Here is a 72,089-nt window from a genome sequence, read left to right on the forward strand (position 1 = left end):
TGGTCAAAGGTAGCTGCAAATTGATTGGTATCCCACTCTAAATGTGGTAACCATTGAAGATGAAGAAGTTCATCTCAGAAGACCCAGTGATGAAGAGGTAAAAAATCTTACTAAGGTTGCGATAGCCAAAGCAAAGCACAACTACAATTTGAGAAGTAGTAAAAAAGATGGAGATCAGGATGAACCTGGCTCAATGTTCATAAAATAGATATCTCAAAAAGGGACAACAAGCAATAATGCTTTGCCTCAAGATGGTCATACAAAAGATGACCAATCCAAAGATGTAGCCAAGAGTGTAGATAATAATACCACTAGTGATTTGCAAGGGATAACTGCACCTAAGACAAAAAAGGCAAAAGCACATACTGAATCAATTGTTGGGTCAACATTTGATATGACTCAGGCATTAACCCAAATGAAGGTTATAGTCCCATTGGTAGAATTGTTGAAAATAAAAGAGCACAGAGAAGCTATCCTTGCTTTGTTTGCTAATATATCAGATGATAATGTACCTTTATTGGTAGGTATAAAAAGGGATGAAAAGGATCTTGAGCTGCAAACTCCAAAAATATATGTAGGAACTACTATAACACAAGAACCTTCATAGGTAGATCCTTTCTATGTGACTTTGTTAGTGAATAACAGATTAATTAAGAATTGTATGATAGATTCTAGTGCGGCTGCAAATGTGATGTCGCATGGTGTCATGAAAGAATTGGGACTATCAATAAGCACTGTGTATGGGAAGTGTTATGCTATGGACAATAGAGAAGTACCTATGATAGGTATAATAAAATATGTAGAAATTAAAATAGCAGCATTTCCTGAAGCAACATATAAGATGGATGTCATAGTAACTGATACAAAACCTCATTATGGCATGTTATTGTCAAGGCAATGGGCTACAACAGTGGGGGTAAATGTTCAGTTAGATCTCTCATATGCTACAATCCCAATAAATGGAAGTCTGGTCAAGTTATATAGAGAACCACGTGCTCTAAAAGTAATTGAAAAGATGGCCCCTGATATGTTAAACTGTATGATTGATGTAGATCTTGATAATTTTAGAATACAACCAGTTTTACCTCAATTGAAAAATACTGATCCTATTGTGATTGAATTGGAATCTCAGGAACAAGGTTTATGGCACATGTACTTTGATGGTGCTTCCTCTAGGGAAGGATCTGGAGTAGGAGCTATTTTTGTGTCTCCATTTGGTATAACTTTCAAGTACTCCTTTCTGCTAGCTTTCCAGTATATAAATAACATTGCTGAATATGAAGCCTTGTTATTGGGGCTTGAAGTTGCAAAGAAGCATGGGATCCAATTGTTAAGGGTATTAGGTGATTCAAAGCTGGTTGTTTCTTAGGTAAGGTCTAAATATGCATCTAAAAATGATCGCTTGAAAAGATATAAACATGCAGTTTGGGATGCGATTGAGCATTTTTGTGCATTTTCCATTAACTAGGTAGAAAGATCAAAGATATCATGGCTGATTTCTTAGCTAATGCTGCATTGAAGAATGATGATGTTACATTAACCAGTGTGTCCATAGTTGAGATAAAAGCTAGGCCTACCATTCTTGATAATGTGTATAAGTGGCAAGTATTTGTAGATGATGAGGATATTCTTAGATTCATATAGTGCATTGATGACTATGATGGACAGAAAATCGATTGCAATGCACTAGTAGAAGTGGTGGATGATAAAGAAATAGTGTTTGGAAGTGACATTGTCTAGTTGGAAACCAATGAAATCCCCAAATGACTGGTAGAATTGGAAGGTATGTTCAGTTACAATGATAGTCACTTACATAAACAATCAACCACCAAGTTATAAGAACTAGAGGAGGTAAATTTAGGGACTCAATCATTCTCTAAGCTGGTATACATAGGAAAGAACTTGGCTCCTCACATTAAAGCTAACCTTATTAATTTATTAAGAAAGTATAAACATTCTTTTGTTTGGTCTTATGAAGACTTGAAGGCATATAGACAAGATCTATTTCAGCATGAAGTCCCTTTGCTTCCAGATGCTAAGCCTTTTTGATAGAAGCAAAGACATATCAATCCCCTTCTAGAAATTAAAATGCAACAAGATTTAACAAAGTTGAGGGAAGGGGGGATCATTAAGCCTATAAGACATTCATCATGGGTGTCTAATTTAGTCCCAGTTAGAAAGAAGAATGGGGATATAAGGCTCTATGTTGACTTTAGAAACTTAAACATTGCTTCTTTGAAAGACAACTATTCTTCCCTCAATATGGAAGCAATGTTGCAAAGAGTAACTAGTTGTAACCTATTGTCCATGATGGATGGTTTTTTAGGATATAATCAGGTGTTAGTGAAAGAGTCTGAATAGTTCAAGACTGCTTTTACCAACCCTTGGGGGATGTATGTATATGTAAGGATTCTGTTTGGTTTAAAAAATGTTGGAGCTACTTTTCAAAGAGCAATGGATGTAGCTTTCAAAGAATTTATCAATATCATCATGGTTGTGTATCAGGATGGTTTAACATGCTTCTCTAAGAGGGAAGATGACCACTATGGTCACTTGGAAAAGGTTTTCAGCAAATCTTTAGAGTTTGGTGTTTTCCTAAACCCAAAAAAGTGTCATTTTGTAGTCACTAAAGGGAAGTTGCTCAGACATGTTGTCTCTAAGGAAGGGGTCAGAATAGACCTTGAAAGGATCAAAGCCATAAACAATGTACCTAAGCCAAAGAATGTCAAAGACATTCAATCTTTCTTGGGCAAGGTAAATTTTGTCAGATGATTCATTACTAACTTTGCTGAAATAGTCAAACCTATTGTTAAGTTGCTTAAAAGAGATGCAAAATTTTGTTGGTATGAAGAAGCTTCAAAGGCTTTTGGTAAAATTAAAAAGGCTATTCAGGAGGGACCAGTGTTAAAATCCCTTTCTTACAGTAAGCCCTTTTCATTGCTCTCTTTTGCTTCTTATCATACAGTGGCTGCAGTCCTTCTTCAAAAGGATGTTGAGGGATATGAACACCCTACTGCTTTTTACAACAAATCCCTACAAGCTGTAGAGCTGAAATATGAAATCATGAAGAAGAAATCTTATGCCTTGATTAAAGCTGCAAAAGACTTTAGGCCATATATTATGAACGCCCCAATAATTGCTTATGTCTCTCATGCGGCTATCAAGGACATCTTGTCTCAGTCCGAGGTCACTGGTAAGATGGATAACCAGAATTCAAGAGTTTGATCTAGCAATAAAGATCACTAGGTGAACTCACAATACTGGTTCCCACTTTTTGACCAACTTTGACACTTAGATGAATATTTTGAAAAAAACCTTCACTTTCTAACACCTATAACTTTTAAACCATTAAGAATTCAAAGATCACATAAACTAGTGATTTTTAACATCTTGTTTGTAGATTCTAAATATATTTTTTGCAAATTTGTTTGAATAAAATTTAATTGATTTTTCCATCTCCCTCAAAAATTAGTTGTTTAAAGCAAACAACATTTTTTAAGAGTGATGTGTATCCCGAAACGCATAAATTTTTTTTCTATAAATGATAAAAACTTAATTCTTTTGAATTTTGGTTTGTAACATCAATACCCAGGGCATGCACTTGGTTTGATAGTGATATGTTGAATATTTTTTATTTTATTAAGTTTTGAAGTTTGACTAATTATAATTTGGATATAGGTTTATGTTTGAACACATAACTTGTTCTATATATATCAAAATTCAATTTTCTTTTTTTTGTTAGAAAGGAAACACCAATACCTAGTGCATACACATTTTTCAAAAATTTTTTAATTTAGTTTAGTATTTTTCCCAATGCATTGAACAAAGAAGTTCATGTTTGGTGAAAAACCTACATTCATAATAAATAAAATAAAAATATATTAATGAAATTAAATATATTAAAAGTTATACTATTTGGAAAGCTTATAACAAGGACTAAATACTTAAAAAAAAAACTTTTAAATGAATTAATTTGACCCCCCAAGAGCTAATGTAAAATTGGTTTTTTATCAGCATTTGATAGATGCAAAGGAGACTCCATTGCATGTATGATTTAGAAGTAGAGAGGTTCTATCCAAGAAATTTTTATCTAAGAGCCTTTGATTTAACTCTCTTCAATTAATTACTTAAATGGGACCTCTTAAAGCTTAAATCATTATATTTTTTTAAAATGTATGATTTCAGCAAAAATCAGGACATACCAAAAAGTGGGAACCAGCTTTGTGAGTTCACCCCACTAAATTGGTAAGAGGGTTAGGTCTTGCTAAGATAATGGCTAAATGAAAGCTTCTTGATGTTGAAGTAAATAATGTTGAAATTAAGAACATCCTGGTCACAAGTATTGAGACACAACCTTGATACTTAGAGGTAATACATTTTTAAGGGATGCAACATGTCTAGAGGGAATGACTCCAAACCAGAAAAGGACACTGAAACTCAAGTCTCAAAAGTATGTCCTTATTCAAGGTGATCTATATTGGCAAAACAAAGATTGGAAATTGTTGATGTGCTTAGATAAATCCCAAGCTAAAAGGATGCTAACTGAAATCCATAATGGAGTATGTGGAGGCCATTACTCTACCCAAACCACAACTGGTAAGATAATCTGGGTTGGATATTATTGGCCTACTCTGTTCAAAGATGCCCATGAGCATGTCTGAAGGTGTGACCCATGCCAAAAAAAATTCTTCCAAGTTGAAATATGAAGGAGCTTTGCCCCTTAACCCTATTATAGTGGAAGCCCCTTTTGTCCAGTGGGGCATTGATTTTATTGGTGAAATAGTTGAGAAATCAGGAAGAGGTCACAGATGGATCATAGTAGCCACCGATTATTTCACTAAGTGGACTGAGGTTGTACCTACTAGAAGAGCCACCAGTAAAGTTGTTATTGATTTCCTGATGGATAATGTTATAACTAGATTTGGTGTTCCTGTGAAAATGGTAATGGATAATGCCATGAGCTTTAGATCAGAGGAGTTCACTGAATTTTGCACCAGTCATGGAATAATTATGTCTTATTCTTCACCATACCATCCTCAAGGTAATGGACAAGCAGAATCCAACAATAAGAGCCTTTTGAATATCATTAAGAAAATCCTTGAGGAGAACAAAATGGGACCATAAATTGAAATTGGCCCTAAGGGCAGACAAGGTTACTGTCAAGAAAGAAATTGATGTATCACCATTTAAATTGGTTTATGGCATCAAATCTAGGTGCCAGTCAACAACCTTCTTCCTGTATAAAATTTTTAACAAGATGAGGATATGGAGTTGTCAAAACCCATGGAAGACAAAATGATTCAAATGGTGGAAGTGGAAGAAATCATGACTTTGGCCCATAAAAGAAATTTGAAGATTCAGTTGCAATCCAAGTATTTATTTGACAAAAGAACCACATTAAGGAAGTTTCAAATTGGTGATATGGTTCTTCAATGGAATGCAAGAGGGCAAGATAAAGGAAAACACAAAAAAATTGAGTCACTATTGATGGGCCCTTCTATTGTTTGTGAGCTTAATGGAAAGGATTCATATTTTTTTCAAACAATGAATGGTGAGGTACAAGAATTTTCAGTCCATGGACAATTCCTAAACCATTACTTCTCTTAAGTCCATGCACAATAGGTAGTAGTTTGTATATAAGTAGGTTTATTTCTGTTGGTTTTTCTTTTGGGGCTTGTTAGTTTTGGTTTGTTCTCCAGAGTTTTCTATGTTCCTGTGTTGATCTTCCAAACAACCATCCCCAATCAGACCTGTTGTTATCACTATTTTGACTATTGGGTGTTTTTGTTCTTTGGTCCACTAAAATCTACAAAAAATTGTGCTTTGTACTTCAGTTTTTCCCTCTGAGGGTTTTAGTCTAAGGGTTTAAGGTTCTGCAATTTCCCTTTCTCCATCTAAAGTCTATGCATTCTATTTCTATGTTACTTTTTTAACTTAATTGGAATGGTCGCTCCACCATGAAAAGAGGTCCCCCCTTTTACATTTATCCTAGGGAGGTCCTTAAATATGTTTTATTTTTACACCTTTCCCTAAGTTTTATTTCCTTGTCGGGTTTCCTAAAGATCATGCAGGTTCTAGTTGATCTGATGGTGCGCATTGATTCACAAAGGGAAGATGTGTGAAACTTACCCTTCACAAAATGTTGAAAAGGTGGCAGGCCCAGGTAAAGTGGTCACCAGGAAGGCTAATGTATGATCATCTCTCAGAAGATCTAACGAACTACATTATTTCACAGCCTAGAAATGTGCAAGGTTTATCCTTCACAAAGTAGCAAAAGGAGTGGTGGATCTGGGCAGGTGGATTAAAGAATGAATTTAAAGATTGAGAATTTTGCTCAAGATCTGATGGTGCGTGTTGATTCGTGAAGCAAAGCTGCTAGAAACTTACCTTTCAAGAAGTAGCAAAAGCTTGACAGGCCCCAAAAGATAAGTGAATCCTCTAGTTAAAAACTGATCATATCCAAAAGGATCTAATGGCTAGCACTATTTTGCCCGAAAAAGGTGTCCAATGTTTACCTTACACAAAATGGTGAAAAGGTAGTGGGCCCAATGAAAGGTTTGCTTGAAAGGTAAAAGGGGTGCATCTTGAGATAGATCCAATGGTCTGCATTATTTTGCTAGGCAAAATAGCATGGGGTTTATTCTTCATGAAGTAGCGAAAGGAAGGTGGGTCTAGTAGATAGGCAGTTCCTAATTTTAAAAAGGGATCAACTTGGAGTTGATCGGACGACCCGCGTTGATTCACAACCAAAAGCAACATGAGGTTTACCATTTGTGGAATGGCGAAAATGAGCTGGCGGTTACATGGTAAATGATGTGGCAATAGAGCTAGATGTCTAGCTAGGGAAAAAGATGATCTGTCAATAAGACACACCGCTCCAAGTGGATCATGAAGGGCCCACTTCAATTGAGTGGCGATGTTGATGAAATTCATGGCTAAGTAACACATGTGGCAGTTCAGACGTGGACATCTGACAGAGTTCCTTAGCAAGTGAATGACTGACACGTAAGAGCTATCTGTTGAAAATCAATAGGACAGGTGGATTCCGCACAGAGGGCCCACTCTGAATGTTAAAGGGTGTTAAAGGCCGCACATCTCAAAGGTGATCCAATGATGAGCGGTATTTTGCAACCCAAAGATGCAGGGTTTTTAACCTCTGTGAAATAGAAAAAACCTTTAGCAGTGACGGTTGTGTGCAGTTAGTTAAAAAGACTAGTGGTCACTATAAAAGGTAAAGATCGAGTAGATGGTGGAAGATCCAATGACCAGCACTATTTCACATGGAAGAGATGCATGAGATTTATGCTCCACAAAACAATGAAAGGAAGGTAGGGCCCATTTTTAAGCAGAATGACCAAGTAAGGTAAATGATGTGCAGGTCTTTTGGGATCTGATGAACATCGTTGTTTCACACAGAAAAGGTGTGAGAATTTTAACCTCTGCGAAACAGCGAAAGGTGAAATATTTAGAAAATTTTATGATCCGTTGGAGTCATTTTTTGAATTCAATTCTGAGTTGATTATCGAAGCATGTGGCTTTAATGTTTCAATTCAATGCTCAGTTTTTGTATTAAGCTTGACATCAACTAAACATTGGCATCATTTCGAAGAGTTTTGCAGAGGAGCCAGTGCATAGAGCAAATTTATTCAAGGAATTGGTAAGTTTCTGCGTATTGCTTGACAATTATAGTCTAAATTGGTATCACTGCATGCTTGTTTTCTCAGAAGTTTGTCCAAATTTTAATTGATATAACTGCAATTCTAGGATGGATCCAAGAAGGGATTTCATAGGGAAGGTTAATTATCAGGAAAGAGCCATATGTGATGACTTTCTGGAATAGTTAACCATGTCCACTAATGTCACTGCTAAAATAAAAGAATTAGCGCCCAAGGCCCCCCATCTAAGAATTGGAGATGGTTTGTATGATAAAGGGAACTAGTTAAGGGATTCAAAAATAGGGATATCAGGTCTAGGACTCTTCAAAGTGGGATTTGGCCAAAGACATTCCTCTGCTCCAATGAACACAATATGGGAGTTAGATGTGGGAAAGCTCATAGTCCCTGGGGTTTTTATGGATGTAGATTTATTAACCCAGATTGAAAAAAGTTATGACCTCGTTGCTAAATGTGTTAGAAATGTAAATGGGGGAGCTTTAATTGAGATTAATGATGATGTATTTAGGAAGGTGTTTAAACTTAGTAACATATCAAATTATTTAGAGCTAATCAATTTTGATACACCTGCACAAGTCTATAATGTGTAGAGAGATCACCTCAGGAGTGGCCCTTTGAAAGAATTTTTTGTCAAAATAGGAGGATAAACTATTGTAGGCCCTAGTACCATGTGTTGGGAATGATTAAAATTGAGCCAAATTTTAGAGGCCCATTTCAAAATTTTGCTCTGCATGTTAGAAAAGTACCTAAATAAGTCAGTTTGAATGGCCTAGCTAGCAAGGAGGTAAATGAAGCAAGTTGATCTTCAAGGGGTAAGGCTCAGGATTCATGTCCCACACCTTTCATTTGGCCTATGCAGTGATGTGCAACTTTCAGAGTTCAATTTGGATAAGTTTATGAGGTACCCAGTTTGAGGGGTGAGCTGGAAGTGCATTTTAGGCACAAATGCAGTTTTTATTGAGTAGCCTACTTTGAGTGATTACATCTTTTTCCCTGTTGATCGTCATGAATAAATTCAAAGTGGATTTAATTCTATGCATAAATGTGAGTCATCTTGCAAAATTTTAGGTCTTGATGAATCCATTTGCTCAGTTTTTGAAGCCAAATCCGTTTGCAGTTTGTATGTTTTCGCAAGTCCCTGTTTCGATAGCTAGTTGGAGCCCTGTTTCGCATAAGTGTAAAAGTTGCCTCAGTAAGAATCATGTTAGAATGTTTGTTCCGGGCTAATTTTGGTATAAATGATGAGCTACGTTTTAAATTTCAAGCCTTTATCAATCCTTTTGATTGGTTTTCAAAAGACCTCATTTTACCATCAAATTCAGTTATCCCCAGTCAAGTGTTATATCAGTTAATGCAACCGTTTTGGTGAGCACGTCGTTTGTATCCTATCATTCTCCTGATCAAACTAATAATTCAAAGATTTAATATGTACTTTAAGGTACCTATGTTCCGAATTTGAGGACCTACAGAGGTCATTTGATATTTTTGAGAAAGGCATCATGTGTTGCCAGGACATTGACTTCATCAGGTCCGCAGTGTCGACAAAGCCAGTTGAGCATTTTCGGAAATTAATATCTCTTCACTCAGGACTCATCTTGAGAAACCGTTTGGTAGAAGTCATCCTTGTATATCAGAGTACACACCTGTCAGATGGCGAGCTCCAGAAAGGTGTTTTGACAGGTTTGAAAATTACGTCTTCACGATTAAATGCGAAAATTGTGGCGTAATTGCCTGAAGGTTGTAAAATGCGGATTAATGATCTAAAAGCGATGCCGATCATTTCCAGAGGTGTTTTTGAGGTTCCTGAAGTATTCCAAAGGTTAGTTGCATGAAAACGAAATTTTTTTAGTCGGACCCACTTTGGGGCCCGGCCTGGCTCTTGTCTGTGCATCATTATTTTATTGGCGACTTGGCCCTTTAAACAATTCCAGAATGATATTGACATCCATAGTTGGAGTAGATTACTTGCAAGTTTTCCAGGAGAGAGTAATGAAAGAATGAGAATACACTTGAGGCTAGAGCTATTAAATAAATTTGATGAGGAACACCAGGTTGGAGCATAGCACTAGCGATGCATTTGGAACTTTCTTTTTACCATTTGCGGATAAAATCAGAGCAGCAAATGTAGTGAAGGCAATTAAAAGTCAATGCAAATGTGTTAGCAACTGCAAACCATCATTCCCTGTGCGGTAAACAAAATGGAAAGAAGAACATTGCATTGAAGAAGTTATGTTAAAATCCCAATGCAAAGCAAAAGCAAACAGAAGTGTGTGGTATGCAAAAGGGGGTAGCATGTTAAATGACAGAAAAACACCAGCACTCTCCCTCCCATGTGTGAGCAGCAATTAAAATTTTCAAGCAAATGCACAGAGGCAGCGTTGAAGACCAAATGCATTGGCAAAGCATATGGAGTGGCAGCGTAGCAATAAAGGGGGTCATTTAAATTGTAGAACAAATGCAATGTGCAGCAATGGAAACATTTAAACAAATGCAATATTGGCAGTTTTAAATGTCATTCTCCTCCCCCACGTTAAACATAAAGCCTCCCAGCAGTTTATTAACCAGAATTATCCTTTGTGCTGAGCATGTTGAAAAGATAATAAAACTGCCGCCAATGCTTTGGCAGAACCTCCTTGCAAATGTCATGTGGCATTACAAGGCATTTAAACCTTCAACCAATTAAAACTAGTGGTAATTTCCCCTCCGCGTGGCTGTTTGGAGGCTAATGTTGTTTTATTAACAACAAATGGAAAATGCAAATGGCAATGTGGCTGGCAAAAGACTTCTTTCCTCCAGTGTGTGGTATGGTGAAGGGGCAACAACAGCTTCAACAAATGGCAATTTCAATGCCATTCAAACTCCCTCACAATGCTGGTTGGGCATTGAAGTTTCCAGATTTATGCAAATGGAATATGGGCAAAAGCCAGTGAAACATGGAACAAGTTAAGTAGAAGCAATTGCTCACGCAATTTAAGAGTGTAGTAGCCAATGCAAACAATAGTCTGGCAGCCCCCTTTCACATGGCATGTTTGAAGCCACATAAAATAGAAAGGAGCCATTATAAACCTCAACAAATGCATTAGAAGGCATCAAACCCATTGAAATGGTGTGGAGAAGGTGTTTTAATCCTTCAGCAAATGAAATTAGAAGCAAATGCAAACACCAGCTGCAATGAAAACTCAGAGAAAAGCTCCAAAATCGCAGTCCCAGGCATAATGCATTATCCCACATGCACTGGGAAGTGTTATTTTTAAATGTTTATAAGCAAAGCTCCACGCATGTATAATGTCTAAGCCATAAAGGCTTTTGACAAATGGTGCCTATGGGCGCCCAAGGCGGGCCCACGTGCAAGCACACTTCCCGAGGTGACAGAGGGATTGACTGGATGGCGACCAAGTGGACCCCACACAGGCACCCTTCTCGAGGTAGACATGCAAAATTTTGTAGAGGAAGGTCGGGTTAATGAGTGAGCAAGTTCGAGAGAGATCAACGGCTCACGCTATTTCACGAAAGGAAGATGTACGCGAGTTACACCCTGCGAAGTTGCGAAAGCCAGGTGGCGAGTACATTCAGCGGTCCAACAAGCGGGTCCTGGTGAGGTGGCAGTGACATGGCACACAATTGGCGCACAGGTGGCAGTCCAGTGGTGATGACATGGCAATGAAGTGGCGTACAAGCAAGCAGCCCAGTGGGGATGATGTGGTAGTGATGAGGTGTCATCCCAAGTGGCACCCAGTAGACCCCATCAGCGAATCAGACCCCGCCACATGGCAAAAGCGTCAGGACCAGATGGAGGCAAAAATCAAATTTAAAATGAATAAAAGATATAGTTCTGACTATATTTAAATTCAAAAAATTTAAATGATTGAGCACTTTGGGGAATTAATTCGCCCAGGGTTTAAATTTTGGCCAAAATATAATGTGTTATATGTTTTTGGAAAGCTCTCGGAGTGAGGAATCCGAGTATGAGGTTAATTTTGACAAATGTGGGATATTTTGGAAGCAGTTTCCTTGGGAACAAAATTCAGTTAGAGATTAGACACTTGACAATTCAGTTGCAGATTTGATTTGGTTCCCTCTCCTTTTTATTCCCCATTCTTCTCAGTTGTAGGGGTTCCAGTTTTTGAGAGATTTGCTCCAAGGGAGAAATCCAAAATTGCAGGTTCCAGTGATGGCATCCTTTTATCAATGCAAATGACAATGTGTTCGTCTATGTTTTCAGTGTTGTCTTTACTATAGGTTTAGTTTCAGTTTGCAGGTTCACACATATGCAAGGCATGTGTCAGTTTCCATGAAATTGTCTCCAAAATGTACTCAGATTCATATAATTTCTTATTATTAAGGATAATTTGAGTTGTCTCTTTTAGATTCCTCTAAGAGTGTAATGTTGTCTTTTGGGTATTCTTCAAGGAAGGATTTAAATCCTAAAACCCAGCATTAATGATTTTGAATGCATATTGGATATATACATATAAGTATGGTTTTGTGACAGAGCAGAGGATTGTATTAATGTAAGACATTGATATATGAAAATTTAATGTTGAAAAGAACTTGCATCTGAGATTTCTCATCCAGTTTTATGTATGACTATGTGGCCTAGATAAGGCACTGGTCTCTTGTAATATTGAAAGGTTGTCAGAACACCATTTAAAAATCCAAAATCAGAATATCTTTTATATTTTATGTTATGTGGAAGTGTCCCTCCATCTCATGATTCAAAAATGTTAAGTGCAAGTGTGGATCTAGCCCATCTACAATTACCTCTTAGTTTTTGAACCTTTTGAGATCCATCTGCTTTTGATTGATACAGTCTTGTGTGTAATAGGTCTGATTAAATGCATCAAAGGTATACCCGCTTAGGTTTTGCAGAGCCTGAAGAGTAGAAGGATTCATATCCTTGTCATGTTGTCCAAGCCCTAAGGTGTTTCATTGATTGAGATTGGCTATCTCATAGATAGATTTGCAGGTATACTTGGGTTATCACTTTTGGTGAACAACACCATGGAACCCTTCAATCTAAATCTTTTCACTCTAAGGGCTAAAGGCATGTATTGGTCACTATGTTAGATTTTTGGGGAAGATGCTGAAACAACCATGCCAACCCATTATATGCTCATGTTGGCACATATTTTGAACCCATCTCTGGTAGTAACCTTTGACTTTACACCTTTTCTCACCGATGCCATTCATGAAAGGTTGATTGGGATAAAAAATGGTAAGGTAGACAAACCTTTTGGGTGTTACTCTCTTCTTATGCACATGTTTTTGTTCAAGGGCGCAAATTATTTTGCCAAGGAAATGGATTTGGTTAATGAGAAGGATGGTGAAGAGATGCCTGTGCAATTGTGGAGCAAAATGTTATCTTGGGACAGAGAGGATGCCAGTTACTTGAAGTTTGATAGATGTTCTGCATCTAGGCTTAGGATCCTTGTGTGCCTAAAAAACACTAGGATCCCTAAGGCTCTTTTAGAATTCTTTAGGCCTAAAGAATTTGCTGAGGACATCAAGATTGTTCACATTTGGGGTGATATATACTTGTACCTTGTTTCTACTGTATTCAGAGTTTATGGTTTTAGAGGTGCCCCATACTTGCTTCCTTATCAAGTCCCATTGAAGATAGGAATTGCAGAGGTCTTGAGGAAAATTAGGGGTGTGCAAGAGGTGGAGTTAACAAATAGGGGAAAAGGGACCATTTTCCCAACTATCACTATGACTCATCACTTTGTAATCACCAAGGGTGGTTGGAAACACTTTGATGATTTCTTTCAACCATATAGGTTGTCTATTGCAGTATCAAGGTTTGTTGACCCTAAAGATTTCTTCAATGGCATGTTCAGAAAGAGAGTTGTATGTAAAGGTAGACCACATCAGTTCAATTTGCCCGAGGATCTGATTAGAAATGAATTCAATCTAGAGGAGAAGGAATTGAGAAAATAAAAGTGGGTGGCATAAAAAAGGCCCTTGATTTTATTCACCAATTTGATAGTGCTTATGACCCTCTATCTAGTTTTAATCCCTTTGAGGAAAAAGCCAAATTATTGACTCTTTATTTTGAATACCTAATTCAATCCTTGAAGGAGAAGAGGGAAGCTATAATAAGAAATAATCCTAAAAAGGCTAGGTTGGTTCTTGCCAAGCCTGCCTTTGCTCAGGCCATCCCTCTAGGTGATTATCTAATGCATAAGAAGCCAAGATATAGTGTGCTAGTACCGCTAACTGGTGAGCCCTCTACTTCAAAAGGGAAGAGAGCAATTAGAATATGTCATTGACATCCAAGAATCCCCCAAAAGGCAAAGAGTGGGAAAAGAGGTGCAACCTGGTGAACCTTTATACTCCCCATCCCAATCCCCAATCCATGTGGGAGATGAACAAGCAGTGGCTGAGCAATTGTTGCAGTTAGGGAGTCTCGGGGAGATTGCCTATACATATGAGGAAACACAAGAGGAAATGCCTGAAGAGCCACCAAGTGCTAAGATAAACTTGATTGCTGATGAGTTCAAAGGAAAGGAGTTAGACCCTGCTATTAAACAAACCAATGAGGAGTTCCTGGCTAATAGTAATTTTGTCACAATAGGGTCCTTTATGCAATTTGTGTGGAAAGAAAACATTGAACAATTCAAAGCAAGGTGTGAGAAGAAGAAGAATGAGCAGCCCCATAAAGATGCTACTGCAGTGGAGGAAGAGGTGAAGCAAGAAATGATGGTAGAGTTCAAGAATATTACTCTTGATAAAGGGAGAGAAATGGTATCAAAGGCTGGTGTGCTAATTCTTCCCGAGTGAGACATAGCAAATGCCTTAGTTCTTGAAGTAGTAAGGAAAGAAACCAAGCCCCTAGAAGGAGTGACATTTAGTAAAGATAATGTTGCTTTGGTCATGTGGTCCCTAAAGAGGGATGAGAGTAGGAGAAGGAAAGACTCTTCAGAATCTAACTACCTAGGAGGTATGATTGTAAAGAGGGTCCAGGACACATCAGTGGTGGAAGCTGCTAGCACAATATTAGAAACTGCAAAATTCAGTGTGGCAATGGCTGAGAAGGAAGCTAAGGAGAGCGTTGATCTCCAAGTAAAACTAGAAAAAATTTTAAAGGCTTATATTGAAGCCAAAGGGGAGATAGCCAACATGGATAGCATAATTTCTAAACTACAGAGAAAATTGGTAGGGCAATACTAGAAAGGGGAGTCCTCTACTCTAATGATTGCATCTTCTCCAACAAGACCTCCACCTACCACTCCCATCATCGAGTTTCCCCCTTCTCCTATGTCTTCTAGTTTTCAACTAGCTAAAACATTGCAAGATGAATTAGAAAGTTGAAACAGGCTCAGGCCATGTTTACAAACAAATATGAGGAGAAGGTAAGAGCCACAATTTTGAGTTTTGCTAACACAATAGGAGCCTCCATTGTGCATGTTAATATGAAAAGAATTTTGGATATTTTGATTGACCTAAATGGAGACAAGGCTACTCTAGAGCCAATTTTGAATAAGTGGATTCCTAGAGAGGTGGATTTGGAACTCATGTGTGCATCCTATGATGAGGTAGGATCTGATGCAAATATTAAATCCACTTGTGAGTTAGTCAAAGGCATGACTAGGCTAGTAGAAGGAAGAGCTGGTATAGAGACGAAGGCCAACCTATACAGGAAGGAATATACCGAAAATAAGTTTGAGCTATTCCCTAGGGTGTTTTGTCAGTCCAAATCAGTTGAAGAACAAACAGGTGTGGCTTGACGAGCTAGGAGCTAATTTGTCCCAAAGGGTAAATGAGGTCATCAATATAGATGGCACATCTTTGTTTGTTAAGACAATTGAAGGAATAGAGAAGATAAGGTCACATTATGGTTTTTTGGAATCAGAGGTTAAGAAAATGAGAAACTCTTGGAAAGGGTTAGCTATGTTGAAAGAAAAAATTGTTAGCTTCTCCTGGCCCAGTGATGATGTGTTCCAAGAGTGGACAAGCAAATACTTGGTGCAAGAAGTGGAGGTTCAAGAAGATGTTGTAGTGGAATAAAAAACTAAAAGGCCGCTAGGATTGAAAAAGACTTGTAACTTCTTTTTGAAGAAAAATTGTAGTTGTAACAAACTATTCTTAGAAAAGTCCAATGCTTGTTTTGCATCCATATTGTTATAAATGGATACCAGGACTTAAGGGTAGGGCATCACAAGAATTTGTAAAGATACTCTGCTGTAATATATCTAGGGTTTTCTAGTTCTTTAATAAATTATCTTGAGTCATGTAAAATTTTCAAAGTGAATATGAATATACAGATTAAAGTTTTTCAGGCCTAAATCTTCATTGTCTTCTGGTGTGTATTCATTAGTTTGCTAGTTTCATTTGGATAATTTAGGGTTATTTGATTGAGCATGGATTGTAAGGCAATCTTATAGATTTATTTCTGTCTTTTCTCTTCAGGAGAGGAAATAAATATGAGTGAAATATTTCCATTAGTAGATCAATTATTTGCTGCTTTGAATTTGATAAATAGTTTTAGTTTAAAGGGAAAGAACTCATATATATGTTAGGCATATATAGGGTTCATGAAAGCTGAAGTAATGAAGTGTATGAGAATGTTCAGTTTTGGAACTCTTGCTTGATTTAGGTGACTCTGTAGCTTGGATAAGGCACTGATATCAGTTATGGAATTCTTTTTATCTTTCTTGGGATCAAACACTGAAAATGAGCATAAGTTTTCTTTAATATTTTAGTTTTATTGAGGTGATGAGGTTCATAGGTTTTTAAGCATTGGTTTTACTATGGATCTCGTATTAAAATTGTGAAAATATTCACATGAGGTATACCCACTTGAGCTTTGGATAAGCTCAAAGTGTAGAAGGTTTTGTAGAAACCTTGTTATATGTTTTCTGGAATTCTATTCATTTGTTATCCTCTCCATATGCAATAGAGGTTTCCAATTTTCTTATAGAGGGTATTGAGGAATCAGGATGTGAGGACAACAAATATCATGAATACCATTCACTAGTTCAATTAACATCAATGACAACATATCATTAATGCAATCTATATGCAAAATGCCAACAATCTAAAAATACCAACATCTAATACCTTCTCGGCTTGAAACCTAGGTGTAGGAGGTAAAGGAAGGTCTAAAAGTGCTTGAGAGACTTTTGAGAATCTACTGCATTCTTGTGGAAGTGTGCCTTTATATTGCACTGAGTCTGCAATATTTAAAATGGGAGACAAAGCCATGTCTCCGAGTAGGTCAAGTTTGTAGGCATTTTGCCAATACTTAGCCAAGATCTTACATGGGTCAATTCTCCTCATTTTAATCTTTCTAGGGACACCTTTCTGAAGCCTTTTTTCGTTCAAATGAACCATGACCAAGTCACCAATAGTAAATTGGATATCCCTCCTCTTTTCATCCACTTTGTCCTTGTTTCTGTAAGAGGTGTCTAGTAAGGCCTGCCTAACCTGCTCATGAATCTCCTTCATGGACTGAGCCATGTCAACAACATGTCCACTCTTTTGTTCCATATTCCTAATATCTCTGAGCTACAACACACCTCTAGGATGAAGGCCATAAACTACCTCAAAAGGAATCCTATTGGTTGATCTATTCACACTATCATTGTAGGCAAATTCATCTTGATTGATGATCTGATCCCAAGCTTGTCCATACTCCTTTGTCAAACACCTAAGAAGTTTTCCAAGTGTCCTATTCACCACCTCTATTTTTCCATCCATTTGGGGATGGTAGGTTGATCTAAAAGATACGTTAGTACCCAATCTCTGTGATAAAGTCTTCCAAAAATAACCAATGAATTTTGCATCTCTATCTGATACTATACTGATAGGTAAGCCATGAATCCTATTGACTTCCTTGAAAAACAAAAGAGCAATATGACTAGCATCATGAGTCACCTTACATGGAATAAAATGGGCCATTTTACTAAATCTGTCTACCACAACATAGATGCTATCAAATCCTGATTTGGTCTTGGGCAATCCAACAACAAAGTCCATACTTACACATTCCCATGGCCGGTTTGGAATAGGTAAAGGCTGATAGAGTCCAGCATTAGTAGAGGTCCCCTTTTCTTTTTAACAAACCGCACACTATTCCACATACTTTTTGATATCCCTTTGCATCTTTGGCCAATAGTAGAATCTTTGGACAAGTTCCAAAGTCTTGTTCAACCCAAAATGTCCACTTAAACAACCATTGTGCTTTTCTTGCATCAAATTTTCTCTCACGGATCCTCTAGGTACACAAAGTTGTCCTCCTTTAAACAAAAGGACATCTTGGGAGGTAAAATCTGCATATTCCCCATGAAAATTATCTCTAGACTCTTGACAAACCTTATAGATGGTAGCAAAATCTTCATCATCTTAGTATAACCTTTTGAAACTATCCACTCCAATGCTCTTGAGCTACAGTTCTTGAACTATTAGAAACCTTCTACTTAATGCATCAACAACTTTATTGCATTGACCTTTCTTGTGTTTAATGGTGAAAGTTTAGGATTCCAAATATTCTACCCATTTGATATGCCTATGATTCAACTTCTCTTGTGAGTTAAGAAAACTAAGAGCTTGGTTATCAGTATAAACCACAAATTCTTTAGATAGAAAATAATGCCTTCATTTCCTAAGTGATTGAACAAGTGCATATAACTCTAAATCATAGGAAGAATACCTTTTCTTGGCATCATTGAGCTTCTCACTAAAAAAGGCAACCAGTCTGTTGTCTTGGCTTAGAACTACTCCAACTGCTATGTTGCTTGCATCACATTCTATAGTGAAGAGCTTGTCAAATCTTGGAAGTACAATAACAGGTTGAGTAGCCAACTTTGTCTTCAAGACATCAAATCCTCTTTGTGCTTATTTGGTCCACTGAAACTTAGTCTTTACACCTCCTTTGATTGTATGAAGCATAGGTGCACATATCTCATTGAACCCTCTAATGAACTTCCTATAAAATTGTGCCAAGCCATGGAAACTCCTCACTTCACTTGTTGTTTTAGGTATAGGCAAATATATTATGGCTTCCACCTTGGAGGTATCCATCTTCAATCACCACTTGAGATTACAATCCAAAGATATACCAACTCCTATTTCATAAACTCACATTTCTCTAAATTGATAGTTAGTTTCTCATCAAATAATTTCTTTAATACAATCTCTATATGCTTAAGATGTTCATCTTTAAACTTGCTAAAAATCAAGATTTCATATAAATAAACAACAAAAAAAATTACCAATGTAATCCTTGAGTACTTCATTCATGAGTCTCATGAATGTGCTAGGGGAATTTGTGAGTCCAAATGGCATAACAAGTCATTCATAAAGTCCTTCTGTGATCCTAAATGTTGTGTTCCATTCATCTCCCTCCTTGATTTAGATTTGGTGGTAACCACTCTTGATGTCTATCTTGGTGAAGTACTTAGCACCTCCTAAACAATCCATCAAATCTTCAATTCTTGGAATGGGAAACCTATACCTGATTGTAGTCCAGTTGATGGCTCTAGAATTAGTGCAAAGTCTCCAAGTACCTCCCTTCTTTGGTGCCAAAATGGTGGGAACTACACATGGGTTGATGCTCTTCCTTATTAGACCATTATCCAAGAGTTCTTGGATTTTTTTAGCTACGTCTTTATTTTGTTTTGCTATCATTTTGTAAGATGCCTTATTAGACAATGAGGCTCTGGGTATGAAGTCAATTTGGTGACTTATGGCATGTTGAGGAGGCAAGGTTGTAGGTGTTCCATCACTGATGATGCTCTTGAACTAATTTAGTATCTTCTTTACTTCATTGTGAATGCATACTTTCTTATCCTTTCTCTCTTCCTTTGGTTTCATTATAAGTGCAAACCCCACTCCTTCTCCTTCCTTGAGAGTGTTAATGAAATACTTCTCACCAACTAGCAACACATTGGAACCTTTAGATCTACCCTCTTCTTGATCTCCTATGGACTAAATTTTATAGGTAATCCCTTATTTATGAAAAGTATAGAAATTATTTTCTCCATGGTTTATTTCTTTGCTATCAAATTGCCAAGGCCTACCTAGGAGTAGGTGGCATGCATCTATTGGTAAGATGTCACACAAAATTTTGTCCTTCTAGTCTCCTATAGTGAAATCCACCCAAGTTTTTTCATTCACTAGAACATGCTGCCCCATGTTGAGCCAAGTATCCCTATAAGAATCACTATGTGGGATTCTTTGTAGGTTGAGTTTACTTACTGCTTCTTCTAAAACTATGCTATCAGTGAAACCTGAATCCACCACCACTCTACAAACTTTACCCATGATCTTGCACTTTATCCTAAACAAGGATCTTCTTTGACTACGTTCCTCATTGACCGGTTCTTTGATCAAAACTCTTCTCATCATGAGATTCTCTCCAACCTTAGTATCTAAATCACTTCTGATGCCTTCACATTTGTTACATCTTCCTAAATATAATTTACTCTCCTCTCACCTCCTTGGTATGAAGAAGACTTCTAAGGACATCTATAGGCCAGGTGTCCAAGTTGATGGCAATCGTAGCACTTCATTATGGTGAAATGGGACCTTCTTCTTAATCCACTAGACCTTCTTCTACTACAGTTTCTAGATCCCCTTCCTCCATAGCTACTCTTGCTATTGGAATCCCCACTCTATTCTGCCAACTAGGATTCCCCTTGGGATATTTGGTCTACACTTCTTCCACCATAGCTACCTCTATGACCTCTACCATCTCTTCCACTACCTCTACCTCTATTAATTTGCTCTTGCTTCTTTTTTCTCTTCTCTTCCACATTGAGTGCTAATTGATACCACTTATGAATAGCACTAGTACACAAGAAACTTATCTCTTCTTGGATATTCCACCGCAACCCATTCAAGTACCTGGCTACTTTGATGCTTTCATCTTCCACCACCTTAGATCTGAGACACAACTTTTGAAATTATTTAGTGTAGGTGCTCACATCTTGTTCTCTTTGCCTCAAGTTTTGTCTCCTCTTGTGTAATTGAATTTCATAGTGTTCAGGGATATAGGCTTCTCTCACCTTGGCTAACATTCCTTTCCAAGTGGCAATTGGGTTCTTACCCTCCTTTTGTCTCCCCTCTTGGATGAACTTCCACCAAGTCAAGGTTGCTCCTCTCAATCTAGATTTGGCTACCTTCACCTTTTGTCCTTCACTAATTACATCACATTCAAATTGATTCTCCAACCATTCAATCCACTCCATGACCACTTATAGTTCCATTTTTCCACAAAAAATTGGTACTCCTAAAAAATTCCCTCCTAAGGCTTTGATGGCTCTAAGGAAAGGTTCTTTAGGTAGAATATCATCTCGTTCAGGTGTGTCATCCTCTTCTACTACTTCCTTACCCTTCCCTTCATTAATTTTGATTATTACCTTCTCAGTCTTGTCTTCCACTTCACCTATTTTGTTCTCTAACTATTGAAATATTTTCCTAAGGAGTCTATTATCTTCCTCTTGATCTTCTACCTTTTTGGCTAACTCTGCATTGGTCACCATATTGAGGCTATTTTCACCTATCGACTCAGTCTCTAACATCAACTGGTTTCTTCTCAAATCTTAACTTGCTCTGATACCACTTTGATGGGGAGTGTCTCTCAAAAGAGTTGCATCTTGTTTAACAGATATATTAAATATGTTTTAAGTGGGCTTCCATCCTTATTCTCACCCTACTCTTGTCCAATATCAAAACAATTAATAAGACTTCTCTGGAGTGCTCCCTATCAACTTGTTTGCTCCTGTTACTCATACACATAGTTGGGATTCACTTGAGTAAATCCAACCTCCAAATTTTTGATTCACCAACTCATACTTGCAAGGGTTTCAGGGGGTGTTGAGAAGGTTTTTCAATACTAATCATGTGGTTCTCTATTTGGTTCTTCTTCTTTTTATTATCGCTTGCTCTCATTCCTACTTTTTAGGCCTAGTAGCCCTAGAGCCCCAATTAGCCCTACCTAACCAATTTTTGTGCAATTACTCAGAAAACCTCAAAAGGAGCCCCCAAAATCCTTGGTTATCTGAGTACCCTTTTGGAATCAAACATTTGGTTTACTAGGGTAGGCTGTCTAGTCTATCCATACTGGTACGGATCCCAAAAATGGCACTTTTGAGGGTTTTTGAATTAACAGTCTTCTCCAATAGGTTTTACCAGTTTCTACACCCTATCACACCTCCATCTCTTCACTAAGACTCTACTATGCTTCATACTTCCATGCCAAACACCTAGCAACTTCACATTTGTTCATCCCTACAAGTAAAGGCAAAAATGATAGTCATATCCCTAGTAGGGCAATGAAAGGGCTCACCTAGGGTATGGTGGAAAATGGTTTCCTAGTAACCTCTAGGGCTTTGAAAACCTTATTTACATTATTTATAGGTTCCTTAACTTTAATCCCAAGGGCCATTGAACAAACTCAATGGGAACTCAAGTAGGAACCATGTCTAGGGTCTTAAACCCTTACTCAGGCCGAGAGAAATGCAGAAGAAGATAATTTGAAAACTCACTTTAAACCTACAATAAGAATGTATACAACCACTTCCTGAGAAAAACAATAGCATGCACTAATTCACCATGAAATGACAATACCACATTTAAACCATCTGGTACAGACTGCTGCTAAAAAAAATGACAAGAAACTTATGCAAAAATTTGGAAATTGATTTCAAATTTAATTCAAACTGCTCTTCAATCCTCCAACTCATGTACAATCATTCTCAAATAATTTTATATGCCTCCTTGATCATAACCAACCTTTGATCGGTTTCCTAACCACCGATTTCAACAAATTTGCAAAGTTGCTCAAAAACTTGCAAAAAGTTGTCAAGCAACAATGACAACTTTTGCTCCATTTTGCATTTTTGCAACTTAAGAATTTATATTCATTCCAAACCTCCTAGAATTATTCCCTAAAATCAAAAAAAGATATGACCAAATGTGTAATGAGGCTTTACAAAGGATTTTAGACCATAATGCAAAATAATGCCATTTTTGGCTTACAAGGGCACATTGGCCAAAACTAGGAAAACAAGCACACCTAGATGACAAACACACTTCACATGACCTTAAAAAATACTTGTGGACCCAACATTAGTCCATTATTCACTCATTGATACCAAACATGATCAATCACTCCAAAATTTGGAAATGCATCAACAAAACTAGTTAAAACTAGGTGCTCCTGCAGTATTACCATCCAATGATATAGTTCCTTTTCCTTTGATCATACATCCTTTGTCATCTAATAATCTAACTAGTCCACCATAAAATTATTCCAAAGACAAAAAATTTCCTTTATCTCTAGTCATATGATGTGAACAACCACAGTCAATTATGCATTCATCCTTGTCCTCAATTTTAGCAGCAAGTGCCTTCTCTTCAGGTACATTCTCTTCTAGTGCTAGATCATCTTCCCTGATAGGCAAGAATACCAATTCTTTTCCATTGCCTGATCCACTAGTAGAGTCTTCTACCATTTCATCATTTGAATCAGTAATTCCTTTCTTATCTACTATGTAGCATGATTTGTCTATGTTTTTCTTGTATCTATACCTTTTTCGATATCCAAGGTTAGGCTTAAATCATCTTTTAACTCTTTCTTCAAATATTAAATTCCTTTCAAGACATATAGATACAAAATGAACAATCTTATTACATGCAAAACATTTAAAAGGTGCTTTTCCTTCATACTTACTTCCTACTAGTCCTTTCGGTACTCTTCTAGCAAATAGTGCTTCAAGTTTCTCAAACTCATCATGTTCTCTCTTCATATCTTCTAATTCTTTTTTATATAAAGCTTTCCAATCTTTCTTACTGGTTGCAGATGTAGATGCATGAAAAGAAGGTTCAGTCTTCAGAGCTCCAGAAGGTGCAAATTTCTCAAGTTTAAAAGAAGATAGTTTCCCAAACAAGGTATCTCTGTTGAAAGATGTATTAGCCATTGTTCTCAACTCATTGATAGTAGTAGCCTTCATTTTGTAAGCCAATGGTAGGGATCTCAAGACTTTAGAAACAATTTCATCTTTGCTCAAAGTTCCACTGATGAATACTAAGAGGGGGAGGAATTAGTATACCAAAAATTACTCAACTCAAACTCTTCAACAGTTTAATAGATAATCGGTGCAGTAGATTTACTAATAAACCAGTTAAGATAAATGCAAACCAAATAGCAAACAAAGCATTCACCCAAAATAGCACAAACACCATAACACAAGATATTTGATGTGGAAATCCAAATGGGAAAAACCATGGTGAGAAGAAACTCACAAGTAACTATCTGCAGAATAGAAACTAGACCGGTTAAGGTCAGATCGATTAAGGTCATACAATGTTCTTCACGATAACAGATCTTGTTAGGAATCTAGATCTTTGTTAGGAGATAAGTCTTGTTAAAGACTACCTTGCTAAAGGATGTCAGATCCACAGTTGTGAACCACCTTGTTAGAGGATTTACAAAGGCTTTGTTGAGCCTATCTGGTTAAGGGTTTCATACTTGTCGAAGATGTGAGTAATCAACAAGTGAGTGATCTAGCAAATAGCACATTCTGCTTAATTATATCCTTGATAGCTCATTGTTAATGCATTTCAGCATTACTCTAGTCTTCAATATATCCACACTCTATCTCTTCTTATAGACCTAATCTTCTCTTCAATGATTGCACATTCATCATCTAAAACCCTAGACATGATGTCCTTATAAAGGAATTTGATTTCATGTCAGTCCAATAGGTTTTGACTACAAGTTCCTAGGTACGGTACATCTAGAAACATTTGGTAACATGGCACAAAACACACCACCAAAGTGTCAGCACTGCCAAAGAGTCTGTGGATAATAACTCATCACACATTACAGTGATACCGATTGGTAACTCATCACAGAGTAATATCAGTTCATACAATATACCGATTACCGGTTGTCAACATAAAGACTAGAAAATTTTAACTACCACTTTGGTCCTTCAAACCACTTTAGATCCTTGACCCGGTTAGGGTCTTCATACCACTTAGGTTCTCCATACCGCTTCAGATCTTCAGTCAAAATGTGACCGGTAAACATTTTCTGCAAAACACCGATAGTCTAAAGACTATAATACATAATACTGATTGGAACAATTACCGGTTGAGCATAACTCATACATAAAGAAAGTGTGTGTCCATCAATGAAAATCACAACATCATCAAAATGCCAACAATCTCCCCCTTTGGCATTGATGGCAACACTTAGGAAAATTTTGACATCTAAGTGTTTTTACAACAAAAATATGCCATAATCAAAATTACTCCCCCTAAGCATATACACTATCCCTTTTCACAGAAATTACAATGTATACTACTCCCCCTTGTGGTAACATGGAAGTATACACAACATTCACCAAAATTTTAAATACTACTCCCCCTTTGCCAACAATGACAAAGTAATGTAGAATAACCCCTCTTTCCTTATATATAAAAAGTGACTAAATTTTTATGACAATAAGGAATGAAACTTATCAAAAATAGATTTAAAATCCTACATAAAAGTTTTCATGGCTAATGACCATGACTCAAGTAATGAGGTAGCAACCTCACTTTCAGTCTACATCTGAGAGACCTATTCTTCCATGGCATCAATGGTACTCATCTCTTGAGTTACCATTAAGGCTTCTAGATTAAGAAAGCACTTATAAAGAATTTGCAGTATGGATAGTAAGACTAGTTGAAGCTCATGCAAATCTCTTGACCGGTTGTTGATTTCCAATTCTATCCTGGTAGACTGAAGCTGATAATGATGAACTATTTGCCCATATGTAGTGAAGGAGTCATATGGTGTCTTGAAGTTTCTTATGTATGCCTACAAATCTGATTGGAGTTTTATCTTTTTGTGTGAGCACATCATCGCAAAATAGATGGGGTTGGCTGATTTTGCTCAACAGTAGTTTGCCCTCATCCATAGCAACACTTATATCCTTCTGTTGTTTCAAAGTTGAGACCAAAGCTCATTCAATTTCTTGACTAAGGTAGTGTTGAGTGCCTTTTCATGCTTCTTCTTTGCATTTTCTTCAGCAACTTCTTCCAAGCATTGTACCTGGTCCTCTACAACGGTACACAAAAGTTCAAGTTGAGATAGAGAGGAATCAATACTTGGGAGGTTAGTACCAGGAATCAAACTTTATGCTTTGATTCCTTAGTTTAAGGGTGTCAACCATAGTTTTAATTACATATTGTTCCTTCTTCCTCCTTAGTGCTTCCAATCTTTCCTAAGCAAGCTTTATGCTTTGAAGCAGCTCCGATTCATCTACAGATTGGAGATCAATAGGACTAGCAATGTCAACCGGTTTGGCTTGACCACTAGTTGCCTTGGGAGTCTCCACCTGTGTGCTCTTTTCTGCTTCCTTCTTATCCACTTCTTTCTTCCTTTGCTCCACTTCCTGCTTCTCCATTTCTTTCCTCTTCTCCTCTTCTTGTTTCCTCTTTTCTTCCTCTTGTTTCCTCTTCTCTTCTTCTTGTTTCCTCTTCTCTTCTTGTTTCCTCTTCTCCTCTTCTTATTTCCTCTTCCCCTCTTCTTTTCTCTTCTTATCTTCTAGTTTCTTCTTTTCCTCCTCTTTTCTCTTCTTCTCTTCTTCTCTTCTTTTTCTCTTCCTCTTTCCTCTTATTTTCTTCTTCCTTTTCTTTTTTTGCTTGGTCTTTCTTCATTTATTCTTTGTCCCGCTTCTCTTTCTCAGCTTGTTCCTTTTCCTTTTTCTCCCTCTCTATGTCTGGAGTGACATCCTCAACATCCTCAACATCCACATCAATGGGATCATTTTTCTCTATCACTCTTTCCCCTTCACTATTAAATACCTCAACCAGTTTGGCTAAGGATTGGCCCAGTTCTAGATCAGCCTTCTTATTGGCTTTAGACACTTGGTACGTATGGACAATAGTTTTCATATGTAGATGTGTGTCTTTTTCTACTTCTGATGTTCTACCTTCAAGTATCCTAAGTCATCTCCTTCTTATGAAGAAGAACCCTTTGTTCTTGTCCATAATTTCATAAAGCTCATAATTTGACACATCAGGAAAGTATTGTGCAAAGACTTTCTCCCTTATTTCCTGTTCTTTCTCAATGGCAATGCACCATTTGTTATCTAAAGAATTGTATAAAGAATCAGGTGTCACCGATCTAATTTGTGATGGTGACTGGTCATTAACACATAGATATTTGATGACTTCCTGTTTAACTTCCTCTTTTTAATTATCATTAAAATCATCAAAGTGATCCATTAAATCACCAAGCACTTTTCTCCTAACATTCTTAATAGTCCTCTGACAATGTGTCAATGGTTTGTAAGATGAGATGTCTATATTTATCGGTGTTGACATTGCAGGTGTATTACCCATAGTTTTTGCCTTCTTTCTTGATTGCATGGTCTTCTTAGGTTGCACTTCCAGTTCAGTATCCTCTGACTCCGATGGGCTAGATTTTGTTTTCCACTTCCTCTTGAAGACTTTAGTGGGAGCAACCATAGGTTTCTTCTTGGCAGGTGACCGCTTGGTCATTTTTGGACTGGCTGAGCTAACTGGTGCCGATACCAATGGCATTGCCTTGTCCTTTTTCTAAATAGGATCTTCAACTAATGTTACCCTCTCTAAGTAGGTGTTGGTTCTCTTTTTCTTAGCATCTAGTGGTGAGGCAAGCAAGGTAGAGGCATACCTGATCAACATATCATTCATCACTTCATACCCCATCTATTCCATTGCTTCCTTTCTTAGTTCCACCACTTCCATTATACATTCATTTAAATTTATGGTGAAGTAGATGTCATATTCATATTTCTTCACAATATCTCTAAATATCCTCATCCTTTATCTCATTTTCTGCTTGAATTCATCAAAATATTTATTGAGAACCTTAGGATATCCAGTTCCTACTGCTTGAAGACTTTCCCTAATTTGCTTGGAGACTAGTTGGTCAGCAAACCATTGAACATCACCTACTCCAACAAAATATCCTTGAAAGTAGAAAAATAGGCTGACCAAAAGTTGTCCAAACCTGAACCTTAGAGAACTATCCTGTTTGATGGAATTTAGGTTCAACAGAAGTTGCTTCTGCAAATAGGTACACAAATCAAATGAGGTGTCTTCCTTAATCATTCTATAGGTGGCACTCACTACAGCAGTAGTGATAGGTTTATTTTGCTTGCATAAAATATCTGGTAGCCAATCACCATGCAAGCATACTTAACCAAATCATCTTTGATGGTGTTGATGGTCATCCCCCATTGGTCACTCAAAGAACCAGTGAGTTTTGTCATTTCAACTTTAATAACCTTCCTTAGAGCTGGCACCTCTCCAATGTTATAGAAATTGGTGACAGCGTGAATTGCTTCTGGTGTAATGTCATGCATCCTCTCGAGATACATTTTATCACCATGCACTCTTCTTAAGATGATAAGGATATGATCTTCAGTGAAAGCTTCCAAAAAATAAACTGCATTGTGTAATGTCTTCCTCTCTAGGATGCTATATTTCTGTTTGATTTTCTTGTCATCCCCATAGAATAGACCTAGATGGGAATGGATTATTAGGGATCCTAGGTCTTCCAATTTTCAATCAATATAACCTGAAATATCTTCCTCAACTATAACTCCAGTGGGTATCTAGGATAGCGCATTGTATTTTATCTTCCTTTGAATAAAATCAGTGGAATCTAGAGGTGCACTAGAGTTGTAGTGCGATGCAGAAGCCATGATAAAGAAATAAGTTCGAGAAATACCTTTGCAATCTGAAATTTAGGGTTTTGTCAATGTTGCGCACAACACATCACTTTGGTTGCTTGGAACACTGCTTAGTGTTCTTCACTGATAGATTGAAAGTCTATTGGATTCCTCTATAAGGTTTTCAAATTTACTTTGAATCACTCGACAAATCTCTCTTGTCGCTCTACTCTTGAATAATTCTTCCCTCAAAAATAGTTTAGTGAAAATGATGACAAAAATCCCTTTTAAACAGTCTTTCACCTACCGTAATAAATGCATTTTCGTTAGGGTTCAAACCCTAATTTTTCCTTTTATCACTTCAAGTCTTCTGTCGATTGATAGGTAACGTATACCAATTAAGGTCTTACCGATATAAGCTGAGGGTTCAAATATTTTATCGATATGTTCCCCCTAAGATTTTCTAAGCTCAGTTTGTCGGTTCAAAGACTTCCACACTAGGTGCAAAAATTGGTTCATCCTATTGCACCTCTTCTAGTTTCTTTTTCCAAGTTTTATTCATTCCCACTTGAACAATTTCAACATCAATTTTTCCTTCAGGAGTGATCGGTATATCATCTGGTATGTTCTTTCTCATTCTATAGGTTCTGGTAGTGTGACCCTATTTGTTGCAATGATAGCATATCATTCCAGGTGCTCTCCATGGTCCATTATTCATGTTTCCATTCTTCCTTCTGCATGTTGTAGTAGTGTGACTGCTTCCATGACAGATCAAATAGGTTGCTCACCAACTAGTTTATGCTTCATAGCCACCTGACCGTTGGTCATAGGTATTATACCAATTGGGATTCCAATTCATAGAGGGTTCCAGGATAACTCCTTGAGTCCTTGAAGGGTATCTCCTAGTGTTGTTCATAGCAGACCTGCATTTAAATGCTCTATTCCCAAACTTGTTGCATGCATAACAATTACCATTGAATCTATTGGATCTAGGCACATTGTTTAGAAAATAAGGAAAATTGTTGCAGGCCTTGCTTCTACACACATTAGCAGTATGTGATGAATACTAAGAGTGGGGGTGAATTAGTATACCAAAAAATATTGAACTCAAACACTTAAACAATCTAGCAGTAAACCGGTGAAATAGTCTCACTGACAAACCAGTTAACACATATGCAAACCAAATAGCAAATAATGCATTCACCCACTAAAGCACAATCACCATAACACAAGAGATTTTGACATGGACACCCAAATGGGAAAAACCACGGTGAGATGAAGCTCACAAGTAACTATCTATAGAATAGTACCCAGACTAGTTAAGGTCAGACTGGTTAAGGTCATACAATGTTATTTACCAGAATAGATCCTGTTAAGAATCTCAATCTCTATTAGGAGATAAGTCCGATTAAAGACTACCTTGTAAGAGGATTTAAGATCCACTAATGTGAACCACCTTGTTAGAGGATTTACAAAAGGATTTCCGAGCCTACTCGATAAGGGATTCAAACTTGTCGAAGATGTGAGTAATCAACAAGTGAGTGATCTAGCAAATAACATAGATTGCTTGATTAGATCCTTGATAGCTCATTCCTAATGCATTCTAGCATTACTTCAGTCTTCAACACTTTCACACTTTACAAATACTCATGAACCACCTTAAACCCTAGCAACAATAGCTAAAACCCTAGACATGATGTCCTTATAAAGGAATCTGATTTCATGTCCGTCCAATAGGATTATAATACAATTTCCTAGGTTCAATGCATCTAGACACTTTTGGTAACATGGCACAAAAGCACCACCAGAGTGTCACCACCGCCAAACAATCGATCGATGGTAACTCATCACAAAATGGCGGTTGGTAACTCAACATAGAGTATTACCGGTTCAAACAAAAATACTAGTTTAACCAAAATACCAGTTTCCAGTTCTGACAAAATGAAGACTGGGAAATATGTGTTGTGCCACTTCTCTCCTTCGTACCACTTGAGATCCTCGAACTACTTGGGGTCTTCATGCCGCTTAAGACCAGTAAACACTTTCTACAAAACACCGATAGTCTAAAAGACTATAATACATGATACCAGTTGAGCTTTAACTCATACAAACAAAAGTGATCTCAAGGCAAGTGTGTGACCATCAATGACAATCACAACATCAAACATCAAAATTGCCAACAATCTCCCCCTTTGGCATTGGTGGCAACACTTAGGAAAATTTTTGACATCTAAGTGTTTTACGACAAACAATATTCCATAAGCAAAATTACTCCCCCTAAGCATATACACTATCCCTTTTTGCAAACAAAACAATGTATAACTATTTGCTTATAGAGATATACATAGCATACATCAAAATTTTAAATACTTGAATACTTCTCCCCCTTTGCCAACAATGACAAAGTATAGCTGAACAATCCTTGTTTTCATTTGGTATTAAAGTAATAAGAGTTTATGACAATAAAGAGTAAAACTTTTCAAAAACTTATTTAAAGTCCTACAAAAATTGTTTCATAGATAAGGACCAGGACTCGAGTAGGGAGGTAGCCACTTCTTTCTCTGTCTGCATTTGGGAGACCTATTCTTCCATGATGTCTATTGTGCTCATTTCTTGAGTCATCGTTAAGGCATCCAGATTGAGATAACATTTTTGGAGAATTTGTAGTCTAGGTAGTAGGACCAGTTGAAGTTCCTACAAGTTCCTTGTCTAGTTGCTTATTTCTACCTCAATTCTTGAAGACTGGAGTTGAAGCTTGTGAACAGTTTGTCCATATGTGGAGAAGGAATCATATGACATCTTGAAGGTGTTGATAAATGACTACATTTCTTATTGCAGTTTGTACTTCTGGGTGAGCACATCATCAAAAAATAGATGGGGTTGGAAAATCTTACTAAGAAGTAGATTGCCCTTATCTAGAGCACCCCTTATACCTTTTTGAGCTATTTATAGATCAGATCAGAGCTCATTTAGCTTCTTTACCAGGGCAATGTTCAGAGCCTTTTGATACTCTTTCTTGGCATTTGCCTCTGCTACCTCTTCTAGGCTCTGCACCTGATAATCCACTACTATGCATAGGAGCTTTAATTGTGCCAGTGATGAATCAATGTTGGGGAGGTTTGTGCCAAGTATCAAGCCAGTAAGAGTGTCCACCGCAGCTTGGATCACATCTTGATCCTTCTTCCTCCTTATCAGTTCAAGGCATTCTTGAGCAACCTTGATGCTATGTAGCAGCTCCATTTCATTTGCAGAATGGAAGTCAATAGGACTAGTGAGGTCAACCGGTTTAGCTTGACTACCAGTTGCCTTTGGAGTCTCCATCTGAGTGTTTTTGCCGCTTGTTCTTTTTCTTCTTCCTTCTTTTTCTTCTCCACTTATTTTCACTTCTCCTCTTCCTTTTCCTCCTCTTCTTTCTTCTTCTCTACTTCCTTCCTCTTCTGCTCTGCCGTTTCCTCCTTAGCTTTCTTCTTCTCTGCTTCCTTTCTCTTCTTCTCTTCCTTATCCTCCTCTTCTTTCTTCTTCTTCTCATCTTCTTGTTTCTTTTTCTCTTCTTCCTCTTTTCTCTTTTCCTCCTCTTTCCTTTTCTTCTCCTCATCATCCTTCTTTTTCTTCTCCTCTTCATCCTTCTTCTTCTTCTCCTCTTCATCCTTCTTCTTCTTCTCCTCTTCATCTTCATCCTCTTTCTTTGTCTTCTCCTCCTCTTTATTTTTCTTTTCTTCCTCTTATTTTCTCTTTTCTTCTTCATCTTCCTATCTCTTCTTTTCCACTTCCTTTCTCTTCTCCTCCTCTACCTATTTTCTCTTGTCTTCCTCTTGTTTCTCCTATCCTTCAGCTTCTACTGGTGCATCTGGAGTAACATTTTCACCATCTAATGTGTCAACATCGATGGGTTCCATTTGCTTAGTTACATGTTCTCCTTCACTGTTATACACCTCATCTAGTTTAGTTATTGCCAATTCTTGCTCAACCTCCTTATTAGTTTGAAGCTCTTTGTAAGTGTGTACAACTATTGTCATAAGTAGATGAGTGTCTTTTTCAACATCATCAATTCTTCCTTCTAATAACTTGAGTCTTCTCCTTCTAGTGAAGAAGAGTCCTTTGTTCTGGTTGATGACCTCAAAGAGCTCAGAATTGGACAGGTCAGCAAAGTATTGGGCAAATACTTTCTCCCTTATTTCCTATTCCTTCTCTATGGCAATGCACCATTTATTGTCCAAAGACTTATACAAAGAATCTGGTGTCTCATATCTAATTTTTGAAGGAGACCGGTCATTAGCACATAAATATTTAAGAATTTCCTATTCAACTGCTTCCTTTTTATCATCATTAAAGTCATCAAAACAATCAATTAAATCATTCAACAATTTTCTTCTAATATTCTTTATGGTTCTTCGACAATGTGTTAAAGGTTTGTAGGAAGAAATGTCAATATTTACTGGTGCAGATGATGCTGGTTGATTCTTTGTCTTTTTCTTTGTTTGCCTAGTCTTCTTCTTAGGTGGTCCTTCTGACACCATTTCTTCTGAGTTAGGTGTATTACTTTTTGTCTTCCGCTTCCACATGAAGACCTTTGTAGGTGCCACTTCTGGTTTCTTCTTAACTAGTGATCGCCTGGTCACTTTGGGACTGGTTGCAGTAATCAGCGCTAATGCAGATGGCGCTTCCTTTGCCTTCTTCACTGAAGGTTCTTTTCCTTTCTTTGCTAAGGGTTCCTCAACCGGTGTTACCTTTCTAGGTAGGTGCCAATTCTCTTTGCCTTTGGATCAAGAGGTGAGGCAATAAGGGTAGAGGCATACCCTTCTAGCATTTCATTCATTACCTCATAGCCCATAGGCTCAACACCCTCCATTAGGCATTCATCCACTTTAATGGTGAAACATATATCATCTTCATATTTCTTGACAATATCACCTTATATTCTCACCCTTTGACTCATTTTGCATATGAACTCATCAAAGTACTTGTTCAAAACTTCAGGGTAACCAGTTCCAACTGCTTATAGACTTTCCTTGATTTGCTTGGTTATTAGTTGGTCAGCAGACCACTGGACATCACCTACTCCTGGAAAGTAGCCTTGGAAGTAAAAGAATAACCCAACCAGTAGTTGTCCAAACTTGAACCTCAAGGCATTGTCCTACTTTATAGAGGTTAAGTTTATCAGGAGTTGCCTATGCATATAAATGCATAAGTCAAATGATGCATCTTCTTTTATCATCCTATAGGCAGCATTTACCACTACAGCAAAGACAGAATTGATTCTACTAGCAGAGAATGTTCGGTAGCCTATCACCATGCAGGCATACTTGACCAAATCATCCTTGATTAAGTTGACTGTCATACCATGTGAGTCGCTCACTGAACTAGTGAGCTTGGACATTTCAGTCTTGCGTACCTTCTTTAGGGCTAACACTTCCCCTATATTGTAGAACTCGATGATGGCATGAATTGCTTGCGTTGTGATATCATATGTTCTCTCAAGATACATCTTGTCACCATGAACTCTGCTCAGAATGATTTAAATGTGGTCATCTAAGAAATCCTCTAAGAAGTAAACCACATTGTGAAGCTTCTTCTTCTCCAAGATGCTGTACTCTGGTTTAATCTTTTTATCCTTCCCATAGAATAGACCTAGCTGGGTATGGATTGAAAGGGATCCTAGGTCATCAATCTTGCAGTCAATGAAATCTAAAATCCCTTCTTCTACTATAACACCAGCTGGTACTTGAGATAGGGCATTGTATTTTGACTTTCGCTTAATGAAGTCCATAGAATCAACAGTTGCACTAGAACTAGCATGAGATGCGAAAGCCATGATAAAATAGAGACAACTCGAAAAATACCTTTTGGAAATCAATTATTAGGGCTTGCCAGTTCCACTTTGCTTCACACTCCTTTAGTTTGCAAAGATACCACTTTGTGTTCTATACTCCTCCAGTAGATGTTTCCTTCAGATTCTCCTTTAGGATTTTGATAAATTCTTTCAATTGCAATGTGAATTGCTTTCCTTTGCTCTGCACTTAAAAACTACTTTGCCCGAAGAATGATAGTGAGAAATGACTTCAAAGTTCCTTTTAAACATATTCCTCACCTACTGTAATAAATGCTCTACCTTTAGGGTGTAAACCCTAATTTTCCTTTCACCATTTTTGGTCTTCTGCCAAATGACAAGTATCACATGCCAGTTAAGGTCTTTTACCAATGTGGACCGGGGGTTTGAGATATTTCACAATTTGCTCCCCCTAAGCTTTTGAAGCTTAGTTTCCCAGTTCAGCAACTTCTACACTAGGTGCAAAAACTGGTTCTTCTTGTAACACTTCATTAGATTTCTTCTTCCATACTGTCTTTATGTCCAATTGAATAGTTTCAACATCAATCTTTCCTTCTGGAGTGACTGGTATATCATCCGATATGTTCTTTCTCATCCTACAGAATCTTGTTGTGTGACCTAGTTTGTTGCAATGATAGCAAACCATTCCAAGTGCTCTCCAAGGTCCATTATTCATGTTTCCATTTTTCCTTCTGTATGTTGTAGTAGTGTGACCATGACCATGACAAATCCAATAGTTTTCTCTCCATCCAGTTGCTTCTTGATAGCCACTGCAACCTGACTGATTGTTGTAGGTATTATACCAGTTTTGATTCTAGTTCCCAGAGGGTTCAGGAAAAACTCCTTGACTCCTTTGAGGATACCTTCTGGTGTTGTGCATGATAGACCTACATTTAAATGCTCTATGCCCAAACTTGTTGCATGCATAACAATTACCATTGAATCTATTGGGTCTAGGCTTATCATTTAGAAAATAAGGAAAATTGTTGTAGGCCTCACTTCTACATACATTGGCAGTGTGTCCTTCCTTAAGATAGTTAAAGCAAATAGGTTTGAACTTTTTCTTACCTTTATCCTTTAGTGCCGATTGCTTCTTTGATGCTCCATCTTTTGTACCAGAGGTTCCACCTTCCTCATAACTAGAAAAACCAAGTCCAGTCTTATTCTTTACCAGTTTAACAGATTCAAGTTATTGTTCTAGTCTAACAGAACTCATATTGAACTTAGCAAGTATTTCCTTTGACTCAGAGAGTTCCTTGGAAATAACAGCATTGGTTTCTAGCAGGTTATCTTTCTCAGAGATAGCAATGTTCAGTTCTCCTTGCATGTCTTCCTTTTCCACTTTTCTCTCATGGAGTTGAGTGGTTAGGGCACTAATTTCTTGTTTCAATTTGGAGATCTCATGATCCTTGTCTTTCACTAGATCTTCAACTTTTCTCCTATTCTCCAGCTCCTAACACATTCTGATGGTTAGTTCTTCCAACTCTTTTCTTAGATTGGCATTAGACTCATTTAGTTTTTCCACTTCTTGAATTAGAGCTTCCATGTCTGCTTCATTAGAGGAACTATTTTTAGTTAGCTCCATCAGCTTTTCAGCATGCTCTCTTTTTTTTGCCTGAGAGGCCTTATATTTGACCATAAGTTCATCATAGGCTTTCTCAGACTGAGTGAGCTGGTGAGTAAATTCCCTCATAGTGTATTCTCGTATATCTCCTTTCAAGTGGTTAGACTTATAGAAAGGTTGGCTCTGATACCAATTGATGAATACTAAGAGGGGGGGTGAATTAGTATACCAAAAAGTACTAAACTCAAACACTTAAATAATCTAGTAGTAAACCGGTGAAATAGTCTCACTGACAAACCAATTAACACATATGCAAACCAAATAGTAAATAATGCATTCACCCATAGAAGCACAATCACCATAACACAAGAGATTTTGACGTGGAAACCCAAATGGGAAATACCACGGTGAGATGAAGCTCACAAGTAACTATCTACAAAATAATACCCAGATTGGTTAAGGTCAGACTGGTTAAGGTTAGACTGGTTAAGGTCATACAATGTTCTTTACCAGAACAGATCCTATTAGGAATCTCAATCTTTATTAGGAGATAAGTCTGATTAAAGACTACCTTGTAAGAGGATTTAAGATCCACTGATGTGAACCACTTTGTTAGAGGATTTTCAAAAGGCTTTCCAGGCCTACCTGGTTAAGGGCTTTAGACTTGTTGAAGATGTGAGTAATCAACAAGTGAGTGATCTAGCAAATAGCATAGAATGCTTGATTAGATCCTTAATAGCTCATTCCTAATGCATTCCAACATTACTTCACTCTTCAACACTTTCACACTTTACAAAAACTCATGAACCACCTTAAACCCTAGCAATAATAGCTAAAACCCTAGACATGATGTCCTTATAAAGGAATCTGATTTCATGTCAGTCCAATAGGATTACAATACAATTTCCTAGGTTCAATGCATTTGGATACTTTTGGTAACATGGCACAAAAGCACCACCAGAGTGTCAGCACCATGAAACAATCAGTGGGAGGTAACTCATCACAAAATATCAGTTGGTAACTTAGCACAGAGTATTTCTAGTTCAAACAAAATATCGGTTGCCAGTTCTGACAAAATGAAGACTAGGAAATATCTATTGTGCCGCTTCTCTCCTTCGTACCGCTTGAGATCCTTGAACTGGTTAGGGTCTTCATGCTACTTAAGACCGGTAAACACTTTCTCCAAAACACCGATAGTCTAAAAGACTATAATACATGATATCGGTTGAGCTTTAACTCATACAAACAAAAAGTGATCTCAACACAAGTGTGTGACCATCAATGACAATCACAACATCAAACATCAAAATTGCTAACAGTATGTCCTTCTTTAAGACAAGTAAAGCTTACCTTTATCCTTTGATGTCAGTTGCTTCTTAGATGCTTTATCTTTTGTACTAGAGGTCTCACCTTCCTCATGCCCAAAGAAGCCAAGTCCATTGGTATTCTTTACTGGTTTAGCTGGTTCTATCTTTTTCTCTATCTTAACAGCACTCTGATTGAATTTGGTGAGTATTTCCTTTGACTCAGTGAGTTCCTTGGAAATAGCAATGTTGGACTCCATCAAGGTTGCATTCTCAGAAATAGCCATGTTTAGTTCACCTTGCATGTCTTCTTTTTCCACTTTACTCTCATGGAGTTGAGTAGTAAGAGTATTGATTTCTTACTTTAGCTTGGAGATCTCATGATCTCTATCTTTTACAAGATCTTTAGCTTTCCTTTTATTCTCAAGCTCCTGACTCATTCTTATAGTCAGTCCTTCCAACTCCTTTCTCAGGTTGGCTTTAGATTCATTCAGTTTTTCAACTTCTTCAACTAGGGCTTCCATGTCTGCTTCATCAGAAGAACTATTTTCAGTAAGTTCCATTAGTTTCTCAGCATGCTCTCTTCTCTTGGCCAAAGAGGCTTTATACTTGACTTTCAGTTCATCATAGGCTTTCTCAGTCTGAGTGACCCATTGAGTAAGTTCCCTCATAGTGTATTCCCCCATATCTCCTTCCAAGTGGTTAGACTTATAGAAAGGTTGGCTTTGATACCAATTGATGAATACTAAGAGGGGGGGTGAATTAGTATACCAAAAATTAGTGAATTCAAACTCTTCAACAGTTTAACAGATAACCAGTGCAACAGATTTACTAATAAAATGGTTAAGATAAATGCAAACCAAATAGAAAATAAAGCATTCACCCAAAAGAGCACAAACACCATAACACAAGATATTTGACGTGGAAACCCAAATGGGAAAAACCATGGTGAGCAGAAACTCACAAGTAACTATTTGCATAATAGAAACCAAACCGGTTAAGGTCATACAATGTTCTTCACTAGAATAGATCCTGTTAGGAATCTAGATCTTTGTTAGGAGATAATCCTATTAAAGACTACCTTGCTAAAGGATTTCAGATCCACAGTTGTGAACCACCTTGTTAGAGGATTTACAAAGGCTTTGCTAAGCCTATCTAGTTAAGGGTTTCAGACTTGTCAAAGATGTGAGTAATCAACAAGTGAGTGATCTAGAAAATAGCACAATTTGCTTAATTAGATCCTTGATAGCTCATTATTAATGCATTTAGCATTACTTCAGTCTTCAATATATCCACACTTGATCTCTTCTTATATACCTAATCTTCTCTTCAATGATCGCACATTCATCATCTAAAACCCTAGACATGATGTCCTTATAAAGGAATCTGATTTCATGTCAGTCCAATAGGTTTTGACTACAAGTTCCTAAGTATAGTGTATCTAGACACATTTGGTAACATGACACAAAACACACTGCCAAAGTGTCGGCACCACCAAAGAGTTGATGGATGATAACTCATCACACATTATACTGATACCGGTTGGTAACTCATCATAGAGTAATACCGGTTCATACAATATACCGACTACTGGTTGTCAACATGAAGACAAGAAAATGTTAACTACCGCTTTGATCCTTCAAACCGCTTGAGATCCTTGAACCTCTTGGGGCCTTCATACCACTTGGGTTCTCCATACCGCTTGAGATCTTCAGTCAAAATGTGATCGGTAAACATTTTCTGCAAAACATCAATAGTCTAAAGACTATAATACATAATTACGATTGGAACAATTACCAGTTTAGCAATACTCATACATAAAGAAAGTGTGTGTCCATCAATGACAATCACAACATCATCAAAATGCCAACATCCACCACAACATTTAATTCCCATAATAATCTCTTTTACTTTTTCCATGAATGCAGTAATCCTTTCATATTCATCCATATTCAGGGTTTCATATCTCACCTGGTAACCATCAAGTTTAGTAATCTTCACTATAGGGTCACCTTCATTAAAAGTCTCCAACTTATCCCATATAGCCTTTCCAGAGGATTTATCAGATAATCCCATTATTTTCTCATCAGAAAGTGCACGCAAGAGGGCTTCTCTTGGTCTACAATCATTCTCAAGCTCCTTGTCCAAGTTTGTCAGAGGAGGATTTCTAGATCCCAAATTATAGGGTGTGACACCATTCTGTGTGATCTCCCAAATTTCCTTGCCAAGACATCTCAAATGATTCTTCATCCAAATCTTCCATACTGTGTAATTTATTCCATCAAGCCTTAGTATATCTCTTCAAAAGATAGCTCCAAAATAATTGGATGAACTTGAACTATTAGTCACCATAGGATCTTCCTCAAGTGGTTAAGGTTTCTATAGAGAGGACCAAATCTCTGATACCAATTGTTAGACATTTCAGATAACTGAAAGACAACTAATAGGGGGGTGAATTAGTTATCACAAATTACTAGAAGAATTAAGAAATTTAATCTTTTAATACAAGAACCTGAAACAATAATACTAGAATATCAGTTAATCCAATTAAGCATAAACAATAATCATAGAATAAAAGTCATTCAAACAATAGTTAGATAATACTTCTATAGTAGGTATGTGAATTACAATGAAGGGGTCTGCACTTGTAGGATGGCCAACAACCAAGAGCACACTGCTCATCACAAAAGGAGTCTCACTGAGTACATACAAATCAAGACTACAATTCGGAGAAGTGTTGAACTGCAAAAGATAGCATCTCCTATGCCAGAGTATAGTTTTGGTTAAGCTCAATACCAGAGGAAAAAATCCTCTTACCCAAACCCAATTTGATCTCCAATGATTGACCAACTCTTCTGCTATAATGATATTACATTATTCACACATTACAATCCTTAACCATGACCTCTTACATTAACTATTATGATCTACAATGAGATCTTACATCTATATATACAAACCCTTGACCATAAACAATCAGGTCGGCCACCAAATAATAAACCAATTACATAATTATAAACCATATTGGCCTTAGGCCAAACAAATAATATCCAACACATAAGAAATCTCGGAAATACATCAATAGGTCCTATCCATATGTTACATTAATGTCGGTCCATTTGGACAATTAGCCACAATGTGTCCAATCTGGTTACATGAAAAACACTTCAAAGGTAATTTACCTCTATACTTACCAGTACCTCTAGGTAACCGCTTGGCCAACAATGCTTCAAGCTCAATCAGACTATCTTCATTATCAACTTCTCTGCTAGATCTAGTCTCATGATTGTAATTGGCTTCTCTTCTTTTCCTTACCAGTGGATTAGAAATTGAAGCTCTAAATGAAGATTCCAATTTTTGAGCACTTCCACCATAACCATTTAATTCAAATGTAGTTAGTTTACCAATGATGGATTCAAGAGTTACCTTTGTTTTATCAATAGACTTCAGTTTCTGAATGGCTACAACTTAGATAACATAGATTGGTAGAAGGGTTCTCAACACCTTACTAACCACTTTGGTATCCTCCACTTTACCACCAACACTTTTGATCTCACTGACTATCTCCTTGATCCTCTGCCCATACTATTGCATATTCTCACCTTCAGCCATCCACATGTCATCAAATTTACCTCTCAGACTCTCTTCTTTGGCAATCATCACATGCTCATCACCGCTATAGTTATCCTCAAGTTTCTTCCACACATCATAAGTAGTATCCAAACCATGGATATCAACATACTCTAAATCAAACAAGGAACTTATAATGGCCTCCAATGCTTGATTACTCTCTGGTTGCTCCTTTTGATCATCAGACAGAATCCCACTAGGCAAGCTATATTTGGTAACAACATGTTGCCAATATTGACTTCTTATTTTTCATCCTATCACTCTAAATTCTTTATTTTTCCCTATTGAACTTTTGACCTTCTTTCATCATCATGTTCTTCTAGATCTTTAGATCAGGTTGTTAGACTTAGACACTAGAGAACCTAAAATTGTCTAATACCAATTGATTATATGATGAATCAATAATGATCTGGTCAACTACTCAGAGGGGGGGGTGAATCAGTAGATAGAAAATAGACTAAAATTTCAGCAAAATAAAATCCAACTCATAAATCAATCACTGAACTAACTAGTTAAAATACTGAATAATAAACTTCAACTACACTATCAAGTTTACCAATTGACTGGAATACCAATATAACAGTGTAATAGATCTGAAACTATGAAACCATTTAACCAAAACATCAAAAAAATTTACTACCATTAGTAATAACACTTTTCAGATCACTTCCGATCAACTTAACACATCTAACTGGCTTTCCCAATTAGACATATTAGCCATATCAAAACTTAACCACAAAAACCATTCACCACTTGACACAACAATTTTTGACATGGAAACCCAAATCAAAAAAACCATAGTGGGGATGAATACCCACAAGTATTCTGAACTCTTCTGATGTTCACCCTATTAGGAGACAAGCCTTGTTAGAAGCTTTATAAAATTGTCCTACTAGGAAAAAATCCGGTTAAGGACTAGCAGGTTAAGGGATTGACTATAATATCCTATTAAAGGCAATACCCTATTAGGAGTAACCTTGATAGAGGATTTCAAATCCAAGCTAATGGATCACTTGGTTAGAGGATTTACAAAATACCAAACCTATTAAAACTTACCCAGTTAAGGGATTTAATTGTTGTAATTGTTAGAAAACAACAAGGTTTTTGCTGATCTAGTAATAGCACTACTCTGCTTGATCATATCCTATTCATGCTCCTATCTTCCTTCAAAATATTCTGCAAATACTCCTTCTAGTTCGGTGATCAATCACGCTGACACTTAACCAAAATTGCCAATACTATTACAGAACAACTCATTGCTCTTATAAGACAAACAATAGGTTGGTAACACATCACAAAACCTAAGACCTCATAGAGATTACAAACAAATCGGTTCAAACATGACTATTAGATTACATAGCAATCATCTACACATTGTCCTAGACAACCTCGACCTCTCCTTGATCACCGCTCATCAAATCCTATAACTCATCACATGCTTTCTACTTCATGCAATGCACTCACTCATTCCCAAATAAAATAGTTATCTCTATGTGCCAAAACCACTTTGAAACTCATCACATACATCATGTATACATGGAATAATCATCTCCGATCACCATTCGATCATAGATCGACACAATGAATTCACCAAGCTCCATCGGTTAGGGTTTTGCATATCAGCAAGTAAGGCTTACCGATTGATCTCACTCCTACAATAGTAATATCAATTACCAGTTGCAATATTGCATCATTATCGATTGCAATACAACTCCATTACCGGTTACAATTGACATCAATGACAACACTTATACTTCATTAATGCAATTTTCATGAAATGCCAAGAGTATTTGCAGATTGGTAAAAGATTTCAATTTCTTATTAATATTGATTCACCTCCTCCTATTAGTATTAACCAGATCCTCATAATAACAATACAATAACAATTGGTATCAGAAAATTAGGTCCTCTATGTGCAGAATCTTAACCGCTTGAGGCAAAGATCTGAGGAAGATGATGAAGAAGGAGGGGACCCAAGTTTACTTAAGATAACTACAAAATATGGAGTGACATAATGCATATTTATATCAAAGGTATGGGTTGTTAGGTTTGGAAGCATGTTATTTCTATGTACCTCCTATCAGTCCTTTGACTACAAATCAACTTAAAGAGAAGCAGGAAAAAATTCAAGCATTGGAAGCCATTGTAAGTACACTATTTGATTTTGAATATATTGATCTCTATGGTCTAGAAACTGCTTTTGAAGTTTGGGAGAAGTTATAATTAATCTATGGTGGTGATAAGCATGTTCAAAAGGCTAAAGAAGAGATTCTTAGAGGAAATTTTGATGATATGGGAATGATGGAAGGTGAAAACATTACTCAGTATTGATAGAGGATAAAAGAAGTTGACAGAGGAATCAAAAGTGTTGGTGATACTATAGATGAAGACACTATGGTGAGTAAAATGCTTAGAACTCTTTTTCTTGCTTATGCTATTAGAGTTTCTTCTATTCAAGAGTTAAGCTTAGTTAGTAAGGTTAAGGTTACTATTGATTATTTGATTGGTAAGCTCACTGCTTGTTACTTGAATGGTTTTGATAATACTGTGCCTAAGACTAAATCAATTTTCAAAGAACCTATATCTAATGTATGGGTGAGAAAATGAAAAGATGTTTGTCATAGTCATGAATGCAGGTCAAGTCATCATGGTAGTAGTAAAGGTGATATGAATGATGAAGATAATCTGATAGAGTTTGAAGCTCTATTGGCTAAGAGACTTCCTAGAGGCACTGGTAAATACAAAGGCAAGCTACCTCTTAAATGTTTTTCTTGTAACAAGATTGGACATATTGCAGCACATTTTCCTAATAGTGATCAAAACAAAAGGTTTAGAAAATATAAGTGGAAAGGAAAGAAACAATGCTATGTTTCAATAGATGAAGGAGTTACTGATGAGGAATCTAAGGATGAAGACAATGAGGAGATTGTTTTTGTAGCTTTTAATGAAGATCTATCTAAGAAGAAGGCTTGAGTATTTCACATTGATTGCAGTGATGAATGTATTATTGATAGTGGTTTCCCACACCACAATATCAATGATAAGAATAAGTTTATTTCTCTTGAAGAGTTTGATGGTGGTGTAGTAAGATTTGGAAACAATTCACCTTGTATAGTAAAAGGTAAGGTTTCTATCTCTTTGAATGGTAAAAGTAATGTTGATGATGTATTTTGGGTTGAAGGTTTGAAGCATAAATTTTTGAGTGTTGGTCAGTTGAATGATAAAGTCTATCATCTTGAGTTTAAGAATGGAATGTGCAAGATCATAGGATGCAAATGAGATTTAATTGTTATCAATAAATAGACTAAAGGTAACTTATTCCATCTTGTTATCCTATCATCCGTCCCTCATAACAAGAGTAAGTCGCCCTACAAAATTTTATTTCAGTCTTTGTCTTGTTAAAAATTCCTTGTTTCAATCCTAAATCCACTTGTAAATCATCTCTTAGTCCATAGCACTAGGTTTCAATGGTCTGCTTGAACCTCATGAACACCTTGAACCATCTTGAAAAGAGTTCATAATGTTCATTTAGGTACCCCAGGTTCTAAGTTGTGTCTAAGATGTTTTCAAGCTAACGTTCACTCAATTTTTTTGTAGCAATTCTACTTCATGGTCCCAGGTGATGTTTCATATTCTCTTACTCTAGGCTATGAACTGTTTGAACCTAGTTCAAATAGTTCAGTGGTGTTCAACATGTTCAATGAAGCTCAAAAGGCCAGCGACACTTAACAAAGTTAATCTTTTCAAAGAGAATTTCCTTGGCACAGAGTACACTTTGAACTACTTGAACCCTCATGAAGTTAGTTCAAATTGTTCATGAGTGTTCAAATCAAGTGGGACCCATGGACTAAAAGACATGATGGTGCATTTATTGCTAAGTATGATGAAGATTCAACCATATCTTGGGTGACATCAACTGGCTGAGTTTTTAAGGCAAGTAATCATTTCTGGGAATTGGCAGTTACCCCGAAAGTGCTGCCATGCATTCAATACACACACATGATGTCAAATCCCAATGCTCAACACATTTGAGTTGACGACTGGACTTAATGCACTAAATAAGTTTGTATCACTTCTTTTTCTATAAGGTATGAAGTGATTGATTTTTGAAACTTGTTCTTCATTGTTGCAGAGTGTTTGATAGAAGGTTTGTTTGTTGGTAGTCATTTGATTGGTCTCAACAGTGAAGGTGAGTTTTGTTTCCTATCTTCTCCAATGATTTTTAGTGTCCTTTCTCTCTCATGATAAAATTTTCTAGGAGGAATAAGGGTTGTTGTCTATGAATTATGAAGTCCACTCTGTAACTTTTCCGAAATATTTTCATTCTTGCTTGCACAGAACCCATTGTCAGTGACACAGACCCGAAAGGAGAGAATTTAGAGGTCTTGAAGGAAAGGGTGTTTAAAGGAATTGATAGTTATTTTGGTTTAGATATTCTAAGTAGTGGCTTTATAGAAGCGGCAGCCTTTCCCCCTACCATTCCCTGCCCAAAATTAGTTAGGGAGTGCATTGCGAGATATGATCCTATTTCTGAAACTATCAAGAGAGATAATGGTGAAACCGTCCTTGCGATTAAAAAGGAAGTCATTTCTTTTGTTTTCAAATTACCTGATTATAAGTTCTCAAATTTTTCTCCTGCCTAATCAGTCACTAAGTTCAATGTAGATAAAATAGAACACCCGAACAATATAGAGAATCATTGGTTGAAAGTTCCTCGGAGGGGTGGCTCCATCTTACCTAAATATCCCAACAAAAATCACATGCTTCCACATATCCATGATGTTATGTTATTGTTACACCGAGTTAGAGGTTCAGCTGAGGCTTACAACTTTGATGACTAGATTTATTGTTATGTGCAACTGGTGTTGGAAGGAAAGCAGTACCTTGAATGGGCAGAGCTTATTGCTGACTCCATGAGGGAACAGATGACCATGGTGAAGAAGTTCAAGCAAAATTTCTTTATGTCCTCATATTTGATATATTGTTTGGCATGTGTCAAAGAAATAATGGGAATTCCTATGCAACTTGCTGAAGGAGATGTTTCTGTATACGACTTTTATCCCATGTTGCAAAAAGATAATGCATTGCAAGATTTTAGGAGACTACATAATGCTTTCCTAGGAGACTTGTGTTATGAATTGAGGAAAATAAAATATAAAAGGATGTCTAAAGATTCCTAGGCATTAGTGAAAAGATATGGTAGTTTCTTTGTTTAGTTTCCTCATTTTGGCTATATAAGGGTAGGTGGTTTTGAAGAAGAGCCTTTCATACTTCCTTGTTTTTGTTTAGATTGTTTTGTTCTTGCTGAGATCTGTAGGAAGTTATCTATCATAATTAAGAAAGCTCAAACCAAAGATAAATGGGAGGATCATTTTCCAATTCAATTAGGCATTATATCTTGCAGTTCAATGTCAAATGCATTGAGCATAGGGGCTGACTTGAAGAATTTCAATTTTCCACTATATCATGAAAGGAAGGGCTTTGATAATAAAGGTTTCTCACGTAGTCTTAGTTTCATGCCACACCTTCCAATCTAACACTTGGAGGACTTTTAGGAAGATTGCGATGATGAGCTTGAAGTGTTTAGAAGAGAAAACATGAGAATGGTTCTGGAACAGGTAGTTTCACTGCAAGTGAAACTTGATATAAGTGGGATCGAAGAAGATTATCTGGAGCTTTTTGAACCTGGCTATCTAGACCAAACTCTACCTAAGACATCCAACATTAATTTGGATATGGAAGAAGAGGATGATATACAACTTAGAACAAAGAGAGTCTTAGAGAGAAATGTAGATAGGGTGAATAAGAGAAGAGCAATGAAATTAGGCATCAAGATTGATCCTACAAGAGAAAGTGAGGTTTCTCTACATTCCCCAAAACATTTTTCTAACCCCACTTCTATGCTTGTTCATGTAGGTAAAAATAAGAAGCCATCTCACAACAAGCACAAGCCTAATCGGACTCTGGACTTTTCTACCCCTCGATATACAAGGTCACACAGTGCTGCACAAAAGAAAATGGACCAGGTCAAAGACCCAAAGGTAAAAGATAAGATCCTTCATACTCAAATTTTCGAAGTCGAGGACCTTGATAGCGACATTGTCAACACCATGGATTCTCATGCAATCACTATAGCCATGATGCTGCCAACTAAAGTGACCGGAGGAACAGCTGGTTCAAGTACAACTCCTAAATGGTTAACTACTTCAGTAAGAAAGAAACAAAGCTTCATCCCAGTGACTATCCTAATTCAAGACATGGTGGTCAAATACACGGAAAAGGGTCCCAAACAGAAGAAGTTCAAAACAACTGCTAGATTGGATGTAGATGAAAAGACTAGGAGGTGGGTTGCCGAAATTGCTTCCTATAAGCCCAAAGATGAGAATAAGGAAATAAATGCAGAGGATTTTGAGGTCACCAAAGTGGATCTCGAGAACATGAGTAGGGACTCTAATAACCAGCTTTTCAATGTGATGGCTAAGAAGATGCTCACCAGGTTAGAAAAAGATGGGCAAGAGAAAAGAGAACTGAAATGCCATATCAAGATTCTAACTTAATTCATTGATAGCATAGGCTATTTTGGAGCACTTCCCATATCGTATGCTTCAAAAATTTTTGATCCTACTTCACAAGAGAACAAGAAGCTGATGAATCAAGTTCAGCGAGCCAAGAGCATCGCAAGGGCCATAGAGAAATGGACTGAAGGAGTCATTATAGATGGCAAAAAATATATTACAAACTCTAGGAAGTTATAGGATGAAATGCAAAACCTCACTACGGAGATTCAGAATGAGATTGTGCCATGGGAAAAGGAAGAGCATAAATGGGAAAATGTATGACCTATGCTCACCAAGATAGAAGAATACAGAGCCACAAAGTTTTTAGTAGAAGATTCAATTAAATTGTTGACTGATGAGTGTGAGCTCTTAGTATTGAAGAAAACTATAGCATGGTGGGTAATTACATTCAAGTCTATGATTTCTGATTCTAGGGCCTTTGTTTATGAGCTTTAGGAACTTCAGTGTAGCTTGGTCAATGAAAATAAAGTGGTTAACCCAAACCATGATTGGCAAATGGGACTTTGTGGGCTGAACACGCAAGACACAATCAAGGCATTTAGGTTGCAGATGGAGAAAGTTAAGGCCAAAGGAAACTTTACTCCCAAAGATATAACATGAATCACAAGAATTGAGTCCATGACGTTCATTGCTAACGATTAGTTACCTAAGCATGCTGAGAAAATGGTGAAATACACATGGGAGAAAGAAGCCGCAAAAGTAACAATCAATGCCATAAAAAATCTGAGTCACTTTATAATACAAGAGCTTACAACCACCCACGATGCCCAGAGAAGTGGAGGAGAGGATGACAATGGAGATGAGGCATAACATGATGCTTATTCTTTGTTCTTAATTTATATGCTTTTCTTAGCCTTGCAATGACTTTAGGACATCTGTCCCCTAAATACTCTATTGGTTTTTATAACTATCTCAGAGGAAGTCGAGTTTTCAGGGAAACCTCCTCTGCTCTTTAAAAAGCTACTATAAATTAGATGAAGATAGATAGAGAAAGGGTTAGAATAGTAGACTTAAATTTTTAGAAGTTTTGGTTTTGTTGGAAGGAAGTGATCAAGTTTTTCAGAATCTGAACTTGGAAAGAACTTATGTGTGTATTGTTATGTGTTTGTTGCATGAAATATACATATATAAGATCATACGCATTTTGAGGTGGAAAATATTTGAGTTTGAATCCTTGGAGTGGTATTTCTTTGCAAATATTAGTCTAAGCAAAATGTTTGTGATTCCCTTTCTGATGGTGGATGTTGATATTAGGATGGAGCTTCTTTCCATGTTGTTTAGAAAGATTTTTAGTTGAAAAGAGACTTTGCTTCTCTTGTTTATTTTTAAGAAGTGCTGAAATTAGTGTTATTAAACTTTTTTTTATTTCTTTTGATATTCGTGGCAAAGCATCTTGTAGAAAGTTATTCTGAAATATTTTACATATTACCTGGCCTCTCATCTAAGAATGAAGTAGGCAGCCTTACATGCTTTCAGGTTAAAAGCATATCAATTTATTTAGTTAGATTATTCCCTAAATAGATAATGGAGGGAGCTATACCTATCTAAAATTCAAAGGGAAGTGATGCATGTCACACTTAGCCAATTGTTTAGTTCAACTTTTGTCTTTCAAAGGGGTAATAGAGCTTATAATCAATTCAATTTAAAGAAAGACAAAATCTGTTCAGTAATAGATTTTTGATGACTCTGATGGGGAAACGTCAACATTCAATAGATCATTATGTTACATGAGTGTTAGAATTGAAACTCATAACCAACAGTGTCATCAAGATTCTTTTGTTTTGGAAAGATAAAAAGAAAGAGGTGAACGGTTGAGAAGAATTCCCATAACCCAAGAACGTTGCTATGCTTGAAAGAGTTGTTTAGAGACCCTAAAATAAATAGCACTAGATTCTCATCCTTGTAATAGATCACAAAGGAGAGAGGGAGTTGTCGATAGTTGTTTTGAAGAACTAAAAGGGTTATCATTTTCCACAAATTTCACTCCCAAGAGAAACGCTAAAAGTAGACCTTCTTGTCCTACTAAAACTACTCCCAAAGTACCTCTTTCTTGTAGCCATTGGAAAGTAGTAATGCTTTTTGGAATTCAAGCTCCTCCTCTTGTAACTATTTACCCAGTTTTCGTCATGGCCCAACCATGGGGTGCCGCAGTCGGGCCTCTTGCCCTTGTTAATCATAATTCTCTCCTAAAAGGTGATAGTTCTGATACTAAATATGATTTGTATAGATGCCAAGTTAAAAATATGAGAGTATTATGTAGAGGATGGAGGATTTAGTTGCAAACTTGTAACTTAAGTGGAATATGAACCCAAACCCCAACACTCCTATGGTGTTTCAAATGCTCAAAGTACCTCAATAGGCTCAAAATTTATCTTCACCTTAATCAGGTCTTTCCTCCACCTCCACACACATAAAAAAACTTCAACTAACATGTCTCTAAGGTTTTAAAACCCTTAACTCATCAACTAATACAAAAACCCAGTTTTAGCCCTTCACTAGGCCTAGTTTCCTAGTAGCCTGCTGGACTATTTTTGGCTCTTTTCACACACATTTCCCAAAACATGGACCAATGTTATGACTTATTTAGATAACCAATATCAACCTCTATCAACACCCAAAATATTGCCTATGATTGTTTTGGAACAAAGTCTTCAAAAAACTACTGTCCCTAATCACCGTGAGGGCTAATTAGGTCACTTTTGTGAAGGAAGTACCCTCCAAACTCACTTCCAGACTTAACCCTTCCATAGAGTCTCTTTTTATGGTCTCAATCGAATGATTTTTCAAGTTTTAAGTTCTGGTTACACTCCTAGATACCCAACCACCAAAAACCTCACTAAATCAACCTTACAACTAGGGCTTTCTCAAAATCCCACCTCCAGTCACTTTTGACACTCAAACAAAGTTCAAAAACCTTAAACATGGTGTTTCTAGACACTTCAATGCATAAAATACCCCCCTTGTTCAATCAGATTCTCTGCTACTACACTCTAGCCTTCATTTTCACACATTTTTAGTCATTTTTCTTCAACTTTCATGCAACTTTCATGGTGTACACCTGCACTCTTCACTCCTTACTATCAATAAAAGGTTAAGAAATTATCATAAATATTATTATGAATCCACCCTATGAGAATCAGACCTTTACATTCATAGGATGGATCCATACATGCTTGGAAACTCACAAAATTAGTGAGAAATCATTGGTTTTCCTGGGACAGTCAACAATAAAACAAAAATGATATCTTTTCAGAACTTTAAAATGTGTTAGTCATGTAAATAACAGTCTATGGAGTCCCTAAAACATAATAATATCAGCCCCTTCACTTAGCAATGCAAGAAAAACATGAAAACACAAGATTTTGACAACAAATAAAGGGGTTTTTTATTGATTTTCTGGAATAGTCTGTACAAATCCATACCAGCATCATCCAACCACACAAAAATGACATAAGAGACTTTATAAGTCCTTCCCCAACCAACTCCAACCAGTCCCCAACTGATTAGAATGATTAAAGTGCTTAAACAAGTCATAATCTACTTTCCCTCCAAAACTGGAACTAATCGTTGGAAATCAAGTTTTTAAATTTAAACTTCATTTCTAATGCTTCAATCAAGTAAAACCTATAAAATCAATGGGTTTTAATCATGATATGATCATTTAAAGCATATTAGACCCTTATTCAACCTATCTAGACTCCTAGGCATCATTAACCCAATTACATAGCATTTTGGTCCTAGGGCCTTTATCAGGACCTTTAGGACTTTTACACATTACATATGATTTATTGCTTTCAAAAGCCATTATTGGCTCTAAAACTCTCCAATCAAATTGATTTTCTTCATAAAATCTTCCTAGTATCTTCATTGTCTTCACGGTTTTGTAGGTTGGCCTGGGTGCTCTTGCACCATACTCCCCACCAATTAAAATACTCTTGTCCCAAGAGTGATGTTGCTGCCTCCAAACATCAGATTGCTTTTTCCTCCTTACAAACTCAGATTGAGGGATGAAATAATCCCCAAAAGTCACCTTATTTCTGAATCTTAAACCTATAGTCACATCACACATTAGATTAGAAACAAAACATGTATTTTGCTACTCTTGTTTAGGACATTGCTGCTCTTCTCTGATCCACTTGTTGTACCTTCAACTTCTCTTTCACACTCACATATCCCTGCTCAACAATAGGACATTTGACTAAAACAATTTACACAAAAGACAAATCCCATAAATCATCATGAAGAGGACTATTTTTCCTCATAGTCTGCTGCAAATTAACATCTTCCTTCCAACCAGTATCTTCTTGTTTTTCATCCTACCTTATCATTGGTAAATGCTCCCCAAAACATATTATAGGATGCTCTTTCAAACCCCCAAAGGTAACGGATTCAACTTATATTTATGACCATCTTTATGAACCAAATATGTGTTATCAAAACCATCATGTATTGTTCTTCTACTATGTTGCCAAGGTCTTCATAATATCAAATGTACACAAGTCATAGGAACCACATCACATAATAATCTATCTTGATATGGACCAATAGAAAAATTCACATAAGCCTTCAAACTAACCTCTACATGCTATTGTTGGGTAACCCAAGTAGCCTTGTAGGGATTAGGATGGTCAAATGGTACAATTCCTAACTTGGTTATCATATCAAGAGACACAAGATTACTATGTGATCCTAAATCAATGATTACCTTACATATCTTTCCTTTACATAAACAAGTAGTTCTGAAGATTGTTACCTTTGGTTCTTGCTAAAGTTTCTCACCTTGCCTTACCATCAAGAAGTCACCTTCAAGGATAGGGTCTTCTCTCTTTGATTCTTCTTTCTTCTCATCTTCTTGTACCATATTCACTCTTCTATCTCTGCCTTCATCTAATTCAATCCACTTAAGACATCTGAATGATTGGTGCCCAATCTCATTGCAATGAAAACACTTACCTGTAAAGATTCCACTTCCTCTTCCTCCAAATCTGCCACCTCTATGGTTGTATCCTCCTCTTGGTTTTGAAAAACTTTCTTTTCCTTTCTCATTGCTGCCTTTCCCTTGATCTCTATTACCTCTTCCTCTATTAGAAATGCTTCCTCTTCCACCATTACCTAATCTTTCTTGTTTTCTTTTCACCTTCTCTTCTACTCTAATTGCTAACTGATAACATTCACCTATTGTTTTTGGTATTTGTAGACCAATCTCATCTTGTAAATTAAATCTTAAGCCATTTATATACCTGGCTACTTTCTCATCTTCTTCCTCATATCCTCCTCTGATACTAAGCTTGTGAAATTGCTTAGTCTAAGCCATTACATCCATCTCTTTTTGTTTTAGATTCTGTCTCATCCTCTTCACATGAATGGTATAATCAAATGGTAGAAACTGCTCTTTCATCAAAATTTTCATTCTTGACCATGTAGACACTTTGGTTAATCATTTTGCTATCCTATCATTCTAAAAACTAGTCCACCATGTCAATGTTGTACCTCTCAACTTAGTCTTTGCAAATTTCACTTTCCTCTCCTTTTCTATTTCTTCAAACTCAAAATAATTATCTAAGGCATCAAGCCACCCTAACACCTCTTCACTATCCATCTTCCCCTGATAGATAGGCAAATAAATATGACTCTTACCTCCACTACCTTGTACTGCCTTCAACAATCTAACAAATCTCTTTTCTTTAGGGTCCTCTATGTCATTTGTTCGCTGCTCTTGGTCTGCTATCTCATTCACTTCTTCTTCATCATTGCCTTCTAGGTTGTCTTGCTCTTCTCTTCTCCTATTCCTCTCAAGGTTATCTATCCTTGATTGCATAGCTTCTCTCTCCCTTCTCCATTGTCTTTCTTCTCTTGCCTTAGCCTACTCTCTTGCTGCATCTTGTTCCCTTCTTTCCCTTCTTTCCCTTTCTAGGATTTCCTTCAATTCTTCTAGTTCTCTTGCCAACTGACTCTTAGGTGCCATAACTAAACTTAACAAACCTACAATAGATATTTTACTGATGCTATAATACCACTTGATGTAGAGGATGGACGATTTATTTGCAAACTTGTAACTTAAGTGGAATATGGACCCAAACCCCAACACTCCTATGGTGTTTCAAATGCTCAAAGTGCCTCAATGGGCTCAAAACTTGTCTTCACCTTAATCAAGTGTTTCCTCCACCTCCACACACATCAAACAACTTCAACTAACATGTCTCTAAGGTTTTCAAACCCTCAACTCATCAACTAATACAAAAACCTAGTTTTAGCCCTTCACTAGGCCTAGTTTCCTAGTAGTCTGCTGGACTATTTTTGGCTCTTTTCAAACACATTTCCCAAAACATGGACCAATGTTATGACTAATTTAGATACCCAATATCAACCTCTATCAACACCCAAAATATTTCCTATGATTATTTTGGAACAAAGTCTTCAAAAAACCATTGTCCCTAGTCACCGTGAGGGCTAATTAGGTCACTTTTGTGAAGGAAGTACCCTCCAAACTCACTTCCAGACTGAACCCTTCCATACAATCTCTTTTTATGGTCTCAATCCAAGGATTTTTCAATTTTTAAGTTCTGGTTGCACTCCTAGATACCCAACCACCAAAAACCTCACTAAATCAACCTTACAACTAGGGCTTTCTCAAAATCCCACCTCCAGTCACTTTTGACGCTCAACCAAAGTTAAAAAACCTTAAAAATGGTGTTTCTAGACACTTCAATGCATAAAATTCCCCCCTTGTTCAATCAAATTCTCTACTGCTACACTCTAGCCTTCATTTTCACACATTTTCAGTCATTTTTCTTCAACTTTCATGCAACTTTCATAGTGTACACCTACACTCTTCACTCCTTCCTATCAATCAAAGGTTAGGAAATTATTTTAAATGTTATTAGGCATCCAACCTATGATAATTAGACCTTTACATTCATAGGATGGATCCATACATGCTTGGAAACTCACAAAATTAGTGAGAAATCACTAGTTTTCCTGGGACAGTCAACAATAAAACAAAAATGATATCTTTTCAAAACTTAAAAACATGTTATTCATGTAAATAATAGTTTATGGAGTCCCTAAAACATAATAATATCAGCCCCTTCACTTAGCAATTCAAGAAAAACATGAAAACACAAGATTTTGACAACAAATAAAGATGTTTTTTATTGATTTTCTGGAACAGTCCATACAAATCCATACTAGCAACATCCAACCACACAAAAATGACATAAGAGACTTTATAAGTCCTTCCCCAACCAACTCCAACCAATCCCCAGCTGATTAGAATGATTAAAGTGCTTAAACAAGTCATAATCTACTTTCCCTCCAAAATTGGAACTAACCGTTGGCAATCAAGTTTTTAAATATAAACTTCATTTCTAATGCTTCAATCAACTAAAACCTATCAAATAAATTGGTTTTAATCATGATATGATCATTTAAAGCATATTAGACCCTTTTTCAACATATCTAGACTCCTAGGCATCATTAACCCAATTACATAGCATTTTGGTCCTAGGGCCTTTATCAGGACCTTTAGGAATTTTACACATTACATATGATTTATTGCTTTCAAAAGATATTATTCGCTCTAAAACTCTCCAATCAACTTGATTTTCTTCATAAAATCTTCCTGGTATCTTCATTGTCTTCATGGTTTTGTAGGTTGGCCTGGGCGCTCCTGCACTAGAGGGAGGGTGAATCATTCAAACTTAATCTTCAATAAAAACAACAGATTCAACCTCGGTAACCTTATCAAAAAAATAGTAAAGCATGCAGACCCATTAATAGATAAGATCACAAACATATAACACTTGATTTGAAGTGGAAACCCAAATAGGGAAAAACCACTGCAGGATTTCGGACCCACTACGAAATATACTCTTCTAGAATATGCTCGGTTAAAAGCAAATCCTGTTAAAGATTACAAACACATTGCTAGATGTGACCTAGTTAAGGGATTTCCCTTATATCTATTAGGATCTTCACCTTGTTAGAAGTGACCTTGTTAAATGATTTCAAACACTCAATAAGAATGTCACCTTGCTAGAGGGTTTTACAAATAAGACTGTTAAGTCCACTCGGTTAAGAGATTTTCTGCTACTTCACAAAATAATAGTAATAAAAATATATTTGCAACTTCACATCTAAAATGCTAAAGCAGATTCTTATTTGCTCAATACAATCTATTCATAGGAATTATCTTGTGCTTCTGCTGGGCTCTATACTCTGTTATGAAAATAGATCTTCAAGCCTCTATGCTCGGTAATCACTATGTAGCATCCTTGTGCATACACTTGCCTGCATGCATTGTTTATCAATAGTTTCCTATTTATAAACAATCTTCCAACTGCTTAATCTCCTTGATCACATTTCCCATGATCAATCATAGCCATTAGATCTTTAGTCTTGTCCAGGTTCAATGTATCCTTCGATCTGAAAATGTTTTACCTCACCTTGGAACTTGCATATTCTTCTTGGAACTTGTGCTAGGGTATTGCGGTTTAATCTGAGTTGTAGATCTTCTTGCCGATCTTTCATTGCCGTAGATTCTTTAACAAACTTCATACACAACTTACCAATCATCTAATCAACTTCAGCTCATCAGCATCCTTCATTAAATAATGCTTTTATTCATTCAATGCATTTTGTTATTACTCAGTTGCAACTCGGTAAATACTAAACTTCACTTGGTAGATATTCTGCCTTCATTAACCGATAGCGATAACCTTAGGGTTTACTGACTAGGTTCTTTGTTCAGTAACATAGTATAGTATTAACCTTACAAACAATAGCATATGTAGGATATCAAAACAATCTAAACATCATGATCTTATCATTGTCTAACTTGGTAATAGTTACCCATTGAATAACTTATTTCTCCCCTTATTCATCATATTCTTTTTGTGTCTTTCACCGACATCTTTATACTCATCAAATCATACTTCTTAAGATATGGCAACATCATACTAAGTCAGAAAATCAATTTCTTGACATCAATGACAAAATAATAATATTAAGACAATAAATATCCTTAATCAGTTATATTCATAGTCATCAACAACCTTCTTAATATCCTTATTGAAATGTCAACAATCTCTCACTATAATTGGAATGCCAACATTCTTCCTTGTCTATTATAATGCCAACAATCTCCCCCTTTGGCATTGATGGCAAAACCAATTGATTTGACCTTATTGATTATGATTCAGATTGCTGTGAGATTCTGAAATTCTGAAATGCTCTTCCTCTGTTATTAGTCTTCTCCTTCAGACTTCTCCCCCATACATTTTTCTTATCCCCCTTTGACAACAATGCCAAAAATGAAAAGAACTAAAACATAATTTCTTCCACTAAGAAGTGAATTCCATGCTATTATGTATCAATTCAGTCTCGGTCAGAGCATTTTGTCTTCAATTCCTGTTCCCTGTTATTGTTTCCTACACACCTTTAGAAAACCTCCTAAAGTGTGTAAATCAACATCAACTCCTAAAAGATATTCTATAGAGTCATCAAATTGATGCTTTCACTGAACTTGGTCAGTGAATGGAAGATAGGGGTAGGACCCCTAACTGACTTCTGAGATACTCAAAAGTGTCCCTCGGTAGTGGCTTGGTGAAGATATCTACTATTTGTTCCTTTGTGCTAACATACTCCAATACCACTTTCTTCTCTTGAACTTCTTCTCTTAAATAATGATATTTGATAGAGATGTGCTTTGTCTTAGAGTGCATAACATGATTTTTTGAAATGTTTATGGCACTAGTATTATCACAGAATATAGTTATTGGCTCGGTAACTTGCTATATTGGTACAGTTCAATGCTATATTGGTATAGTTCAATGCTGCAGCAACATATTCAGCTTCTTCTGTTGACTGTGAAACACATCCTTGTTTCTTGCTAAGCCAACTCACTAGTCTTTCTCCTAAGAAGAAAGCTCCTCCACTTGTACTTTTCCTGTCATCAATGTTGCCTGCCCAATCAGCATCAGTATAGACTTTTAAATCAAAAAAATTTCCTTTCCGATATACTAAGCCATAATCTTCAGTGCCTTTCAAGTATCTAAAAATTCTTTTGATTGTCATCATGTGTGTTTCCTTAGGATTTGCAGAAAATCTTGCAACAATACCTACTACATGTGCTATATCTGGTCTGCTGTGAACAACATATTGTAACTTTCCAATCATAGATCGGTAAAGTCTCTAATCAATAGATGTAGATTCAACATTCTTTGATAGTTTATAATTGGTAGTCATAGGAGTACTTACTGGTTTTGAATCCTCCATTCCAAATTTCTTCAAAATTTCCTTTATGTACTTGGATTGGGTAATGAAAATCTCATCTTTCATTTGTAGTATCTGTAAACCTATAAAATACTTTATCTCACCAATCAATGACATCTCAAATTCTTTGCTCATTTCATTTCCAAAGTTCTTGCATAGGGAGTCATTTCCACAAAAGAAAATATCATCAACAAATATGGCTGAGATCAGTATTCCATTTTCATCATTCTTCATGTACATATTGTTGTTTTCACTTTTTCTTATAGAACCAATTTTGATCAAATATGAGTGCAATCTCTCATACCATGCTCTAGGTGCTTGTTTTAGACCATATAAAGCTTTGTTCAATTTACATACCTGATCATTATTTTCTCCTTCAACAAATCCTTTAGGTTGTTCAATAAAAACTTCTTCTTCTAATATACCATTCATAAATGTAGATTTGACATCCATTTGATATACCTTGACATTTTTGTAAGCAGCATATGCCAACAATGTTCTTACTGATAACTCAATGATGAACCACTAGTACCAGACTGGTATTGAGAGGGGGGGTGAATCAGTACAAACACAAAGTCAGTCCAAAATTGGTTTGACAACAAATACTCCAAATGACTGATAAACAGGGATACCAGTAAAACAAAGTGCAATCGGTAACATTCAGTATAGCTCAATCAGTCATGAACCGGTCACTCAATAAGCTTTCCTCTTACCTCAATACTATAGAGTCATTAGATTCTCATGCATAAATAGGTAAACTTATTTGTTAGATCTTCACATCAGTGAGTTCAATATGTTTTATAGATAGGCATAAAACATAAAACCTTCATGTGCTTAACAGATACAACAAAGCATCACAAGACAAAAGCATTTCACATGACACACATATTTTTCACATGGAAACCCAACTGGGAAAAACCACGATGGGGATGAATACCCACAAGCTTCTTTTTGAACTCTTTAGAAGTCCACTCTGTTAGGAGCCTTGTCTAGTTAAGGACATTATAATAGGTTCTGGTAGAAACTGACCTTGTTAAGGATCACCCGGTTAAGGGATACCTGGTTAAGGGATACCTGGTTAAGGGTTAAACCTGGTAGGGTCACCTTGTTAGAGGATTTGAAGAACTCAATAGCTGAAAGGATCTCCTAAGCTTATCTAGCTTCTCAGAACTCATTAGCCTCTAGTTACCCAGTTAAGGGATTTGAAACAAGCCGGTTAAGACCACCCGATTTAAGGGATTTTGAGTCAAGCTAGTTAAGGCTACCCTGTTAGGGGATTTTACAATTGTTGAAGTGGTTAGAGATCAACAAGTATTACAATGATCTGTTAACAGCACTTAATGCTAATGCAAATCCATTTAGGCTCCTCTTTTCCTTCTACACATTCACTTTGCAAGTATCTCTTCTCTCCTTTGGTCTGGCAAGAATCACATATCACTTTCCTTGGATACACACTCACAACTTTTGCCAACAACCTCAGAAAGAAACCCAACATCGACCTTATAGGAGACATATAGGCTGCTAGCAAAACCCTAAACCCTAAACCTGTTAGGTTAAGCAATTCAAACGGTTCAATCCTAACCATTGAATCATGCTGCATTAAATGCAACAATCTTGAATCGATCTCAAGACATTCTCCATCATCCATTATCCACCCTTTTCATGGTGGTTGATAATCCATCATGCATTATCACCATTTGATAGACTTCGCACATTCCTAAGGTAGATAGGAATAGTCATCTTCATGCAAGATCCTTTACGTACATAGAGCTTACATGGCAACACAATCTATCCTCCATCATACTACTAACTCATCACACAAAGATCACTGATTGAGTCACATAGACTTGAGGTTCTCCAACTGGAAACCCCGAAGTGGAAGTTGCCTACCAACTGGTAGTCATACAGTGCTTCCATGTGTCGGTTCCCATTACTTCATACCAGTTCCCATAACTACATGCTGGTTCACCTTGAACAAATATGCCACTTCACTTTGGCATATAAACTGGTTCACACATATGCCAGTTCCTCTCTCTTCACTTATCACATGTGCTGGTTCACACTATGTCCCATATTGACATCAATGACAACATACAAAATCATTATGTCTTCATGCCGATTCACATAAGGCTCATGCTAGTTCACATAATGCCAACAATCTCCCCCTTTGGCATTGATGGCAATATACAAAAGATATCTTCTCTGCTTCACATCTTCTCCCCATTTGCTGCAGATATCTTTTCGCTTCACTCCTTCTCCCCCTTTGACAACAATGCCAAAGTGGAGGTACAGTCATCACTATTTCATCATGCTACTCCCCCTGAGGAGTAGCATCCATCAACACACCAATTAACCAAAACTTTGTCTTTCTTGTACCTGAGTGATGTGGAACAATCACTTTTAGTTCACCTCCTGAAGGGGCAATACCCCTAATTCACCTCTCAAAGGCACAAATGTTGTCTTTGGGAGAGGCTTGGTGAATATGTCTACTAACTACTCTTTACTGGACACATGCTCTAGTGCAATCTCTTTATTTTGAACCTTTTCCCTCAAGAAATGATACTTAAGCTCAAATGCTTGGTTCTAGAATGTAAAACCAGATTCTTTGATATATTGATAGCACTTGTGTTATCATAGAATATACTTACCAGTTCAGATACAAGGATCTTGAAGCCTTCTAGTACATGGTTCATCCAGCTTGTCTGAGTGTAGTTCATGAAAGCTACAACATACTCCACTTCCACTGTAGATTGAGAGATGCAACTCTGCTTTTTACTCATCCATGAGACCAATCTACCACTGAGAAAGAATGCACCATCGGTTGTGCTCTTCTGGTCATCCACATTACCGGCCCAATTAGCATCTGTGAATACTTTCAGATTGAAATTCTTGTTGTATGGGTACCACAATCCATAGTCAACTGTTCCCTTTAGATACCTAAGAATCTGCTTGACTGCACTCAAGTGAGATTCTCTTGGACTCTTCTGGAACCTTGCAGTGATGCCAACTCCATGTGCAATATCCAGTCTACTTTTCACTACATAATTCAACTTACCAATCATTGATCAGTATTCCTTCTCATCAACCAGTGCAGAATCATCCTCCTTTGTCAATTTGCATCCGATCACCATTGGTGTACCAACCAATTTGCTATATTCCATGCCAAAAGTCTTCAACACCTCTTTGACATATTTGGATTGAGTGATGAAGATTCCATCTTTCATCTACTGGATCTGTAGTCCAATGAAGAACTTTATCTCACCTATGAGTGACATCTCAAACTCTTTCTTCATCTCATCACCAAATTCATGACTCATCTTGTCATCTCCACCAAAGATGATGTCATCAACAAAAACTTCACAGATCAGAATCTGATCTCCTTCAGACTTCAAGTAGATATTGCTATCTTCACTTGTTCTCTCAAATCCAATCTTCACAAGATGGGAATGTAAGCACTCAAACCATGCCCTAGGTGCTTGCTTTAGACCATATAATGCTTTATGTAGCCTACATACCATGTCACTATCTTCAGATAGGGTAAACCCATTTGGTTTCTCAATATACACCTCATCTTCAAGTACACCATTTTGGAATGCAGATTTTACATCCATTTGATATACCTTGAATCTCTTAAAAGCTGCATATGTAAGAAACATATGAACTCCTTCCAATTTGGCTATAGGAGCAAAGGTTTCCCCATAGTCTTCACCTTCTTCTTGAGCATATCCTTTGCATACCAATCTGGCTTTATTCCTAATCATTGTGCCATCCTCATTCAACTTATTTCTAAACACCCATTTGGTGCCAATGACATTTTTATGTTCTGGTCTAGGTACCAAGGACCATGTACCATTTTTCTCTATCTGGTCAAGTTCTTACATTTCCTTGATCTAGTCTTCATCTTTATGAGCCTCTTTGAATGACTTAGGCTCAAATTCAAAGATCATACATGAGTTTTCTTCGATCTTTCTTCTGGTAAGGATTTCTGCATCCTTATCACCTATGATGTGCTTGGAATCATGATTCAACTTGACATACCGAGGAATGGTCCTAACTGGTTCTTCTTGCTTTTCTTCTTCATCCTCATCTTCATCAGTATCAGCATTCACTGGTTTAGGAACACTGTTACTGGTACTCAGTTGACTGACAACCAGTTCCCAGAAGGTTGCAATCAGTTCATTTATAGCTTGCTCACTACTGGTTTCCTCAGTCTTCTAAGAGGATTCATCAACTCTTACATTGATGCTTTCCATAATTCTTCGAGTCCTATTATTGTAGCAATTGAAAGCTTTACTATTGGTGGAATATCCTAGAAATATTCCCTCATCACATTTAGCTTCAAATTTACCTTGGTGTTCACTCCTCTTGATGTAACATTTGCTACCAAATACCTTAAAGTAGTTAACCATAGGTGTCTTACTGGTCCAATACTCATAAGGAGTTTTGTCCTTACCCTTTTTGATGAGTACCCGGTTCATAGTGTAGACTGCAGTGCTCACCGCTTCTCTCCAAAAGGTGTGAGCAACCTTTCCTTGGATCAACATGGTTCTAGCTGCTTCAACCATAGTTTGGTTATTCCTCTCTACTAGGCCATTCTACTGTGGAGTCTAGGGGACAGACAACTATCTCTTGATGCCAAATTCTTCACAATACTTGTTGAATTCACCAGAAGTGAATTCCCCTCCTTGATCAGTTCTAAGACATTTGATCCTTTTACCACTTTCCTTCTCCACTAATGCTCTAAAAGCTTTGAATTTCCCAAAATCGTCAAACTTGTCTTTCAAGAATGTGACCCACATCATTCTTGAGCAGTCATTAGTGAGAATCATAAAATACCTATCACCCTACACTTCTATTTTTCATAGGACCATATAAATCAGTATGCACAAGATCAAGCAAGTTGTCAGCAGTGAAAGATTTACCTTTAAAGGTTGAGGAAGACATTTTCCCCAATTGACATTCTCTACACAAGGTATTATCTTGTTTGTTCAGCACTGACAACCCTCTAACTGCCTTGATCTTACTCACCTTCACAATGTTATCAAAGTTCACATGGCAGAATCTCCTATGCCATATCCAGCTATCATTAAGCTTAGCCATAAGACATGTACTTATATTTGCATTCAGATGAAATAGGTTACCTTTAGTCTGTATGCCGGTGGCTACCAATTTACCATCTTTACCTTTGATTCTGCAAACTCCATTCTTGAATTGCAGAGTGAGACCACTGTCATTTAGCTGGGCAACACTTGGAAGGTTGTGTCTGAGACCATAAACCTAGTACACGTTGTTAGCACTACTCTTTCCATTCAAAGAGATGGACCCTCTACCTTTGACCATGCATGGTGCATCATTGCCAAGGTGAACCACACCACCATAACACTCCTCTAAGGATAGAAACTTGCTCCGATCACCAGTCATATGGTGAGAACAACCACTATCAATGATCCACTCATTGGAATCATCAAATCGGGAGACAAGAGCCTTCTTGTCTACCATATCTTCCTTTACAACAACAAACACAATGTGTTCATTCTCTCCATCTTCTGATTCCTCATTTGTGAAACCTTCATCAACTGCCACAAAACAATTTCTCCAGTTTCCTCCTTTGAATTTCTTGAACCTTTCCAGTTTATCCTTGTTGTCACTATTAGGACAATTCATAGCAAATGTCCTATCTGATTAGAAGAGAAACATTTCAAAGGAAGCTTACCTTTGTATTTACCGGTCCCTTTTGGAAATCTCCTAGCAAGAAGAGCTTCAAATTCCATCAGAAACTCTTCATCCTTCATTTCTCTATTCTAATTAGGTTCCCCACTAGTGCTAGCCTCTTTTCCTTTTCTAGATGGTATAGCAGAAGCTTTAAAAGTTGATTCTATCTTTTGAACACTACCATCAAAACTATTCAGCTCATAGTTTGTCAACTTGGCTATGATGGAGTTCAAGGATGCCTTAGACTTGTCTATTAATCTCAGCTCCTGAATAGTAGCAACCCTTATTGCATAGACCAGCAACAGGGATCTCAGGACTTTGCTTACCATAGTGGAATCTTCTATTTTGCCACCTACACTCTTTATTTCCCTAACAACTATTTTGATTCTTATTTGATACTACTGAATGGTCTCTCCTTCAACCATCCGCATGTCTTCAAACTTTCCTCTCAAGCTCTCTTCCTTAGCCTATTTTACATGCTTATCACCACCATAGATATTTTCAAGAGCATCCTATACCTCTTTGGGATTTGTCTTTTCCTGAACATCAATAAACTCAATGTTAGATAGATTATTGATGAGGGCTTCCATGACTTGCCTATTTTCTTGTATCTCTCTCTTTTGGTCATCAGTGAGAGTACCGGTAGGAACAACAAATACATTTTCAACATAACTCCAATGTTGAACACCCATGATTTTGATGAATATCTTCATCCTGTCTTTCCATATACCAAAATTTTCCCTATTAAACTTTGGACCTTCCCTCTTCATCATTAGACTAGGATCTTCTCCTCAAGCAGTTAATCTTACAACACAAAGGACTTGGAGTGCTCTGATACCAATTGATAACTCAATGATGAACCACTAGTACTAGATCGGTATTGAGAAGGGGGGGTGAATCAATACAAACACAAAGTCAATCCAAAACCAGTTTGATAGTAAATACTCTAAATGACTGATAAACAGGGATACCAATAAAACAAAGTGCAACCAATAACATCTAGTATAGCTCAATTAGTCATGAACCAGTCAGTCAATAAGCTTTCCTCTTAGCTTAATACTATAGTGTCCTTAGATTCTCATGCATAAATAGGTAAACTTATTTGTTAGATCTTCACATCAGTGAGTTCAATATGTTTTATAGACAGGCATAAAACATAGAACCTTCATATGCTTAACAGATACAACAAAGCATCACAAGACAAAAGCATTTCACATGACACATATTTTTCGCGTGGAAACCCAACTAGGAAGAACCATGGTGCGGATGAATACCCACAAGCTACTTTTTGAACTCTTTAGAAGTCCACTCTATTAGGAGCCTTGTCTGGTTAAGGACATTACAATAGGTTTTGGTAGGAACTGATCTTGTTAAGGATCACCTAGTTAAGGGATACTCGGTTAAGGGTTAAACCCGGTAGGGTCACCTTGTTAGAGGATTTTAAGAACTCAATAGCTGAAAGGATATCCTAAGCTTCTCTAGCTTCTTAGAACTTATTAGCCTTGAGTTACCTAGTTAAGGGATTTGAAACAAGCTGGTTAAGACCACCCGATTTAAGGGATTTTGAGTCAAGCTAGTTAAGGCTACCCTATTAGGGGATTTTACAACTATTGAAGTGGTTAGAGATCAATAGGTATTACAATGATCTATTAACAACACTTAATGCTAATGTAGATCCATTTAGGCTTCTCTTTTCCTTCTGCACATTCACTTTGTAGGTATCTCTTCTCTCCTTTGGTTTGGCAAGAATCACGTATCACTTTCCTTGGATACACACTCACAACTTTTGCCAACAACCTTAGAAAGAAACTCAACATCGACCTTATAGGAGACATACAAGCCGGTAGCAAAAACCCTAAACCTTAAACCTATTAGGTTAAGCAATTCAAATGGTTTGATCATGACCGTTGAATCATACTACATTAAATGCGACAATCTTGAATCGATCTCAAGACATTCTCCATCGTCCATTATCCACCATTTTCATGGCGGCTAATAACCCATCACACATTATCATCATTTGATAGACTTCACACATTCCTGAGGTAGATAGGAATAGTCATCTTCATGCAAGATCCTTCATGCACATAGAGCTTACATGGCAACATGATCTATCCTCTATCATACTACCAACTCATCACACAAAGATCACCGATTGAGTCACACAGACTTGAGGTACTCCAACTGGAAACCCCGAAGTGGAAGCTACCTACCAACTGGTAGTCATATAGTGCTTCCATGCACCAGTTCCCATAACTTTATGCTGGTTCCCATAACTACATGCTGGTTCACCTTGAACAAATATGCCGCTTCACTTTGGCATATAAACTGGTTCACACATATGCTGGTTCCTCTCTCTTCACTTATCACATGTGCCAGTTCACACTATGTCCCATATTGACATCAATGACAACATACAATATCATTATGTCTTCATGCCAGTTCACATAAGGCTCATGCCGGTTCACATAATGCTAACACTTACTCCTTCAAGTCTTGTCACAGGTGAAAAAGTCTCACCATAATCAATTCCTTCTTCTTGGGCATAACCTTTGCAAACTAGTCTTGCTTTGTTCTGAATGACCTCACCTTTTTCATTTAGCTTGTTTCTAAAAATCCACTTAGTACTGATTACATTTTTGTCCTTCGGTCTTGGGACCAATGTCCATGTGTCATTCTTCCTGATTTGATCAATCTCTTCTATCATAGCATTTATCCAATCTTCACTATTAAATGCCTCTTTCACTTTTCTCGGTTCAAATTCAAATATCAGACATGTGTTCTATCTCAGTTTGTTCCTTGTCATCATTGAATCATTCTTATCTCCTATAATCTGACTTGGTGCATGATTCCCTCTGACATACTTAGCTAAAATAGGCTCAGTAGGCTCTGTATGATCTTCTTCATCACTCGGTAACTGAGAATTCTCTTTATTTTCTTCAACAGTCTTCTCGGTAGGACTTCTCGATTGAACATAGACAAATTCTTCATAATCTTTTGGTTCTTTGGAATTTCCTTCATCATTTCTTTCTACAAATTCATCAATTTTCACATTTGCACTTTCTACTATTTTGTTAGATGATTTGATCAGACATTTAAATGCTTTTCTTCTAGAAGAATAACCTAGGAATGTTCCTTCTTCACTTTTCTGATTAAACTTACCATTTCTGTCATCTTTGTGAACATAGCATCTACTTCCAAAGATTCTAAAATAACTTACATTATGTTTCTTGTCATACTAGATTTCATAAGGTGTCTTCAAAGTTCCTTTCTTCAGTTGTACTCGGTTCAGTGTGTAAATTGTTGTGCTTATAGCTTCTCTCCAAAATGTTTGTGGGACTTTCTTTTCAATCATCAGGGTTCTTGCACAATCCACAATAGATCTGTTCCTCCTCTCAGCTATCCCATTCTGCTGTGGAATTCTTGATGCAGAGACTTGTCTTTTTATACCATGATCATTGCAGAATAAATTGAACTCATCAGAAGTAAACTCTCCTCCTGTATCTGATCTAAGACATTTCAGTTGTCTTCCTGTTTCATTTTCATTTTCTTTTAAAAACATTACTGACATCATCCTTGAGTAATCGTCCACAAATAATATGAAATATTTATCACCATAATAACTTTGAACTTTCATAGGACCATAAAGATCAGTATGCACAAGATCTAAAATTCCCTTAGAAGTGTAGGACTTACTTGTAAAGCTGGATCTTGTCATCTTTCCCATCTGGCATCCTCAGCACATAGCATTCTCAGGTTTCTCAAGACTCAGTAGACCTCTTACTTGGTGCTTCTTACTTATTTTGATCACATTATCAAAATTAACATGACAAAACCTTTTATGCCATAACCAGGTATCATCTATCTTTGCATATAGACATTTATTCCGAGTTGAGTCAAGGTGAAATGTGTTACCTCTTGTTTGTGTCCCATTAGTAGCGAACTTTCCATCCTTGTCATGAACTTTGACAATTCCTTTTTCAAACTCTATTCGGTAACCTATGTTTTTTAGTTGTGCTACACTCAACAAATTGTATTTCAAACCTTCAACCCAATAAACATCATTACATTTACCATTGTCAAGAAGTGTTATGGATCCTTTACCTCTTACCGGACATGGTGCATCATTACCAAATCTTACATAGCCTCCATCATAATCATCTAGTTTAACAAACTTGTGTTTATCACCTGTCATGTGATGTGAGCATCCACTATCTATGATCCAAGAATCAGTAGTATTTATATGAGATATTAAAGCTTTTTCTTCATACCTTTCTTCATCTGATCCATCTTTAATAGCCACATAAACAACTTCCTCTGTATTAGTTTCATCTAATTTATCATCATTAGATTCCTTATTAGCTATTAGGCATGTCTTTTTATCTCTTCTCCTAAAGTCTCGATGTCCTCTATAATGATTATCTTTCTGTCTGGGTATTCTCTCTTTTCACTAGATTCTTTGTCAAGATAGTTAGAAGCCATATGTCCAATTCTATCACAATTGAAACATTTCAAAGGTAGCTTTCCTTTGTACTTACCTTTTCCTCTTGGTAACCTCCTAGCCAATAGTGCTTCAGACTCTTCTTGCTTTCTGATTTCCTCATATAGTTTGTGTACCTCCTCCATGTTTTTGCAAAATCTTTCACTTGCTCCACTATGATTCCCTTCAAAGTACTTATACTTTCTATCATTGTAATCATCAGATTAATCAATATGAAAAGAACTGAATGCAGATTCAACTTTATTTACCAATGACCCACTATTATCAAAGTTACTTAACTCAAATGCATGTAGCTTACCAATAGTAGCATCTAAAGAAACTGGCATATTGGGTACACACCTCAATTCATTGATTGCAGAGACTTGGATGGCATAGGTAGGTAGTAGGGTTTTTAACAACTTACTTGTTACATCCTTTTCTTCAATAGTTCCTCCTACTCCTTTGATTTGATTGACAATCTCCTTTAGTCTTGTACTATACTGGGTTATGTTTTCACCTTCATTCCTCCTCATTGATTCAAGTTGTCATCTTAGACTATCCACTTTTTCTCTTTGAACATGTTCATCTCCACCGTACACAGATATGAGCTATTCCACATTGCCTTTGTATCAATACAGCCTTCTAGATCATTAAACTTTGAGTCAGTCAATGCAGATGTTATTTCAATCATTGCTTGAATATGTTCTTGCTTTGCTTTAATCTCTTCCATTATCAATGGATAGGTGCTTGGTGTGATGAAATCATTCTCTAGATAATAGACAACATATTCTCTAATTCCTGACAAGTGCAGCTTTATTCTTTTTTGCTATGTAGAGAAACTTGACTTGTTCAGCTTCAGTGCATCCCTCTTATACATCTTTTGATCTTTAACTCAAGTACCTTTAAACTTTTCTTCTAGAGTCCAAAGATCTAATACCAATTGATAGTTCTGATACTAAATATGATTATTAGTACAGATGCCAAGTTAACAATATGAGAGGGGGGGTGAATCATTCAAACTTAATCTTCAATAAAAACAACAGATTCAACCTCAGTAACCTTATCAAAAAAATAGTAAAGCATGTAGACCCATAAACAGATAAGGTCACAAACATATAACACCAGATTTAATGTGGAAACCTAAATAGGGAAAGACCACTATGGGATTTCAGACCCACTAAGAAATATACTCTTATAGAGTATGCTCAATTAAAAGCAAATCCTGTTAAAGATTACAAACACATTGCTAGATGTTACCCGGTTAAAGGATTTCCCTTAGATCTATTAGGATCTTCACCTTGTTAGAAGTGACCTTGTTAAATGATTTCAAACACTCAATAAGAATGTCACCTTGCTAGAGGGTTTTACAAATAAGACTGTTAAGTCCACTCGGTTAAGAGATTTTTTGCTACTTCACAAAATAACAGTAATAAAAATATGTCTGCAACTTCACATCTAAAATGCTGAAGGAGATTCTTATTTGCTCAATACAATCTATTCATAGGACTTATCTTGTCCTTTTGTTAGGCTCTATACTTTGTTATCAAAATAGATCTTCAAGCTTCTGTGCTTGGTAATCACTATGTAGCATCCATGTGCATACACTTGCCCGCATGCATTGTTTATAAATAGTTTCCTATTTATAAACAATCTTCCAACTGCTTAATCTCCTTGATCACATTTCCCATGATCAATCATAGCCATCAAATCTTCAATCTTGTCTAGGTTCAATGTATCCTTCAATCTGAAAATGTTTTACCCACCTTGGAACTTGCATATTCTCCTTGGAACTTGTGCTAGGGTATTGTGGTTCAATCTAAGCTGTAGATCTTCCTATCAATCTTTCATTGCTATAGATTTTTTAACAAACTTCATACACATCTTACCAATCATTTAATCAACTCTGGCTCATCAGCTTCCTTCATTAAATAATGCTTTTATTCATTCAATGCATTCTGTTATTACTCGGTTGCAACTCGGTAAATACTAAACTTCACTCGGTAGACATTCTACCTTCATTAACTGATAGCGATAACCTTAGGGTTTACCAACTAGGTTCCTTAGGGTTTACTGACTAGGTTCTTTGCTTAGTAACATAGTATAGTATTAACCTTACAAACAATAGCATATGTAGGATATCAAAACAATCTAAACATCATGATCTCATCATTGTCTAACTTGGTAATAGTTGCCCATTGAATAACTTATTTCTCCCCTTATTCATCATATTCTTTCTGTGTCTTTCACCGACATCTTTATACTCATCAAATCATACTTCTTAAGATATGGTAACATCATACTAAGTCAGAAAATCAATTTCTTGACATCAATGAAAAAATAATAATATTAAGATAGTAAATATCCTTAATCAGTTATATCCATAGTCATCAACAACCTTCTCAATATCCTTATTGAAATGTCAACAATCTCTCACTGTAATTGGAATGCCAACAAAAGGGGCTAGAGATGTTTTACCTAATTTCAATGGAGATGGGAAAATCTTGGTTGAAGAACATTTGAATTCCTTTAATGTAGCTATTGGGATACTGGTAGTGTAGCACGAGGTTGTGGCTATTAGGATTTTCACTCAAACTCTTATCGAGGGAGCAGCAGATTGGTTCAGTCATCTGCAGGTAGGATCTATAACTGATTTGCAAATAATGAAAACTACTTTTGAGAAATGGTTCAAGAGTGTCGATGATGAGCACTCACTTTTGGCTCAGCTCACACAAATGAAGGAGGTTCATGAGACAATGAAAGATTATGTGGCTAGGTATAATAAGATTATTCATAAAATTCCCCAGGCTAAAAGACCAACTATTGATAATCAACAATGTTTCTTTATCAACTCCATGCCTCTTGATGTTGGTTTCCATCTCAAAAGGAATAGGCCAGCTGATCTTGATACTACACAAAATTAGGCTATAGAGCTTGTAGATGATTTAATAACAGCAAGGAAGTGGAAAAAAGATGTGCAAATTCCTCAAGTTCAATCTCAAGCTTCCACTTCTTTGATTGATCGAGTTGTCCAAAGACTAGTCAACAATATGATCGCCTTGAAAAGTAAAATTCCAAAAATTGTATGTTCTTACCCACAACCATATCAAGATATAAGTAGAAAAAAACCAAACCAGTATAATCATTGGTGAACTTTGCAACTTCCCCGTGTCCCACAAATATTGCAAGTAGAGGCTCCTCCTGATAAAGGTACTATGTGCTCTTTTCACCTTACCTCAGATCATGATGGGAATTCTTGTCCTGATATGATAAGGCATGTCCAACTGGGAAGCACTAAGGATGAACTCGGAGAATTCATTGAAGTAGAAAAGATTCAAGAAGTAACTGGCGACTCTGGATCCTTTTACCATGAATATGAATCAGATTTAGAAAGAGGTGGAAATATTTTGGTAACTCTTGAAGACCCTACATGTGCAATCCTTACAAGGAATCAACAAATCTCCCAACCTGCTCCTTTTTTGAACTCTACTGGAACCAATTTCAGGGGTAAGGATCCCTCAAGTAATGATTCTTTCTTTCATGCAAAGACTCCTGAAGTCAAGATTTTACAAAGGAATATTGAAAGTAAAAATAATTCTTCTCTTTCTCCCTCCTTTGACATAATTGAATTTTGCAAAGATTCAATTGTTCAGCTTTCCATTGTGGAATATTTGAAACTGAACCCAAGGGAATTAGACAAGTTGGTCAAATATGTAAAAGGAGATCCTATCTCAGAGTCTTCAGTGCATAAGTGTGTGGTTGATAATGATTTGTTTGCTACTGAAAAACCTACATTTGCTTCTTTCCCTTCCATTGATTTGATTAACCCATGTGGTTTTCACAATGCTAAGGATAAGCTTGACATTGAAGTTTTGAAGCCTGAACCTTTTTATATCTCCCTTCTCATGAATGGTCAGAAGTTTAGCAATTGTATTATAGATTTAGGGGCATCAGATAACATAATGCCATAATCTGTTGCTAAAGCTTTAGGTTTAACACTTAGTAAAACATTTGTGAGATGTTACTCGATGGATGGGAAGCAGGTCCCTCTCATTGGGTAGGTAAAGGATTCTCAAGCAATGCTTGCAGCTATTAGTGTTCCCATAGATACTGAGAGGGGGGGGGGGTGAATCAGTATCTGACTAGTAATGTGATTTTCTTAAAACAGAACATGCAGAACATAAAGTAATAGTATACCAGTATGCAAGAATTAATGTGATTAACAAAACCAAAAACATCCACATGAAAAGAACACCATAACACAAGATGTTTAACGAGGAAACCTGATGTGGGAAAAACCTCAGTGGGATTTTTGACCCACAATATTCACTTATTGGCCAATAAGAGAATATTACTTACAATAGGTGCCTACACATGCAGGAAGGCCAACTGCCT

The sequence above is a fragment of the Cryptomeria japonica genome, chromosome 11 (genome assembly GCF_030272615.1).
Source record: "Cryptomeria japonica chromosome 11, Sugi_1.0, whole genome shotgun sequence".
NCBI lineage: Eukaryota > Viridiplantae > Streptophyta > Pinopsida > Cupressales > Cupressaceae > Cryptomeria > Cryptomeria japonica.